Source organism: Rousettus aegyptiacus, unplaced genomic scaffold (genome assembly GCF_014176215.1).
Source record: "Rousettus aegyptiacus isolate mRouAeg1 unplaced genomic scaffold, mRouAeg1.p scaffold_m13_p_1, whole genome shotgun sequence".
NCBI classification, from domain to species: domain Eukaryota; kingdom Metazoa; phylum Chordata; class Mammalia; order Chiroptera; family Pteropodidae; genus Rousettus; species Rousettus aegyptiacus.
In genome coordinates this window covers 152254401-152326489 of record NW_023416284.1, presented here as the reverse complement: position 1 = coordinate 152326489, position 72089 = coordinate 152254401, and the positions used below count along the sequence as shown (strand labels likewise).

At 34.0% G+C, this 72089-nt stretch overlaps 1 pseudogene; it reads right to left on the bottom strand.

Moving 5' to 3' along the window:
- Positions 1-27755: 27755 nt before the first annotated feature.
- Positions 27756-27875, bottom strand: LOC118604979 (annotated as a pseudogene).
- Between the last annotated feature and the right edge of the window lie 44214 nt (positions 27876-72089).

Here is a 72089-nt window from a genome sequence, read left to right as displayed (position 1 = left end):
AAAAGAATAGGAGAAAATCAGAGATAAAATCTGAAGCAGCAGAGCAGAAGTTCCTGGTTTTAAAGTAGGAAGAAATTTTCTGTGAGTAGTGAGGTAGCATGATTGTAGAGAGAAATGGGGACAGAGCTGATTGTGGAAGATAGTAAGGCAGTTGGGTAGCACTGAAGATCCAGGTAAGGTTAGAGGTCATCAGTTTAAGGTGGCTCAAAATACAAGTGTGCTATCTTCTCGGGAATTGTCGAATATTCAAGATATTGAAATAAATAGGTAAATTTTATGAAATGTTGGTGATTTGTAGAAAGGGTTCAATGAGAGAAAAATGCAAAGTAAACATAAATTATGATCATTGTTCTTTCTCTCAGTACTGTGTTCAACCACTGAGGAACACCTCGAAAGGAGGTTTTTGCTTCCAACTGTATGTCATAGTCACCTCTTCTCCCTCTTCTCCCTTTGATCCTGCTGTTCTGAGGCATTGAGCTCTGTCAATGCATTTCACAGTTGAAACAGTTTAGCTTCTTTCACAGCTATCCGTCTAATTTGCTTTTGGTTAGCAAAACTATGTTTTCTGGCAGAAAATAAAAGTTTCAAAGTATTCATACCTTTTTTCGACAGTTTAAATACAGACTTAAATATAATATCATTTTTGAACAGTTATATGGCAGTTTCCTCACATAGTCAGAGTCTAAAAAATCATGTTCATCCACTGCAATCTCATTCACCAAATTCTGTAATAGCCAAACTAAAGTGCACCCTAGGTAGCCTAAAATCTGTAGTTATAAAACAACAAAAGTAAAGTACTAATTTACACGGCAGGCAGTAAGCCTATAAAACTTATTCCTCCAATTGATGGAACAAGCCAAAAATATAGCTTTCTATAAATTTTTAGATGATAAATAAGATATTAATTAAACTAGAATGTTGTAATCCTAACTTTCCTGAAGTTGAAATTATGAGAAACAAAATAGATTTCTGGCCTCCAAAAATTCTTATCCCTATCAAAAAAAAAAAATGTTGGGATAAATAAACTATGGGCCTGAAGAACTGGTTTATTTCCCTCTTTTCTAGTGATACTTTACATTACAGAGAAAGGCATAAAACACAAATATTAGTCATACTGTGCAAAACGCCATTACGTGACCTATTTGACACTGCCTTTTTGAGTTTAATTATATGCATAGCCTATCTATAAAGAAAAAAGTCACATTTAATTTTTGTAAAATACAATAAAAGTCATTAACTAAAGAATGTTGTTTAGTGAATTTGGCATAGAATAGGAATGATACATTATTATCTTTAAGGTTCTTTTTTTTTTTTACTCCTGAGAAAATCATGTTATCGAGACTCTTAAAAAGAGAAAGGAAGTAATGACATTTGTTGAAAATTACACTAAGACTGCTGGCAACATGGCAGACAGGAAGGTGCAATTACATACCCTGCTTCAAAAACAAAAAGGATGCTGGATACAGTGTAACAAATAAAAGTTAATACATAGCCACGACCAAGAAATAAAGGACAACACAAAAACACCGTAAATTAAGAGTGCATTTAAACCAGAGCTCTAAGAGTGTGAATAGACCTCACAGTGGTCTGTTTATTTCTAGAAAATTTATGCATGCACAACTCACTAGAGCTGTGTTCCAATGCTCATTCAGGGGCAGAATATAATTTAGATTCTGGAAAACAAGAAACAATAATAGACATCATTGTAAAATAAATAAAAGAGTAAATAAATTTCAAAATATAAGAACAAGGCTCTCTGTAAAGGCTGTTTTAATATATACAATGACTAGCATTTCTTCAAAAAGCATTAATACTTGGATTCAACAGCTACAAAATATACAGTGTAATACTACATTTAACTCATTTACATCTATATTTTCCATATGTATCAGCAAATGGAAAAAATTAAATTGTTTTAAAAAGGACACCATTTTATTGCATAAAAGAAGTTTCCAAGTAATATATTTTTAAAAGATATTTATAATCTCTACCCACAACAATATCAATAGAAATGAAAAGCCTAAATAAAGTTTATTTATTTGATAACTCAATGCCATGAACATGTCAAATTTCCTCAACTGGATCTATAGATTTAACATAATCTCAATTAAAATATCAAGAGATTTGTTATGAAAAATTAACAATCTGATCCTAAAATAAATATGGAAATGCAAAGGGCAAAACAATAGCCAAGACATTCTTAAGGAGGAACAAAATGAGTTTGCCCCACCAGTTATCAAGACAATTTAAAATCTTTAGCAATTCAGATCTTTGGTGTTGAAGCAAAAATAAATAATAAAAAAAAAAACTCTCCAGTGCAGATGTCAACTCTTCATTTATGGCAAAGATGCCTCCTAAGTGCACTGCGTTAACGTTGATCTCTTAGTAAATGCTGTTGAGTTGCTATATTTATATACCGCACATAAAAATTAATTCTCACCCAGTTATAAATGTAAATGTGACAAGTACTACAGTAATGTTTTAAAATACCTTTATGACTTTGCAATAGATAAATATTTCTTAAACAGGATGCACAATGTATTAATTATGAAGTGAAAGATTAATACCTCAGGGTAGGACAAGATATTTATAACACATGTAATTAATAACGACTTTATATTCAAATATAATAAACAACATGCAAATTAATAATGAAAAAATAAAGATAATACAAATTTAAAAATAAGCAAGCTATTTGAATAAGCGTATCATAAAAAGGGCATGCAAACTGTGAACAGACATGCTGAAAGGTTCATAACTCATGAGAGGTCAGCGAAACAGAAATTAAAGCTACAATGAATAATACGACATGTACCAAACTGGCCAAAATCATACAGACTGATACTACCAAATATTGTTTAATGGTTTGAAATAACGGGAATACAAATCATCGATAGGGAAAGTTTAAATTAGTAAAAATACTTTGAAAATTACTTATTTTTTAGAGCAGTTTTAGATTTACAAAAAAAAAAATGAGATGAAATACAGAAAGGTACTTCAGTAACTAAACTTTTTAGTTCATTTAGTCATATTATACCATTAAGTACACTCAATGTATGTTGAATGGTAGTTATAATAAATAAAATCTTTGTCTTGTTCTTACCTTTTAAAGGAGGTGTTTTCAATCATTCATTATCATCTTTTCTGTGTGTCTTATAGGTACACTTTACCTTAGGGCCATCCTTTATCAGACTAAAGGCATAAGAGGTTTAGTCCCACTTTGTTAGAAATTCCCATTAAGAATTGGTGTTTTCTTCCCTACTTTTTACACAGTGATCATATACTTTTCTTCTCAATGGCATTTAATGGAGAAAATCATTTTAAAATTTTCCTAAGTTAATTTCTTATTGCATTTAAGAGTGTGTGTCATTATGTATTATTAGAATTTTACATGTTTGTTAATGAAATTAGCCTATACTTTTTTATTTTAAGAAATTGTCGTTATTGTACCATAACATCAAGTGATGTTCCTTTGCAGAAAATCTGTTTTACTTTCCTAGACCTCTTTGGATTTTATTTCATCCATAATATTTTAACATTTCACCACATTTTGTCAGGATCTCTTTGTCTTTCATTTATTTTATTCCATGTTCAGCAAGATCTTTCACCAAAAATGCATATATTTTCTTAGTCCTTTGAAATAATCTTTCATTATTCATCACTTGTTTCTTCTTTTACTTCGCCTTTGTTCTTTATATCTATTAAGCAGATGTTTTAAAATCTTAATTTTGTATTTATGTCTTTTTACTTTTTTAAACTGTTTGTCCTTTTGTAGTACATATTATAAAAATATCTTTTTTTTTTATTTTCTTCCAGTCCATCTTTTACTTTATACATTCTCTCTTTTGAAAGTTTTAAAATTTCAGCTATCATTTTTAATTTCCAGGAATTTTATGGATGCAAAATCCTCCCAAATTTATCTCAGATTTTTCACTACGCTTAATTGAAATCATTCTCCTCTTTTCTACACTAATTCTCTTTCTCAGGAATTTGTTCTTCTTTTATTGATTTTGATAGCACCAATTCATGGTTTTAGTTTCACTCAAACCTTGATGATTGTTGGGTCATTGCTTATCTTTGCATTTAAGATGCTCATAAGTCTTATGCTGATATGGTTCTTTTCATTATAGGCTATCTATGATGATTTGGGGAAGGGAACATGATTTACTGCACTAGAGTTGTTTGTCTTTTTTCTTCAATTTCGGGGAAAGAAATTCTTTCCAATTGTTGTAGGTTAGTAACTGTCCATTGACTTGCTCTAACTCTCTGTGTCTAGTACAAATATTTATTAATTTAGTTTCGGTGCAAATATTTTTGATACCTGGGGCATAGCATGGTCAGAGGAAAAAGGAAGAATCAACACACTAACTGTTCCAAACACAGTTCCAAAGCTATTCATTTTAAGCATTCTTCTGGTATCCACATTTGTACCTCATACTCACTCTGGGAAGCCTGTCACCCTAAAAGCAATCTTGCCTTTGGAGCAGTTTCCTCCTACAAGTACCATTTTGTTCTTCTTTGTTCTAAGTCAGACTAATTTCTGCCTTTCAAGAATTTCTAAGAATATCTGATATAATGATGGAATTCATTTTTTTAAAAAATCTACCCATCAAAGTATTAGTACTTGTTTTAGATCTTTCTTTTCAGATCAAAGAATTTAGAGCAAGAGAAGAGGTAGATAAATGTACTTACTCATGATCTTGTTCAAAGTCTTAGAATATTTTTGGTTATTTCACTAGTATATACCCAATAGTTTTTCATGTCTCAGTGATGCTCAAAAACTATCTATACTCTCTGCAAACAACATTTGTTTATAACCGATATTCCTTTTGTTCCTCGATTTCATGTTCTATTATTGACAACTATCAGTTATTGTATGCTTCATCAATCATTTGAGTCATAAGACTTTCATCAACTCTAAATAAAACTAATTGCTTAAAAATAAAAAGCTTGTAAACATTGAAAGAGATATGACTCTCTTTTTGAGAAGGATCACTTTAAAGGAGCAACATAATAGCTTTTGGATAAGTCTCAGGCACTCTTGCTGGGATCTCGAGACGCTGAAAATTCTCAAATTGTATCTTTGTAGAGGGTATATATACAAGGTACGCTGTCATGCAAAATACTTACTTCTCAAATATGTATGAGAAAAGAACTATTTCTCTTTTTCAAAGAATAACTTTAATAAACAAATTATATTTCCAGGAAATCTACATTTTATTGAATTATTATGCCAAATATTAAACCGATTACTTTGATTCTTTTTACCACAGAATACTGGTACCTTGTTGAGTTATGTAAGATGACTCTCCCATTTTAAACACAAAGTCGACTGTCTGGATCTTTATTCTATCAAGCATATTAGGCAATGCGTAATAAATAGATATATATTCTAGATTATACATGTTTTCTTAAAACAAGAGGTTATTTGCTTTTGTAGAGATATGTAAATCTGGTCTCTATATTGCAAGTAGTAAGTAGTTCAATAAAATTATTCACGAAGTACATACAATATTAAGTTAATGTTTTTAAACTAAGAATTATTTTAAATTTAGATTAAAAATGAACATAATTTGGAGGTATCAAGACAAACATATTTTTAATTTAATGTAGATTTTATTTAAAAAATGAAGGGTTTTTTTTATTTGTAAACTATTGCGTGTATGCTTAGGCAGTGCTTCACTGCCCTTTGTATTCTACATCCGAGTTCTACTCACTAGCTATATAACCTCAGAAACTTTGCTTATCTTAAACAGTATGTGCTTCATATATCATAGAGTAGAATTAAATCAGATAAACCTGTTAGGCACTTAGAACCATACCTGACACATGGTAAGCCCTCAGTAAATGTTAGCTATAATTATTTATATTTATTATGATTATCTCCCATTATTCTACCAAAGAATCTCAGATTATAGAAAAGACATTTTCTGAGATAGACATTGTGAGCTCAGAATTATTTTCTGGTAAGGCATAAGAAAATAAAAACATGTAGTATCTTTGCTGGCATACATTTTATGGCAATGGCATTGAAACACACAAAATAGTCATTTCTTCTGGTCAAGAGTTATACTGAAGTAATTTGCAAGATCTCACTCGATCTGAGAATTTGGTTACCATCGGTAGCTTTACAATAAAGGTACTGCTTCAATCAGACATACAGCATCAAGTTCTACCAGCATTAAGTAGTTGTGAGATATTAAACTAGGACCAGTAGGAGATAAAATGACAACCTCGAGAAAACTAGAGCAAGGGAAAGGTAAACCACAATGCATAATTCAGACACGAAGTAAACTACTGAAGATGATGGTGTTGCAGGGTGAGAGTGGCCAAGGAAGAAGAGGTATCAGGAGATATGCTGAATTACAAACATCACTACATTTTCTGAGACCCTATTTTACTGCTTCATCTCTCTGAATTAGAACGTTCACTCTGATATCCCCACTTCTCTAGCTGAACAAAAATGTTTTTTGCACTCTTTTTCTAGGATGTCCAGTTGAACATCATCCAATACCCCAGACTCTGGTTTTCTTTCTAAGTGAAACCCCTGCTGGCTGAACCCTAAATATTTTTTATTTACTTAATGAATCTTCCTACCAATTTCCCACTTGTCACAAATAGTAAAAAAAAATTCTATTTTATACAAAATAGACCACAATTATATCTAACTCTCTACCAACTCTAAGATTGAAATTTAAAAATTCAACTGGACCGAAAAAGTACAGAGAGCATTTCCTTATTTCTTAAAAAAAAGAAAAAGTCTAGTTCATCCCTTTAAACATAGCTTGCCCAGTTACACATCATGCTACAAAGATCTGGAATAATAACAGGATTAAATTTTTAGCTGAACTCTGTTGCGGGCGGAGCGTGGACACATGCACACATGCATGTATGCTTGCATTCTATTCATATTCCCAGTTTCTATTGACAAAAGGCAGAAAAGCATCTGAAAACCACCTGCCCTAAACTTCATTGAGAGCAATGGTTCTTAATCCTGGCTAGGTTTTAGAATCACCTGGGAAGTTTCTGAAAATTCAATGCCCAGATCCCACCTAGACCTATTGTATCAAAGTTGCTGAATGTGGGGCCCAAGCCTCAATGTTTTTAAAGGACCAAAAATGACTGTAATATACACCCAGGGTTAAGAACCACTCTTTAGACATTTTCTGTTTTCTCTCCCCTCCCCTATTATGACTTCATATAACTTGTCCCAAAATCTGTCCGATTCTGCTCTCACAATATTTGACTTAACAGTTCTCCTGAGTGTGCATAATATCCAATAATTTGGGCAAGTAAAACTTCTAGAACTTCTAAGAACAAGACCAATTTGCCCCACTTTGACTTTCTCAAACAATAAAAAAAGAAAAAAGAAGAAAATAAATATTTCAAGTGAAGATGGATTGGAAATCACATTGCACCTGAATTTACCACTCTCTGTATCATTTTTACCTTCAATTCTCTTCATTTCCTCCATTTTCCAGCCAGATTATTGATGTCACCCCAACCCACTCATATTTGTACTTTAAAATCACTTCATTCTCTGGTCTTGACAGTGAATTATTTTACTCCTTAGTTTGAGCTAAGAAATCCTTCTTTCTTTTGAATTGTAACCTTATTAGGAAAATTGTAGCAATGGAAAAGAAAGCTAAAATATTAAGGTAGAAAAATATCAAAATGCAAAATATTAAAACATGAAAAGTGTATTTAAAGATGGGCTCATAATGACAAGTTTTAGAATACACAAGATCCAGTTTCTTTACTTCAGCTACAACAAAAATTATATCCACCATTTAGTGAGCACCTTCTGTGTACCTGGAATCCTATCAGAAACCTTACCTTATGACATTACCACATAGCCATCACTCAAATTTTATAATTGAGAAAAATAAGTCATAGCAACATAGCTGAGAAGTGGCTGATCCATGATACAAATTCAGTTCTCTAATGCCAAGGCACATTCTCTTTGAACTACAGCACTTAACCATGGACTGGGCAAGCTGGCCTTGAATGTGAAATGAATCTGGTCTGGATCTATTCTCAGGGTTATGAGACCCATCCAGGATATACAATCCAATCTTCTCTTATAGAAACTCCACTCTCACTCTACCCTCCCTATATCCACCTTTGTCTTCAGTTCTATAGCCATTCTACTCCCAGTTTTATAGCCATTCTACTCTCAAGTTTTTTCTGATTCTGAATTTGTAGTTATCTCCTTTTCTCCTTTCACAGGCCAACTGGAATTTATAATCATTATAGTTTTATAAACTCAGCATAGCTTAACTATAATCTCACTTATCACATGATTGTAAGGGTAGAGCTACTCTTATATTCATATTTAATATATGCGAGGTTCCTTTCTTTTCAAGATTCTTTTAAAATACAGTTCCATTAGTATTGTTAGTTTTGTTTTTAAGTTCTAATATTTTTCATTCAATTACAATATCCCTTTTAGGCAAGGATTTGAGTCATAGTCTTCTGTTCTTTAATACTAGATGTATATGGTTAGAGGCACAATAAGATATGCTGAGTGAATTTAGCCTACATTTCAATCAAGTATTAGTTTTCAGGAGATATTAGAGCAAAAGGTAATGGCAAAATAAATAGACTTGAATTTATTTGCAAAAGCATAGTTTTTGAGGTCTCTAGATAGCTAGGATGTGATGCAATTAGAAAACAACTCATCTGCCATTCAGAATACAGTTGCCAAGTAAAACCTAACTAAAATACATGCTGTGATCACTCTCAAAAGAAAATAAAGGAAAATAAGTGAGGCCACTTCCTCTTTATAAGGTTGAGAATTCAATCTCAGAAATAAAACAAAACTTAACAAAAGAAACAAAAGAAAATGAAACATAAGAAGAGACAGTACAGACAAGGACATTCAGAGGGAAATGCATTGAGACTCCTTAATGTAGCACAACAATAGACAGAAAATATGGGTGCTTTGAACAGAGCAAGGAAGGAAATTTACCAGAAGTTCTGGGATTCAAAACAGTGTTATGTTTGAATTCATCATTTTGTTTTCAAAGACAATGTCGGAACTAAAGAAAGCATGGGGCCTAACTATGGAAATTCAAGGGAGTCTTTCTCATTCTTTTTGTTTATTGGTGACCAATGAAAAACACTCCAAAGAGAGATCAGGAAATGTGGAGTTTGGTGGCATAATGTACAGAGCGATGAATTGTGATGACAAGAAAATTGTGCACTTAGATGACCAGGGAACGATGGCTTATATCTCCCAATTTCTTATTTCTACTTGGGACTTATCTCATCATATTCTCCAGGAACTCTTACAAAGGTCGAGACAATAGAACCCATGTCAGCTAGAGGAGCTCACAGACTCTCTGCTCTGATTACAAGGGCTTAAATCCAACTTTAACTTCCCTTCAGCTTGGGAAGGAGCTGGTAACACCTATTGGCAGGCAAAATTTTACTCTATTGAAAACAAGGACATATGAATACAAACACACATATACACAGTGACTGTCCTATAAAGAGCAAGAACCACCTTGTAGAAACACAGAAGGGAATATTGCAAAAATAGAAGACAAAAAGGGGAAAATACGATTAATAAAACATAAAGCTGTATCTCAAATTTATCCTAATGTTCACTTTTCAAAATGTGAGGTTACCAGAGAGACCAAAGATATCTCCCCCGTTACCCTGAGATGCTGTACTTGGAATCAGGGAATTGCAAGCACATTAGGCTCCTATTTGGTTGTTGTTTTCTGTTGATTGTGAAAACATCTTAATTAAAAAGCTAAGAGCCTCAAAACTGAATTCTGGGTAGGAAAATAATGGCAAGAGAAAATAAAGGAAGGATGGGGAAGCCTATCTCTAGATATAGCAGTTAACAGATACATTATTAAAAGTAGTAAAATATAGTGTTTTGGTCCCTATCAAGAACTGGTATTATTATAAAGAAATCTAAATTCTCATTTTTATAATGATCATATATGTTTATTGATTACCAGCATAGGAGACGCCATTAAAGGTCAAAAAAATTATTGTCCATATTTCCCTAATTTCAAATTTGCAGGTTTGAATTAAGTATAAGTGATATTTCACAAAAATATCCATCTATAGAATGGTTTTTATCTAAACGGAATAAGTGGACCATGAAGACATCATTTATTTTCCAGTAGTAAAAAATTAATTTAATCCCTGTCAAGTACTCAGGTAAAACTGGACCTGACCAAGATGTGATGTAAAGCCTATACATTTATTAAATACATTTTTGCCAACTTATCCAACTAATTTAATACAAATGTATAATACAAATGTATTATACCATAGTTGCAAAACTCTTAATGTAAAATAAAAAGTATGTTATCATTTATCAAAATAATAAGAACAAAATTAGAAAATAATTCTAGTAAAAGTTAGAAATAAATCAAAGGTTATGTTATTATGATACTAAACTGCAAATATATAAAATGATAGAAAAAAGGACATTAGGTAACATGCCAATTTCTATTTCAGTTTAAACTGTAAATAAACTAGACTTCAAAATATTTAATAACTACCTCTGCCACATTATTACAGATAAGACTACATTTTATTTATTATAGATACATTGATGGTGGAATAAGTTTATGATAAAATTCCCAATATCTAATATATGACTTTAAAAACTTTTCTTCAAAATCATGAAAAGAAATCAAAGCTTCTATTTGTATTACCTTAACAGCTTTTTGAAAGTAATTAAAGGAAGTTAGATTCATATAAAATCATAATAAAAAATGAAGGATGGAAGATATAAGAAAAACATAATAATTTTTAATTAATCATTGTATCATTTGTCTAGAGAAAAATTATGTTGTATTTTCAAAATCTTGAGGGTACTCTGGGATTTCTTTTTATAATTAGGGTTCTTATTTCTATGATAACTTAAAAGGATTAAAGTAAGCACATTTAAGTCATTTGTTTTCTACTGTCAAATAATCTCCGTGCCCTCATTAGTGCCTGTATTCACAATTCAAATGGCAGCAAGAAGCACTACTTGGGTTGAAGACCAAATGATTTCTGTGCCCTCATTAGTGCCTGTATTCACAATTCAAATGGCAGCAAGAAGCACTACTTGGGTTGAAGGCCAAATAATTTCTGTGCCCTCATTAGTGCCTGTATTCACAATTCAAATGGCAGTAAGAAACACTACTTGGGTTGAAGGCCAAGGGGAGGGGAGGGGAGGGGAGGCGGGGAGAGAATATTTGCACCATGTTATGTCCCAGCACCAAGTGGAACAACCTAGTTACACTGAATTTAACAAAACTTACACTATGCCAGTCACCTCTACAACCACAAAATGGTTTCAATAGTGCGATAATTTCAAGCCTCGGTCACATTAAATTAGTTAGTTTTTATTGGTTTGATATTGATATTGTTTGCATTTGATGTTTAAATTTGTTTTGTTTTATACTTACATTAAGGTTTAAGCATGTGAAGTTTATTAGACTTGTATGTAAGCAAAAACTTAAGTGATAAACTTAAGTGATATTACAAGTTAAGAAAAAAAATTGTTTGACATTAGCGATTCATGAGAAATCCTTTCTTTAAATGGAGTGGCTGTATGTTCAAATCCTATGTTTTAACCCAAATCAGAGAGCATTTTTAATCTCATAGGATCTTAATATAGTGCATTGTGGTGTCTATAGGTACACACATGTGTTTGTGTAGTTTCTATAGTACCAAAATAAACAATATGAGAATTAAAATATTTGTTCAACCTGTAACTGGTATCATAATGACTAAAAGCATCTAATATTTATATGCAGAGATAACATTTTTTGTTCTGGAGCTATTTTATTTATTTCTAGAGGCTTCATTTTTTTATACGTATAGCATTACTAGGAATGAGTCTTATCTCTGTTACTTGACAGAGCAGAAGATATTGAAAAAAAAGTACTATTGATGTAGGTTTTTTGCTGTTTTCTTTATTAAAACTTTACTTTTTAGAGCAGTTTTAGGTTCACAACAAAATTTAGAGAAAAGTACACAGATTTCCAATATAACTGCTTCCCCCAAATATACATAGCCTCTCTCATTACCAACATCTCCACCAAAGTGGTACATTTGTTACGACTGATGAACCTACAAGGACACATAATAATCACTTAAAGTTCATATTTTAGATTAGGGTTCACTCTTAGTGTTATACATCCTATACAGAGTTTGAATGAATATATAATGACTTATACCCATTATTTAAGCATAATACAGAGTATTTTCACTGTCTTAAAAATCCTGTGTTCTATTTATCATCCCTCCTAACCCAAACACCTGACAAACACAGACTTTTTTACTATCTCCATAATTTTGCCTTTTCTGGAATTTCATAGAGTTGGAATCATACAGTATGTTCTCCTTTTAGACTGACTTCTTTCACTTAGAAATATTCATTTAAGGTGACTTCATGTCCTTTCATGGCTTGATAGTTCATTTCCTATTAGTGATGAAAAATATTCCATTGTATGGACATATCACAGTTTATTTATGCATTCGCCTACTAAAAGACATATTGGTTGCATCAAAGTTTGGGTAAATATGAATAAAGCTGCCATATATATTCAAGTTCTGGGTTTGTCTTATTCTCTTGACATTGTCTTTCATTTAATGAAGTCCAGCTTATCAATTACTTCTATCATAAATCATTCCTTTGGTGTTTTATCACCACACCCAAGATTATCTAGGTTTTCTGCTTTTAGCTCTGTGATACATTTTGAGTTAAATTTTGTGAAGGATATAAGGTCTATGTGTTGATATATTTATTTTATTTTATTTTATTTTATTTTATTTTATTTTATTTATTTTATTTGCATGAAGATGTCTAGTTTTTCTAGCACCATTTGCTCAGAAGACTCTTTGTTCCATTGGATTGTCTTGCTCCTTTGTCAAAGTTTAGTTGACTATATTTATGTTGGTCTATTTATAGGCTCTTTATTCTGTCACATTTATTTAATTGTCTATTCTTTTGACAATACCACACTCATGATTACTATATCTTTGTAGTAAGTATTGAAGTTGGGTAGCGTCAGTCTTCTAATTTTGTTCTCCTTCGATATTGCATTGGCTATTTTGAGCCTTTTGCCTCTATAGAATCAGTGTATCTAGCTTTACAATTTGCATTTGTGTTACTTCTATATTTACAAAAGAAGATCTACTGAAAGATATGATTGGACATGGTGTCTTCTTATAAACATTAGAGAAAAATCAAAACTCATAATGAAAGAAGGAAAAGACACAGTGAGGGAGAATATACCATGATGTAAAAGTTCCAATTAACCAGCAAACAGCATTGGACCAAGATCCTTATCCTTACATAGCCATTAACCTGAACTACTCTAGTGTACTCACTTAACCTCTCTTTCAGTAGTTGCAAAGTTGGAAATTAGACTGGATAACCTGCAAGAGCCAAAACCTATGGGACCTGTTGGTTCTAAAATCAAAAGATTAATAAAAAGGATCAATTAATAAGGAAAATAATGTTTTCATTGTGGTTTTTATTTTTCACGAGCTTCATGTATTATTTTATTCCTTTTTTTAAGTGTTATTTTTAATTCAAAAAGTAATACCTATACAGAGTAAAAAAATTAAAACCACAACAGTAAACCTCTTTTGTAGGCCACAGATTCAGTTCTCCTCTACAGAGACAGACAAAAATTTTTGTGTGTTCTTCCATATATTTTTGATGTCTAATATAAACAAACTGGAATATATTGTATATAGTGTTGTTAAATGTATGTTTTTGACTTAACAGAATATAGTGGCTCCTTTTTCCATATTTGTATAAAAGATTTAACTTAATATTTTTTGAAAGCTGAGTATTATTTCATTGTATTAATTTAAAATATCACATTGATTTTGTAGTTTATTTTAAGCTTCAACATAAATCAGGAAAAATTAACCAAGCTTTTATAGTGAACAGCATAATAATATAAAGTAGCAACCACTAACAAATGATATTGAATACTTAACATTTGTCTAATACTTTATGCATGAAATTCCAGCCTAAAATTCTCTAAATTTAAGACTTGACTAATCATAAAAACAAAACAATACATAATACTTTTTGTCAGTCCTCAAAGAAGCAAAGTATTTCAGTAATTTCAGAAAATAAAATATTAGCTAAAAAATAATGAATTTGAAAAGTTAACTAAGGAAAAATATTCCCAAGGGTTATAAAAGTATCCAAAAGAAGAATTATATAATTGAAGTTTTACTAAATAAGACTCAAAACAGAAAGTTAAAAAAAATGAAATTCAAATTGCTGAAGGAGTTTGGCTCTTATAATTCTTTAGTCAGATTTGCATGTGCATTTCACAGTAGATGCTCATTTACTGCTGGTCATGATTTGGTGCAGGTCTTGAAGACACATGCGGCACTGGGTTGTTGCACTGAACCTAAGGTAAGTTATATTTCAAAGCATATGAATGTATAATTATCTGAAAAAATTAAAATATAAGGCAAGTATTCACTTAAATTTGAAATGGTTCTGAGTGAAATCCTTTTTTTTTTTTGAAAATTACAATGTATTCATAAAATAATTTGAAACTTATCAGACATTTATGGCACACTTGTGGTATGTACTATCCCACATCTCTAATATAATTTCATCAATAACTGTGTAAGGATCATTATTGCTATAAATGTTTTCATTATTATTATTATTATTATCTAATGATTGCCTTAATGCCTAGGACATAGAAAGTATTCTACAAATATCTATTTAAAAAATAGATGAGTGAATACAATTCTATTCTACGAGGGAAGAAGCAGATTCAGAGTAATTAAGCCAAGGATAATTGAACAACTATAAATTAACAAAATTAGCAACACTATCTCCTTCTTATATGAGTCTCAGAGAATACAATATTGCCCATAATATTCACCCATTTAAGACAAAATTCAGACTCATTTCTGGTGCTTTTAACATGGTCAACAATCTCAAAAACATTCAGCAAACACATTAAGTCAACCAATATTTGGAGAACTGAATGTGCTTTTGTTTTTAGAGATGCTATCAGTATTAATCATCAGGTAATATAAAGGTAGCATAGTATAATAATAGTTGGGAAGGAAACATTTACTAGATGCATATTTTGTGGTAAGTTACTTTACTTTGATTACTCACACTACACTACAATATAGTATCCCCAGAATACAAATGAGGAAACCAAGATGAACTAGAATCATAACAGCATTATCCTAGTGCAGCATCTTCCAGTTATGAACTCTGTGGCTCTGGGAGAAATCACAGCCTCCCTGAGCTTTAGTTTCTTCATCTGTATTGTAAACATGATACTTTCCCTGCTGACTTTCCACAGTTGTTCTGTGACAGCAATTACATAACATAGAGAGTCTCCACATTGTAGAAATCACCTCACAAATACAGGGGTTTATTACAGTTACAAAAGTCATGTTGATGCAATCAACACAAGCAACAGAAAAGTAGTTAAGAGCTCAGCCCCTGGCATCACATTAGGTGCGCATCTTGGCTATGTTATTTTCTACCTGTGTAACCTTAGAACTGTTTAATCTCTTCTTAGCTTAGTTTCAATATTGGTATAATGAGAACAATAAAAAATGTCTATCTTATAGAAACATTGTGAGTATTAAATGATACAACAACATTAAAAGTCAAACTAATTTCTGTGGGGAGAACCAGTCTCTGGACATCTTTGCCCATTTTCACCAATAACTAAATAATTTGTTTATTTAATTCTGTTCATATCAACAAACATTTACACAAAATCAACACTCTGAATATGATACTTCTGGGGATGCAAAGATGAATAGGATAGAATCTCTGCACTCTGAGAAATTAGCCTGCAGAGAGAAATAAACACATAAATAATCATAAGAAAAGACAGAGTGTGATATATGGGAGTATCAGAGAGAAATTTCTGCTGTACTTTGTACAGCAGAATATTTAATCACCTTCATTCATTTGAGTCGACCCAGCCTTTGGTCAGTGGTAACTGAAAGATAACATATAGGGAAATATTTTTAAAATTGATGAATGCAATAAAAATGTATACTCATAATCATAAAATGTATACTCATAACAGATTATGAGTATCTTTTTTATTGAGACTACTAGCCGTTAGGCTGTCTTCTGGAAATTAAAATAACATACCTGGTCCATGGACTTGAAATCATTTTTCCCAGAATGTAAATGTTAATTCGTTCATGTTCTCTTATTACTATTGCAGCCTACATTAAAGACAAGTATCAATGCTTGAGAATAAGTCATTAAGCATGAAACCAATCAAAGATAAAAGACATGTAAGAGATTGAAGCTGAAATCTCATTTCTTTGGTTGCTATTAGGTAATCAATCTGTTGAATTCAAATGTCCAGACACCACACTGAAAAAAAGTTGTTATTTTTGCTTTTCCTGTGCAAGGTCAGCAAGTATTTACTCTAGATCTATGAAGTTCGGATTGTATATACTTCAGCTCTTCATCAAAAATTCAATTAAACTATCAATAACACACCACTTCAATATCATCTCATTTATGCTGTAGAAATGACCTTTTTCTGTTGCTTTGTTGGAATTTTTTATTGGTAGCTATTACTCGAAACAAAATTTAAGCATCTCGCCTATACTTATGCAATAACTAACCTCTTAATTTGTCCTAGTCCTATGGTTTCTCTTATTTTTAAATTGATTCTAGATAAATTTTTATAGTGCTCATCAGTTTTTAAAGTACTTTCATTATGTTACATTACATATTCATTGAGTTACCAAGGGGCTGGGCAGCTCAAATGAGTGAAAGCCAAAAAACGTCTGATTCATATTTGAAATATAATAAGAATTTCTCTTTGATACTCCTATATATCACACTCTATCTTAAATTATAATTATTTTTTTGTGTGTTCATTTTATAAGACTCTGAGTCTTCAGAGTGCAGGGATTCTCTCAGTCAACTTTGCATCCTCTAATGTGCAAGTACATTACAATGTGCAAGTTTATTATAATCCAGTGGTTACTTAATAAGAGTTTATTAGGAAAAATATCAAACTCCACAATATATCTCCCATCTACCTAAATTCAAGTCTCATCTCTTGATATTCTCTTATACGTCAGCTATGCTTAGGTAGATTCCAAAGCTGAGGAATTAAAGGGACGAGAGAGATTATTTTGTCTTATCTCCAGATATTCTACATTAGTAAGCTGTAGGTAGAGTTCAGAAGTGTGTGTATGTATATGTATATGTGTGTGTATATATATATGTGTGTGTGTGTGTGTGTGTATACACATATATATGTGTGTGCGTGTGTATATATATACACACTAAGCTGATATTCTCAACTCTAAAACAAGTAAAACTATTTTCTATTCTCCAAGGCCACTCTGCAATTTTCTACACCAGGTTTTTTTATTATTATCACTGTAGAATAGACAGTTCCTTCCCAGATCATTGCTTCTCAATGCCCATCTTAAATAACACCTCCTGCATGAAGCTTTTCCTGATTTATTGCTTTTCTAAAATCTTTTATGACATTTTCTATACTCTTTTTTAATACTTATCATAGTCTGCCTTGTAATATAGGCATCTGCATAACTGTTATCCCCATTAACAAATATAATGTAATAAATATAATCCCTTTAAAGAAAGGAATTGTCTTAAACTTTTAAAAAACTCTAATAGACTGAGTATAATGCTTAATATAAAGATAGTTCTTTTTTTAAAAAATCAGGCGTTACATCATTTTGTACTATTTAGTTCCTAAAATTGTCCCTATAATTAATTATCCAAGCTGAAGTTAGTTAGCATCTGCCTCTAATCAGTTTAAACATTACATAAGACCCTTATAGGTCAAAAGATATGAGTAAGCACCCAAACTCACCTTAAATGTGCCTTTCTTCTAAACCAAATGTGATACACCACTAAATGCCAGAATGCCTACTTTGTTCCACTGGGCCACATAAAGTAGGAAGTTTCTAATTACCAGCAACAGCAGCACACAGCTTTAACATAATAACTTAGTTTTATGCAGCGTCATTGCTCTGAACAAGGGCAAGATGTTAATAGGCAGAATGAAATAAACTAAGTGCATGGACATGACAGGAAGCAACACCTTTTGGCACTGCTGGCATTTGAGGAAGGGGTACTCACAGTGCCAGGTACAAGGCTTAGAAATAAGGTTCCTGGACCACCCTATCTTGTAGAGCTTTAGTGCATGAGAAAAGGGGCAGCTTGCTTAATTAATCAAGGTTGATTCTGACACCCATTCCTCATTCAATGCAGCAGGAGAAATGAGCCCTGAGGCTAAAGGGAAGTCATCCATGAACCACTACGCCAGCTCCTTATTTTATAACCCAATCTTCCTGACACCCTGAACTTCCTATTATAGTGGCTTCATCCTTCCTCCTTACATCCTCCTGCTCCCTTATACCATTATAGCCTTACACCATTACTGAAACATGAGCCATTGATGTTCCTTTTTCTTCATTCTTTATTTTTAAACACATCTTTTTATCTCCCCAAATATCTGTTTTCTGTGACACGAATGATTTTTATACAGCCAGTAGGACCCTCCCTCCTGTTGCCTTACAAACTATCAGGCAATATCACTAACGCCTTGAGGTATTCTGATATCATGGGAACATGCAATCAAATTTCCCAATCCTAGTTCAAAGGAATATATTTTTTTAAGGTTGATTAAAGATCACCTTACCAACCTTCCCAACAAAAAATAAAAACAATCTATCTTACATTATTGTAACAATTTTCCTAGTTATCCTCTTCCTCTCTCTTTACTGTTAAAATTACAACTACTCCCCTGAAGTGCCAGGAGCCTCAGCCAAAGAATCAGCAGGAACAGGTCTCTGAATCATCATCCCCACATAGAGATATTGGTCTGCTTGGGAATTTTGGGGATTGGGTAACCTAAAGTAAATTTAAATCATATTAAAGAAAAGTGGTGTGTTTTATGTTTACAAAAGTGGCATTGGTTTCTAATAGTTGAAAAAGTGGACAGTGTAACAAAAGAGAGGACCCATACAACAAAGTACACTATAATTCAAATCTAATTCAAACTCACTAAGACCAAGAAAGTCTGAACTAGTGAAATATACTGGCCTTATGAGGCAACTTAGAGTATTCTAGAAGTTCATAAAAAGAAAAACTCTAATATTTTTCAAAGTTATATTATATATCCTACACACTTCTAATTCTTAATTCCCTAATTCCCATAAATTTAATTTTGTTTTCCTGGGTACAACTGAATATCAAATTGTTGTTAGATGTTTTAAAAATATATATATAGCAGATAGTGGATTGTTTTCAGGCTAAAATTTTAGGATATATCCAATGTTTGCAGGATGAAGGATTCCTCCTCTAAACTTATTTCCACACATTGAGGGGATGGCCATTCAAACCTAATTTCCAGGAGAAAGTAGAATAAATCTAAACGTGGAAAATCTCATAGGTAAAGGACTGGAGATGTGATTTAGGATTTACATGGTTTAATGAATAATATGACCTTTTCCTTTGCATCAATCTTTCCCATTAACTGTGACCTTGGTCAAATCACTAAATTTATCTAGTGTTTAGGGTTGTAACTTCTATAAAACAAAAATTATAAATTCTGCTACACAGATTGCTATTAGAAATATTTTTTTTTAAAAATGTGAAAAAAAAGTATTTGTTAATTTCAAGGAACTGTACAAATAAAAAAGAGAGAAAGTCCCTCCCCTACCTGGAGCGCATTTGACTTTGTGTTTCGGCTAGATAATAATAGTAATTGGTGAATAGGCCAATTTACTCCCATTTTTGATCCAGAAGACACTATTTTGGGTGCACCATTTCTGATAATAAAACATGTTAAATATGAGTTGCAAATAAGCATTGCTTTCTCTTTCCTCTATAATTTAGTTTGCTTTTGTTTTATATCTTGGGCTATAAAAATATTTATATTAGGTCTTTAATCTATACAGTGAAACCCATGTAACTCTCTTACTCCAATATATCATCTAGGTGTATCTCATTGGTATTTTTCCTTTCTAAATTCAACACACCACACACTATGTAAACACACACACGTACCCACAGAGCAAATAAGTCTTGGTAGAAGTAGCATAATCAGACAGTTCGTCTTTGCACACATGCATAACTACTTAAGAAATTATAAAGTAAAAACACCATCTATCTGTAAAACCTGTTTGGATTTCTAAGCTTGGCATTTATTATCTTATGTGATCTTAAGCAGGATACCTACCTCTCAAATTTTGTTTTTATAGTCTATAAGATAGGAAAATTAATATCTGTTTTTTTTTCATATAATAGTCTTTAGGATAAAATTTATGAAAGTGCTTTGTAAATCAAAAAGTAGTCCAGAAATAGAAAGTATTATTGCTATCACAACAATAATAATCTTCTTTATCATATGCACAAACAAAACCTTAATGATGCAGTTCTGTGCAATTCTTATCCTGGATTCTTGACACTGCCCTGGACACTCTACTAAGTCAATACCAGAACCAGAACCTCCAGCTGAGGCTGCAGGCACAGACTGTGAAGTAACTACCAGAATCATCATTAGGCATATAGTCAAAAGTTAGATATGGTCTAGTTCAAACATGACAAATGATGTACAACCAAGATTCAACATCAGTTACTTCTGAAACTAGGGAAGATGAAATTCTATTGAAGATGGTAGTGCTTAAAGTGAACAGAAAGAAACACGAGTGGAAAAATTTCTCAAGCTAGAGTCAGGGAGTTTATATTGGCTATTAATGAGACGCTATTAATGAGTCACTATTACTGGCATAGCATTCTAGGAATATCATGTAGAACATGGTGTATTGTGAATGGCAGGTCACAGAATCAGACTATTTAGGAATAGCCCAACCTGAGTTACACACACCTTACCTGGGAATAGAGATGGGAAAATGACTGGTCCAGAGACACAAAGCTATGATAATTAATACATTTAATTCAGAATTATTTTAAGCTTGAAGATTATAAAAATTTTATAAGTGGATTGGGCTTTAAATGAAATTGTGATATTGCTTATTTTCTTTCTAGATTTATTTGTAGATAGTATCTCAGAACCAGTTTCCAACTCTTAACATCTCTTCAAATTATTCTTTACAGTAAGTTTCCAAAGTGCCAGTAAGAATCAGTAGAAGTATTGCCACTTGCAAGGAGAAAATGTATGGTATTTACTTCACTATGGTATGTATCATTTAAAAAACTAAAAAAAAAAAAAATTCCTATAAACTTTACCTCTCATCTTACTGCCAGGGTATTTACTTATTTTATCATTAAGATGATGAATTATCAATTTATATTGAATTATTAAAAGTGTTATTAATAATATATATAACCATTCTCCATAAAATAAATATTTGGATGCCTTTTTAATGTGGATATTATTAATGCAAGTTGACTCAATAAATGGTTGCATTATTTTATTTTTATTACAAAATTTCTATGATTTCAAAACTTTTACATTGCCACATAGTTCCAACAGTTTAAAAAAATGTTACTTAAGCAGTAGGATGGGAAAGTAGAATTAGTCATGAACATTAAAAATTTTACACTAAATATGTATATACCTATAAAAATATTGATAACAGATTTTTTTTACCATTTATTAACTATTCTCTTTTTATGTGCAGCGTTTGCATTTATTGCCTTATTTATTCTTCATAAGAATGTGAAAGAATTACAGAATCGTGGAGTTCTGATGAAGCTATGCCTACAAACCATTCCATCTATTACTGGACTTTTCAGTTACTTAAATGAAAAGATTATTTCTTCTTTAAGGCCATTTGAGTTAGCTCTCCTGGTTACTGCAATTGAAAACCTGGAAAAAAGAAAAAAAAAGTTCAAGAAAATTATAAAGTCATGAAGATCTTCTTGATTCTCCTGATGCTTTTATCTCTGAGCTCCCATTGACTCCTTATGTAGCAATTTACACCTTAGAATATGGTTAATCACAAAATTCTTAATCCCTGAACAGAGGTTTTATATCTTATTCTTTACATGTCTTTCACTGGGTCTAGAACTTTATATTGGGTATATCAGGTGCTCAAGAAATAATTTGCCAATTACAAGTTAATACTTTCATGTAAATGATTCTTAACTGAAAGGATGAAAGAGTTTCTGTTTATTTTTGTCCCTGATGCATTAAATCTCCTCTGATGATTTATGTTTGTCGACCAGCTTAACAATACATAAAAGTTTCTGTATGGTCAGTTCCTTCTAAATCTGTCTCCCTAGACAGGGTGGCCAGGAAACATGACAGCACCTAAGCAACCCAGCCAGATCCCTGACAGGTGCCATCCCATTCCAAACAGCCAGAGAACCAAAAGGGAAATAAGTACATCAATGACATGCAGTGTCAGGAAAACTCCAGGGTGCCATGACAGAACCACAGGAGCCATGTCTAACTAATGCAAATGGGAGAGTAGTCCTTGGGGGTCAGCAAACTTCTCCTTCAAACCTCAGGAAAATGACAGCAGAAAACCTTTTATTAAGAGTAGAGAGACAAAAAGTAGTCGAACTCAGTGAAGTTAAATTAACTCAAGTGTTATCTTCAGATTAAAAAAAAATTTATCATCGACTTTTTGTTAACAGAATCAGTGAACATGTATTTTTCCATCCCTTCCTCACCAACATATAGAGAAAAAGAATTGCTTATGATTTATCAAGAGGACACGCAGAAAAGGCACAAAAGAAAGCCATACATAGTCATGGTGTGCTTGCTCACCCGAGCAAAGCTATTCGTTTTGCTGGCTGCTTTTTCCTCTTTGCTGTCACAAAAGATTTAAATGTCTAAAGAGCATTTCATAAACATTCTTTTTCTTCATGATGCCTACATTTCTAGAGTATAAACAAAACGTTTTTTTTTTTTTCTGGGAAATACAAAATAACTTTGAGTAAATCAAGAGCCTGACAAATTATAATATATATTGGAAAAAAATGATGAGTGCCTACTATCTGTAACCTCTCCCCAAGAAATACACACACACACACACACACACAAACACACACACACACACGCACGCATACTCACACACACACACAGTATGTTTTCAAAACACTCCTTTTGTCTTCAAAGATTTCACTATAGTTGAAGTGATTGCCCCTGAAATAAGGGCACTCATAACTTGATAACTTTCATTCCCACACTTTACTCTTGACACTCCCAATACACACAATATTTAAAATCACATATTAAAATAAAGCTCTAATTTTATCCTTATGTTTATAATAGATAGAGGGTCTTTAGAGTACAATTCTCCATTTTCTCAAAAACTGTAAAACAGGAAAATGTCTGCCTCAGAATAGTCTTTCTCTGCATTCATTTTTCTAGTAGCATCCTTATTGTATTATTTAAAGGAGATTTTAATTATTAAACATGTACCCTGAATTAAATATAATTGATGTCAATGAAAACTCTGCTCAATGTTTGCCCATGTAACATACAAACATTTCTACATAAATGAATGCAAGTCTATTTGTATCTTTAGAAATGAAAGCTAATTTATCCCATTAGAAAAATTTAAAACACATTAAGTTGTTACTGCAGGTAGCCTTGTGGTTTTTTTTTTTTTTTTTTTCCCAGCATTGAGGTAAATTAACTATCACCAACTGTCTAGATTGGTTAACAATTTACAGCTATTCCTTTCAAATGCTAATCATGCAATTTGTCTTTACAAATCCACAACATTCTCAAGCAGCTCAACTATGAACACAAACAACTGCCTATTGCTCCATAGAGAGAAGAGGCAAACATTTTACTTCAGGGGGTCAGAAATGTGGTTTTGATCAGTATATATATTGCCAAAAAAGTCACTACAATATGCAAAAAAGGTCAACTTAGAGAAGAGATTAGAAAAAATGAGGTCACGTCAATCTATAAAGGACTCAATGCTTAAAGATAGTGACTGAAATCTGGTACTGCATTTAATCGGATTCAATATTCAATAAATCCAAAATTCTGATCCAACGATGACACATAAAAATAAATAACTACTAACACTGTTCCACCTAATCGGGGAAGAAAACATTGAGAAACAGTCCAGTGGCATAGGCTCACTCAAAAACAGATATAATTAATCACAAGACAACAGAGCTTACACCATACCTTACCACAACACTACTAAATACGTATTTATAGCAGTTCCATTTACCTGGTCCATCAACTGAGGAAATAATCTCTGACATAAACAATATATCAATAAAAACCTGAAAAACTTAAAAGCAAATAGAATAACAAAGAGAATAGACCCACATAAATATAATCAATTGATCTTTAACAAAGGAACAAAGGCAATAAAGCAAAGATCGTCTTTTCAGAGTATGACGCTGGAAATATGGGACAACTTTTGGCAAAAGAATCAAGACACAGACCTTATATCTTTCACAAACATTAATTCAAAATGGATCATAGACATAAATGTAAAATGCAAAACTGTAAGACTCCAGGAAGATAACATAGTAAAAAACCTAGATAAATTTCCATGTGGCAATGACTTTTTAGATATAACACCAAAGCCATGATGCATGATAAAAGCAATTGATAAGCTGGACATCATTAAAATTTAAAATATATGCTCTGTGAAAGACAATGTTAAGAGAATGAGAAAATAAAACACAGAGTTGGAAACAATCTTTTCAAAAAATACATCGGCTAAAGAACTACTATCCAACATGCACAAAGAACCCTTAAAATTCAACAATAAGAAAACAACCTGATTTAAAAACGAGCTGAAGACCCTGACACATCACTAAAGAGGATTTTTTTAAAGACAAACATATGAAAAGATTAAATGTCATTACGAAAATGCAAATTAAAACGGCAAGGTGATACCATTACATTAGAATGGCAAAAAATCTGGAACACTGACGTCAAATGCTGCCAAGGATGAAGAGCAACAGGAATTCTCATTCATTGCTGGTGGGAATGCAAGATGGTACAGACACTTTGGAAGACAATCTGGTGGTTTCTTACAAAGTTAAGCATACTCCTACCACACAATTCAATAATCGTGCTCCTTGATATTTACCAAAGAAATTGAAAATTTATATCCACACAACAACCTACACACAGATGTTTATAATAGCTTTCTTTATAATTGATTTGATCAAACATGAAAGCAACCAATATGCCCTTCAGTAGATGAACAGATAAATAAACTGTGACACACGCATATAATAGAATATTATTTAACACTAAAAGAAATGAGTTATCAAACCATAAAAAGACCTGGAGGAAACTTAAATGCATATTACTAAGTAGAAAGGGCCAAAATTAAAAGTCTATATTCTAGCTATGTCATTCTGGAAAAGGCAAAATTAAAAATCCAGTAGTAAAAAGATCAGGGGTGTCCAGGGGTTGAAGCCAACTACAAGACCCTTGAGTAAAAGATGAAATTGCAAGAAAGATGGAATGGAGACTTCTAAATTTAAGAATAACACTGTAATTGGAAACATGCGTTGGTATAACAATTCAATGTAGTGTTGGAAAAAGGAAGGTCATCTTAGCAGCATAAAAATAAAGAGAATTGAATTAGATATATCAATGCAAACATTATGTAGCCTTAGAAATTATGTACTGTCATTTCTATTGCATATCATCAAATCATAAATACATTCAGATTCCAGGAGAGGGAAATTAGATTCAGCTCTACTGAAAACGTTCTATAGGGTGAGAGATATTCTTGCAGCCATCTTTGAAAATACAACCTGATATAGTATCTAACTTCTGGAGAGCTTCATTTGCTGGACCAATGAGTTTAACAGCTTTTCCATATAGTTCTTAAATTTTAGTGTTAAGATTAGTAGAGAGCTATATTACCACTAATTTACTCAAATGATAGTTGAAACTATAAAAACTGAGATAAAACTACTTAAAAATAAAATAAAACTCATGTAAGAGTATTGCTGTTATAATATCACACTTATTTACTTAGGTACTTAGATAGGGGTGAAATTACAGCTACTTAATATGCAGTTTTATATATTCTAAAGTCAGTTTTGTCTATGCCAAAGCCCGATATGATTATTTTTGGGATGTAAATATTGCTCCTTACAGTTTTCAGGGTGAAAACTGCTGTTTTAGCCAATGGGAAGTCACTGAAAACTTTAATATCAATATCAAGCCATTTTCTGACCTTAGCTGTGACATCACAACTAAACGTTTTATTCATTCTTTTCACTACCATTGCTACAATTCTTTTTTTACCTAGACAGGCTTTTCCAAATTTTTTTTTCTTTAATCCTTTAATTCATCCTTACCCACTTTATTTTTCAAAAGATAGTTTCAACTCATTCTTCCCCCACCTCAAGTTAACAGTCACTCAAGTTAGATATTTCAAGTTTTCTTCAACTTCTCCAACTCCTCAACCCCTATCTTACACATTCTATATCTAAAATACCTCTTTGATCCTTATAAGCTGAGTTCAGTCCTTTATTATTCTTTACTTGAATTATTTTAATGAACATTTAACTTGTATTCTTAACTCAAGTCTCTGTTCTACAATCAATTAATCTTGCTTTCTTGTAAGCAATTAATATAGTTTCCTTGAATTTTTTCTAATCATGGAGTGGATAAAGAAGACTTCCCTTTGCATGACACCAATAAAATATAAAAGCCACTCATTTCATCTCAGACTTCTCAACCTATTCAATTCAGCAGTCCAACTGTTAAACACAAATGAGGACAGATTCTATTCCAAGGGTTGAAGACCGTGTGTTTATTGTGGAGGAGGAGAATGATGGTAGAAATCAACACATCACATCTAGATCAAAAATATTCATCTTGAGCATGGTGGAAAGCACCGAGGAAATAAATACAAGATAGTTTATGAGGCTGTGATATTTCTAAGGTTTTCCCCACTAGCAATCAACTCTACCAGTCTTCTTTAAATACATATTTTAATAAGTGTTATGTTCAAATGTATAGTAACTCATATTCTCATTTCTAATATTCTATCATAATCCGTGCTAATATTTACATATATCAAAAAATATATCTTTGTTGGGCGACATTGTTATAAATAAAACTTAAAATATCATAATAAGATTGAGCCCTCAAAATCAAAACTATCAAATCTCTCCCTAGCTAATTTATGTTTTTCCTTGACACAGAAAGAATCCTATGCTCTACTGCAATACACTTGTCACCATTTTCTACACAGAACACTCCATAGAAATTTTTCATCTCTGTATATTTGCCTATGTTATTCTCTCTTCTTAGAAACTACTTGTACCCCAGCTTTGACTGACATAATTTTATGTACCAGCAAGAGCTAGCTATAACATGAAGACTTTGCTACAGGGGCAGACATAATTCATTTTACATTTCTGGGGCTACCAGGATATTTTAGTTATTCCACCAGCATGACATTTAGACCTAGAACACAGAGAATATTAAACACTATGTTCAGAGACTGTCCTTGTGATATTTTGAATATAAACTGAAAACCTCTTTAGTCCAGGGAACCTGCTAGTATTGGATATTAGTGCACACTTCATGAATGTGCTCTCTAAGACCAACTGGTAAGTCAAGGGCAGTGACTATTAAAAAAAAAAAAAGAGTATTGAGGTCCCTTGCCAACTCTTTGATAGACATAAAGAAAATGATTTCTGAGGCTAAAAATGACAAAGGAGTGAATATGCTAACTCATCTGGGATAAAGCATGTTAATTTTTTTTTTTAGGCAAGGGAACCCTTGTTTGACTTCACAGATTGCAAGGACCTTGTCATCTTACGATTTTTTTTCTTTTATTTTTTACATCTACAGCGCCTGGTTCTTCCTCGGTGGTTTCCCATCCAAGTACTAACCAGGCTCAACCTTGCTTAGCTTCAGAGATCAGACGGGATCGGGCTTATTCAGGGTGGCATGGCTGTAGAAGCACATTAATTTTGAAATGAAACTAAAAGGAGAAATAAACAAATACATATATATGTAACCAAATATATATCACACATTATATGTAATGTGTAGTATGTAATACCTAATTCATAAAACATAATTAAAATTGTATTTATGTATAATTATATATAGCTGTATAATATGTAGTATAATTTATATAAAATAATATATGATGTAAACATTTTTTAAATTATTGTTTTAAAAAACCCATTTTATCACTAAAACTACTGAAGCTCAGAGAGGCTCAGTAACATTACCAAATGTCTACAAATTTGTAGAGACAGCACTGAAGTTAGAAGATAGACTTTCTGACACCAAATTTTTAATGTTACCTTCATCACTTTACACTCACCAATGTGTAGTTATTGCCCATGAGCTAGGCAATAAAAATGGACACACGCAGATATATTTTCAAGAGTTATCCAAGTAAGACAGAGAGTTACAGCAATTCAGCACAATGAAAGAAATTTTGACATTAAATGATACCACAATTAAAGCACATGACTGATCCCTGATCAAGAAAAGCTACAGGGCTGGGATAATTGCCTTCTCCAGCTCTTCATCCAAAACCAAGTAAAATTTACCAGTGAACACTAAATTGTAAAGAGATAGATGCTTGTCAGAAGGAGAAGTCACTGAAGTAAATAGTTTATATTGCATGGAGGTTACCTCTGATATTCAGAAAAACAGAGTTTTGAAGTAAAAAAAAAATGATTTAGCTTCATATCTATGCTACAAATTTGATCAAAAATGAGGTTCAGAAGGCATCTATTGTTGAAGAGAAAAAAGATGTGTTTTTTTTCCTGCTTCCTAAAGAAAACATCAGCTGTTATTACAGCATAAAAATAATAAATAAAATTTAAAACAGCACAAAAGCTGAAATTGTTCTGCAAGCAAGACATGACTGATTTTGATCCTATTCTAGTTAGCATGGTTCTGCAGATATGCACAATTCAACAAAGCAAACAAGAAAACAAGAAGCTCAGAATGATTTTTAGAAAATGATTTTTAGACCTTTTGAGTTTAATATAACCGTTAAGGTACAATAATCATAATTAAACTGTCAACACTTAATACAACTAATCTGTGAATCATAATCATAAAAATAAGAATGAGGACAAAATAAAACATATCTACAATTTAGGGAGCATTAACAGTGCAGAGTTAAATACAACAAAGTACATAAATTAGTGAAAAATTAAAAAAAAGAATTTTTGCAAATGTAAAATCTGCTAAAATATTCATAGACTATAAAAACAGAAATGTCATATAAGTTTTGGAAGACTTATTAAAGTATTCTAATATAAAGAGCCAGATCACCACTTGATAATAACTAGAACAAAAGTAAAAATTAAGAATTCTGATATTTACTTTCCCAAACTTTTCTGTGAGGAAAATGATACTATTCTATTCATTTGCATAGCAGCTCTAAATATTTTATTTTAACCTACAAAAAATAATTTTAACCTATAAGACTAATGTAATATATACACCTTTAATCTGACAAACATGCCCCTTAACTTCTGGAAGTCACATAATAGTTCTGCTGAAAAAAGACTGTGAGAGAGAACAGCAAGGAAGGTAAGTTACACATATGAAGAATCTACCCCTGTTCCAGGCAGACAACAGGGTGAGCCTCTGCTGTATCTCGATGTGAGCACCATGATAAATCATAGGCCTAGAATAGAATCTTCCTGCTCTCTAATAAGCTAATAAGAACTAGTCACACTCAGTTTTATAAAAAGGAGACAAAGATTGTGAAAGAGAGTGAGTCTAATCATATAAATTTGTACATATTAATTCTTTACACGTCACTAGGTTATAGCTAAACAAAATCATCTGTCCTTTCAAACAAACAACTTCTCACTTCTCGGCATCACCATTCATTTCTGTGGTCAGAAAATGGCTTCTGAAAAATGCATAAAACATTGAAACAGTATCATCTTAACTACTATACAGTTATTTTGACAGCTGCAAGAAACAGACACAATTTTCAGAGTCATTACGATGGTAGAGGGAGTTAACAACTACATCAAGACCCCAGAGAAAGTTGGCTAATTAAACTGGTATCTAACAACCCACCTACCATAAAATCGAGACATCTTGTTGCCATAGCAAAACGTTCTACAAATGTGTACTTTTCTCAACAGTCATTTCTCTTAATGTCAGTTTCTCCCTTAAATTACCTCTTTGATGACTATTACCACTTTGGAACATTATGTGGCAAGGCAGAACAGTGTAGTGGTTGGTTAAGAAAGTGCTCTCTGGAGTAAGAACTGCCTGGTTCAAAACAGAGCTCAAGCATACCACCTTAGATCTGCAATACTGCTCAATACTTCTAACTCTGTTTCTTTGTTGTTGTTTTGTTGCCTTTTGTTTTGTTTTATTCTCTAAAAGAGGGATAACAATATTAATCTTTTATGATTGGTCAGAAAATGAATTTTTAAAGATCTATGAGGAATATTTAGCATCTTACCTGAAATAAGTTCTTAATAAAGGCTCATTATTTTTATTACTCTTGTTCACAAAGAAAAACAAACAAACGAACAAAAAAAACTCCAGCTCTCAAAATATCTTTGGCCTAAAGACCATCATTATTACCAAATATTAACTGAATGTTTGTCTATCATATGCTAAACACTCTAACAGGCTCAGAGCCTTCTCAAGCATTTCTACATGGAACACTGATCCAGTGGTATACTAGATGCCCTTAGAGATGTTTGGCATCTAGTATACCACTGGATCAGTGTTCCCTCAGTGAACTTAGGAACAAAGCAAAACAAAAAAAAACAAAATTGCAAAAAATGTCAGTTGACGCATTGCTGAGCATGAATACCAACATTAACATATTCACCCAATTTAAAAAAAAAAAACTTTGTACTTAAAGTAAGACATCAGCTTATTCAAACTATAAGTCTTCTTTTCCCTTCTTGCTGATTTTCCTGTGACTGATAGCTATGATATAAAATATATAAATAGTCCTCCCAGGATGTGAGATATATCCTAAGTCGTAGAATTTTAATGTTTGCTGCTTTTCCTGATTTGGACATTGAATTGTCTGTTAGTCTAAGGATTTCATGGGTTATTGAACTACAAGTCTTTCATGGTCATTCTCCTTTTACTATACATATCAAGTACATGTCAATATGTGACATCAAAAAATAAATAAATTATTAATCAGTCACTTGGTACTCTGTGTATCCAACCACAATATAATGTTTCATCATACAATTTTATCTTGGTGGAAATCGGTTGAAATAATCTGGTGTCTCTCAGACTTTATTGCCCAGTGATTATATTAGTTTTCTGACCAGAGCAAAGTAGATCCAGCCATTCAACCCCTAGAGTCATTACTTAGTTTGTACTGTCTGATAATTATATGAAGAAAGAACACACATACATGAAAAAAGACCATTAGTATAAATGAGAACATAATGAAAATTCCAAGTGTGAAATAAGGCAGTAAATCCTAAAAGATTTCCAAGATGACAAGATCTCAAAAAATGTCTGAAAGAGAAAAAAAATTATATGTCAGAAGATAATCTATCTCTTCTAAGCTTGTTTGGTCAGCCAGTTTATCAAGGATCATAGACATTCTCTGAATTAGTATAATTCAAGAAAATCCATAGAAATGTTTTCTGGCACCTAATGCTATAACAGATGGCACGCTTATCTATATGTACATGAATGTGAGTTGATATATGCTTGTAGGAAATCAGGGTTATAAGGTGGTATACAACAGAGGCCTTCCAATGTTGTAATACTCACTTAAACTCATTTCTTTTATAAATAAAGCATTTTTTCTATACTTTCTATGAAACAGCAATCTCCTTTCCTTAAAATTTAGGACCTAGCAAACTTTTAAGACCAAAAATATATAAATCGATTCATCAAAAATTTAAATTTTATATCTTGTTTACTTTCCTTTTTAAATATCCCTTAAGCTTAGCTCTGCATTATGCCATTCTTCAACTGATCATTCACTAAAGAAAAATCTTCTTTCCCAAAAAGCAGTTTGACATTTATGTTCATATCATTTTATATCCCTTAAGAAGTCCGATCTATTTATAAGCATCTCATTTAAGGAATATTCTGATGTGATGTGGAAGGAATTAAGAATGAAGGAAATTGATCTGATTTAATTTGATGTAACATAAGCCAAGTGGTTTATTATAGACAAATTCCCTCAACTGTGAGTTGTTGCCCACTAAAGGAAGTTTCATATAAATGATTACATAAATGGGAAATGTAAAATTCTAGCAGACACAGCCACCACCATACTAATTTTTCCCCCATAAACAGGAATTCATACCCCTCCAAACAGGTACATCCAGAATTTACTCAAATGCAAATTACGAAAATATTCTTATATGTAGGTACTAGAGTTTACCTATCTCTGGAGATTTATAGGAGGATAAGAAGTAAAGATTTAAAAGATATCAACCACAGGAACCCATCAATCTTTAATCTTCTATGGATCGAAATCTCCTCTGTTACAAATATTGAGCCATAATCTCTAAAATGTCTGTTAAATTATACAAGAAATGAAAAAATTGAAGACAGTTTTAGCCAAAGGCATGGGTCCTCTAGTTATCACCTGTTTAGATGATAGAGTTGTCTCTTTAAATTCTCGACAAGTCACATGTACATATTTATTTATTTTTAAGTAAATGGGAAAAGCTCCAGACATTGAGACTGGACCAGAGCCTCTTAAAGTGGGGTTTGTGGACCCGTATGGCCCAGGTAAAGTAAGTTTAGAAAGTGAGAATAAATGTTAAAACCTTTCATAGAAATTAGATATTTCCAGGATATTTTTATTATATTTTACCTAGAGGTTCATCCTCAACATATTACAAATTTAAAATAATATTAATGATGATGATAAAGAAAATCTAGTTATACTACACAGGGCCTACTAATGGCCTGGCTAGGATAAAAGACAAAATGCAGTCCCAGTAAAAAAACTTTCTCTAAAGTTTGACCTAACACCACCTTGAAAATGATATCTCTCTGGATTAAGACCATGGACACAGGAGGCAAAAAGACTCTGACTAGAACTCCCACCTACTACTTGTGTTGTTTTGGACAATGTCGTCCTTAAACCCAGCAAGCAGAACCCCTGCCCTGGGCCCAGGCCTACGAGGTCTTACACTCTGGAGTTTACACAGGATATTTAATTACATATTATTACTATATTTTACTATCACAGTTGTCTTCGATCTCATTTAGTTTGTACAATCAAAGCTTTTTAGGTGCTCACATGATATAAGAAAATTTTTAAGTGCCTCTGTAAGATCCATCATTTTCTATACTCTTACACTGTTCAACTGTTCTTTGGATAACTTAAAATAAACAAACATTGTTTGCAGGCATGAAAAAAAAAAAAAAAAACTGTCAAAGACTCTTGTAGAGTGTCTGGAACTAGAGCCTTCCAGGGAGGGCATTCCACACACTGACCAGTCCCCATGGATCCTATTCACCAAAAGCTTCTACCTTAAAGTACCCTATCCTGTCACCTCAACTCCTTTAGTTTTTATCCATATTTACTAGTAAGAAATAGAAATACAAACAGATTAACCCTTTGCCTACTGACAAAGGTCCCTTTGCTTAGACAGACACTTGCCAACCAAAAATCTGTCTCTTAGTAAGTGGTTCTCTGCTGCCCCCTAAGGGCCTCTACTCACTTTCCCCACTTGCCTTGATTATAGGCTATTCAAAACCATTAAGAATCCTTTCGTAGGTCTTCTTGGATGAAGTGCCTGTTCAAGTCTTCTGCCCATTTTTCAACTGGATTGTTTGCTGTTGCTGTTGTTGTTTTTGAGTTGTATATGTTCTTCATATATTTTGGATATTAGCCTGGTATCAAAGGTGTTGTTTCCAAATATCTTCTCCCATTCAGTTGGTCACCTGTGTGTTTTATTGATGGTTTCTTTTGTTGTGCAGAAGCTTTTTAATTTAATATAGTCCCATTCATTTATTTTCACTTTTAACTTTCCTTGACTTTGAGGTCAAAATTATAAAATCTTCTCCAAGATCAAAGTACATAAGCTTAATACTTATGTTTTCTTCCAAGCATTTTATTGTGCCAGTTCTTATATCTAGGTCTTTGATCTGTTTTGAATTAATTTTTGTGAATGGTGACAAATAACAGTCTAGTTGTATTCTTTTGCATGTGGCTTTCCCAACCCATTTATTGAAGGGCCTTTCTTTTTTCCATTGTATGTTTTTGGCATCTTTTTTGTCCATACATATGTGGGTTTATTTCTGTGTTCTCAATTGTGTTCTATTGATCTCTGTGTCTATTTTTTTCTGCCAATACCATGCTGTTTTGATTACTGTTGCTTTGTGGTATAATTGAAGCCAAGAAGTGAGATACCTCTGGCCTTGTTGTCTCTCAGGATTGCTTTGGGTCTCTGGGGTCTTTTGTGGTTCCATGAAAATCTGATGATTTTTCATTCTATTTCTTTTAAAAATGCCATTGGAATTTTGATGGGGATTGCATTAAATCTGTATATTGCTTTGGGTATATGGCCATTTTAGCTATTTCCATTCATACAATTGACCAACAGATATATTTAAAAATGTTCAATTTCACTCGCTATTGGGAAAATGCAAGTCAAAATCGCAATGAGGTACCACCTCAAACCTGTAAGTATGACTATTATCAATAAGACAAGTAATAGCAAGTGTTGGAGAGGTTGTGGGAGGAAAGGAACCCTCAGACACTGTTGACAGGAATGTAAATTGGTACAGCCATTATCGAAGCAGTATGAACGTGCTTCAAAAAATAAAGAATAGAATTACCATATGACCCAGCAACCCCTTCTCTGGGTATCCACCCCAAAATTTTGAAAACACTTATTTGTAAAGATATACGTACCCCTATGTTCACTGAAGCATTATTCATGGTGGCCAAGACATGGGAACAACCAAAGCGTCTTTCAGTAGATGATTGGATAAAAAAGATGTGGTGCATATATACAATGGAATAACTCAGCCACAAAAAAAAAAAAGAAAGAAAGAAATACTGTCATTTGCTACAATATGAATGGATCTTGAGAATATCATGCTAAGCAAAATAAGGCAGACAGAAAAAGTCAAGAACCATATGATTTCACTCATATGTGGAATATAAAACTCAAAGCAACAAACGAACGAGACAAACAAACAAAAACTCATAGAAACAGACAACAGTTTAGTGGTCACCAGAGGAAAAAGAGGGAGGGGAGGTGTAGAAAAGGATAGAGAGGGTCGAATATATGATAACAGAAGGGGATTTGACTTTGGATGATAAACACATGATGTCATATACGGATGATGCGTTATAGAATTAAACACTTGAAGCATATAATTTTATTAACCAATGTCACCTCAATATTATAAATTATTAATTATAAATTAATTAAAAATAAATTTTTGTTTTGATTTTAGTGTGTAGAGTACATTTTATGTTTATACAGGTATGATTACAGAGTTTTACATTGTAAAGGATAATAAATATATACTCTCCATAAAAGTGCTCCTTTTATGAGGTCCTTTCCATAGCACTAATTCCACATTCTTGAAAATACATTATTGCTTGTCTATTTATAGTTTCCACTAAATGGACAGCATAGTCAGAGCCACATAATCTGGCCTGGGCATGAGGGAAGGTCTCTGGCAGTAATGGTACAGTAAGATAATACTACACATCTGTGACAATGGCAAATAAAAAAAAAATACTGGCAATGCAAAGTGGTAAGTGTATATAGAACAACTGGAAATATCAGATATTACTAAAGGAAATGTAAAATGGTACAATCTCTTTGGGAAACAGTTTGGCAGTTTCTAATAAAATTAAATATACGCTTACCAACAATTCTACTTCTAAGTATTTAACCAAGAGAAATGAAAACATATGCCCACACAAAGACCTATAAACAACATTCAGAATGGCCAAACCAACTCAAATGTCCTCCCATAGGTAAATTGCAGCATATGTATACCATACAACTATAGTCATAAATAAAACAAATGAACTACTGAAACACACGATAACTTAAGCGAATGTAAAAATTACTTAATTAAGCACAAGGAACTACAAACGAAAGTGTATATACTTTATTAATGCATTAAATATGAAACTCTGAGAATGACAAGTCTAATATATAGGAAATAAGATCAGTGAGGGACATGTTCTATATCTTGATTGTGATGGCATTTACATAAAAATTTAAATTTGCTAAAGCCCATTAATAACACAATTAAGAGGTGCATTTAAGTCAATAACATTGTCTTAATACAAACGAATGAATAGATATAAACACTTGGTGATTTAAAAGGCCATAACCAACAACTCATGAACTCCATATAATGAAGTTTCTTTGCCTTACTTACCTCTCTGAAGGCGAGAGGTAAAATTCTCTGAATTTTAATTGAATTCTAATATCAAAACACAATAACATGTCTCAATAGTATTATGGACAACAAAAATTGATTTAAAAAGTTTTTAAACTAATGCATGATGAAGAGCATTTTTGCTTTCCTATCTAAAAAATGCATATTTAATTCTGTCTGACTTGTTCAGAACATTTTTATTCAGTAAACCTTTATGCAGATATCATTCTTTCTAATAAAGAGCATACTAGAATCATCACAAAAGTGAAAACAATAAGAAATTAATTTGCTAGAATGAAAAAGAGGCTGTACTAATGATAATTGTTAACACAACCACTGAACAGATGCCCAGCTCTTTCCAGAATCAGCCTTACCCTTGACTACATCTTCTTGAGCCTTTTTATTCTGGCTTTGGACCATCTGTCATTTGGCAGATATGCCATTTTCTGAGACATCTATATTCAACCACCATTCAAACTCTGCAAATATGCACTAATTCAAGGCAAAACCATGATGGGCTGTTTTAACATTTTGTTTTCCTTAATTTCATTTAAAACCCTATCACACAAGGGGGAAAAAATAGAAAATTTCAGTGGCAAAATGCAGCATAATTGCCTCTGGGAAGGTTCCCTTACCTTCTGGAAGCGTTTAGTAGCAATTCAATATAGTTTCAAATCTTGCAAAGAAGGAGAATACCATATAATTTCCTCTAGTCAATAATGAAAATTTGCTGGGGAGTCAGCTAAATCAGAAAGAAACCTTACAGATTTAGAGTACTGATAGGACTTTTCTCCTTAGCTACATTTCAATCTCAATCCTTAATATATTATATTAATTAATTATGGCCATAGTTATCATTCTCCTGCTTTCCAAATTTTATATATCATTATGAGAAATGGAAACAAAATTCTCTTTCTTGATCCTTGAAATAGCCCAGAGTGCCTAGTTAATTTCCAAATCTATTTTCTCAGTTGAGTAGAGGAAGAAAATGAAATGTAACCAGCTTGCTGAGCTAAATAGAAAAAGTTCAGAACCAAGATGAAGAGCTAAATTATCATTTCCAATACACCGAATCAACAAATTTATGGATAGCTTAGAAAATTATACACTCTAAACTTTTCTACTAAAGTCCTACAAAATATATCATCTAAGGTAAGTTGAGAAACATGGAGGCAATGTTATTTTCATGTATGACTATTCCTAGGAAGCTGTTTTGTTTAAAGTAAGCATATCAAGTTTGTACTGAGTCAAAATACTTGATTTAAAAATAAAATGAAAAGAGCTCTTACATGTGATAAAAACAACTTAATTTTAATTTAGAAATAGAAATAGACCCTAGTGCATGCAACCCACTGTTTACTTTTCTACATGATCATGTTTTTACATTCCAGGAGAGAAAGACTACTTTACTCTCTGTATAATGCAAACATGTGAAATGGCCACAGGGCAATACGCAAGTTTCTCAAAACAGGAAAATCATCTTTTTTCTTCTACTGATTCTATTCCTTCCCTTTGTAAATTTAGAGCATTGACTGATTACTTATCCTTCTGCCTAGAAATCAGTGGATATAACTATCCTAAGGGTAAGAGTTGTGCTGCAAAAATGATCACATAAGAGGCAGGATGCTGGTGCTCCCATCACTAGAGGCCGGTCACAGCTTTGATTTATTTGCAGCTTCTAGCACACTAAACACTCACACAGTTAGTAAACAGAACAGCGAGCCAAAGATCAAGACAGTTCACATGTTAGAATGCTTTGCTTACCAAGAAAACATCTACTGTATTTGAAAGAACCTTTACACTAAAAACAAACACTGCAAAACCAAAGGCAGTGCATATGTTAACTACACTTCCTCTGGAAAAAAAAAACAAAAAACAAAAAACAAAACACTATTTCCATTAAACATCCAAAGAGGTTCATATTACTGTGAGCACTTGGCAAAACTGTAGTCGTAGGCACTGGAGGCCTCACCATCAGAAAGGTATTAAGGCTAACGTAGCCTAATCCTGTTACCTCCTGCTACTCCTTCTTTCACTCCTTTTTCTAAAGACCAAGTCAGGAAAAGTCAAAATAAGAACGATATTTTTCTTTACTGATGAAAGTAGAATATTATGACTCTGCAGTTTCACTCCATCCCCCAAAAATCTGTTTGGGCAATCCTTTTATTAAATAAAACAAATCTTAATTTCTGTTTTCAACATCGACACCATTAAATACATCATATACACAAACACGCACATACATCCCAAAATGTATACAAAATTTTTAGAGAATCTCGGATATTTAGAGCACACATTCAGCTCAATTCACATCCAAGTGCAAAGATGTATTTGGCCTCTCAAGTTGTATTCACTTTCTAACAGTTATTTATGATATGCATAAATTATATTTGCCTTTGAGCTTTTGACACTGTTTCATCACAAACCTCACAAATGAGGGCGTAGAGGACTCCTACCTTTCTTACTGCCCATGGTAAGTGCTAAATATTTAGAATGAAACTGGAGAATCCTTGTGCCTAATGTTAGCAAACACACAACTAATTAAAATAAAATAAAAAAAAACTCTTCTTATTATAATCATACAGTTCAGAGTTGGCTTCCGTTGCCATTTTCAACACATAGGATCAGTGACCTAAAAGAAATATGACACTTAAATTATTGCTATTAATTCTATTGCTATTAATGCTATTAATTCTCTTTAGTAAAGATAGTTTCTTGTTTCCTGTGAGAATCAGTTTTAGGGAATAAAATTTGATAAAGAGTCCAAAATTAGAATCAAATGATAAGTTTCACAGACAAAGCTACAGGGTACATTTTTCCGTAGTTGTGTGCTTGTGTGTATGCATACACATGCATGCAGTTTTGCTTTTCTAGACTGTGATTAAAAGAACAATAACTAAATATATTTTTTAAGGAATAATTACAACTACTAACACTCTTTCCTTTGCCAAGGAGAAGAAGCAGGGGACAAAATTCCAAACCCATTGCTTGTACTATAATTGTTGGATTTTGCTCCCCATTTCAGATTTCTATTGTTGTATAATGTTATTAAGCACTAAGAGATTAAAAAGTGACAGAAAATAAAAATCTCAACCCATAACATGTTTTAAAAGTGTGTTTTAGTGAAAGAAAAGTGCCACTCTCTTCATTTTTCTGTCGCTGCATATGACTGAGTCCCCGAGTCCCCAGCCTGCCTGCTCCTCCCCAGAATGAGCACCGTCCCCTGATCCCTTTCCCACCATCCTTAGTATTTCCTAAAAGACCACTTCATTATTCAACCTTACTTTTTCCATTCTATTGACTCTTGATTTGTGGCTCCTCTGCTTGCAAAACTTTTCAACTGTTCGGAGATTTGAATCCACATTTGAAGAGAAGCAGCCTCTTTGAGTCCCTTAGTTCATGCACAGTCACAGTTTTCAACAGTGACATGCCTATGTGCTTGGCTGTACCTAAATTTATGTGGATTCGAAAGGGCCCTGGCAGCAGCATCTTTTCACAGACAGGACAATCATCCATCAATTCCCTCTAATGTGCTCAGAGAGAAGAGACCACCTGCCCAAAACCAGTGCCACCAGCTCGCTCTCCCTCTGGTTCTTTTCAGCCTCCACACAACTGTGAACGGTGCTAAGAGGGAAAGCACAGCTGCCTCGGTTTGACTCACACCTACAAGGCTTTTCTTCATTGCCACTCTCATTCCCATGAGCCCCAACTGCTTGCATCTCTCCTCCCCTTCTATTTGTATTAGAGGAAATACAAGTCTGTGGGCAGAGTCCTCTTTGTCTTCCTGTTTAGATAAGACATGCAAATAAACACCTGTTTGTCAAGAGCACAAGCAAAGTCCTAAATAACTGCATTGCCTAAAAGACGTTAACAAGTTCTACTAAAAAATTATTACAATTAAAATTCCTCATGACAAAGCAGCTTTCATATACCTAATAAAACAACAAGTCACCATTTTACAAACCCACTTGCCTCCTTTTTGCATATATGAAAAATGCTGTTATTTAGAGAGGCAAGCAATTGCACTTAACAGCCAAGTAAACCCGTGTTCACAAAACAGGGTACCATGGAGAAAAATCACAGTCCTTTGAAAAAACAACTCTCTCTAAAGTAGCTAAAATCCTTCAAAAAAAAATCTGCCTTAGAGAATTCAAATTGCTTTCATGAATCTCTCTCCTCCCAATTTACTTTGTATTTGTTCATGCAAATAGATGCAATACTAGATATACATTTTGTTACAGTGAAAAAATATCTTTTAATACCTTGATTGTTTACTTTACCAGTCCAGAATAGATTATTAACCATTTGCTTAGCTTTATTTCTTAAAGGGAAAATCAATAGTTTCTGTTTATTTCTCATGTTAAAAAAAAAAAAAAAACCCAACCTGAAACCCTAATCTACACTTATATAACACCAACACAATTTACATTTATATAACACAATTTGGTCATTTGGATACTTCATAATCATTTTGAAAAGTTTTTAGATCTACTTCTCAGTTTTCACATTCAAGGCCAAGTGCAGTGCTGCCTGGAACAATGAAGTCCATTTCTCTGTCCTATAATTGTGTCCATTTTTCAGCCAGCATGGCATACAGGCCACTCTCTCCGCACTTTGTCATGCTATGGGTTAGCCACAGGCAGCATTTGGGCCAGGTCAACTCATAATACCATGCCTTGCACTCTTCCTAAGTGTTAATCACCTTTTTAAATGTCACAGTGCCTAACATGTAAACAGATAGGCAGGATTTCATCAGCCAAACCCCCTAGACCAGTTTACACCACCGCTTCAATTTGCATAAGGATGGGTCATATCACTCGTTCGTTCACTTTCCCATACAGTGTTACAGCCTTCAGATACGGCACATGCTGAATCCTACCCTCTTACCCATCTGGCAAATTCACACTCCTGAGGTCCAAGCATCTCCTCCAGAGCAAGGCTTTGCTGATGCCAAACAATACTGTTTATCTTTCCTTTTTCAATGCAGCCAGCAGATTCTGTACTCACTTCCTTATTTCTGCTGAAACCTTGATTAAACTGGACTTCCGTGATTTTTTTTTTCATGCCCATCCTTATCTTCTGTCCCTGACTTTGCCTTTAGATTTTTTTGGGGGGTCTAATCTCAGTGCTCATCAGGCAGCCCTTCCCTGAAGGCTCAAAGTTGTTTCCTCTATTATAAACTCTCATTCTGTCTTATTCTCTTCCTTTATAATCACATTTGTCAGCCATTTCTGTTTCCCAGAACTTTTTCTGTGACTGAAGGGGCATTGACAGCCTTGCTTACAATTGCATTCCCAATGCCTGGGATAGTGCCTGGAATGTTATTTCTCAACTGTTTGAAAATGTCAGGTGAATAAATGAATGCACAGTAATTTCTTGAGAGCTGAACCTATAATTAGTCACATTTTTTCCCAGTTTATTCAAGTCGGTGAGTAACAATGTTTTGAATCAATGATTAAATTAGTATATTATGTGTCATTCATTTATACTTTACACATATAGTTGAGTTATAACAAACTTGATTCTCGAGGAAAGGGTTTAACCCAATTTCCCAAAATTTATAAGGACCACGGACATGGAAGAGTAAAGCATCAGGAATTAAAAATTTTAAGTAAAATCTATTTTTACTAGTAGTATATTGAAAATATTGTACCATGCCATTAAAACTGCTCTGATGTATGTCCAACAGCTAAACGAAAACCAGTATATAGTTGTACATATGTATTAGCAAGTATGGAAAAATTAAATCACAGGTAATTTAGAGTAATTTGAGCTGTCACTTTAGTTTTATTTCCAATATCACTTTCTACTTATAATTGCATATTTTAAAAAATAATTAGTCATAGTTAACATGTGTGTGCAGAGACCATATTAGGTAGTATGGAGAAATGCAAAGAAACAGAAGAGAGACAGATGGCTATGTAATAGACATAATAAAATGTCCTGCTTTGCTCTGTCTTACTTGGGCATTATGTATTCAATCTGTAATGCTTTACAGTCTTTTGCATAGATGTAGGTTTTTTCTTCTGATTAGACCTGAAATTCCTTGGCAATGAATATCTTTACTTTTAGTTAACTCCTTTTTAGCACAATTTGTCCCTTACCATATCAATTTGTATATTCATTCTTCAAATATTTACTAAGTGTCTGCTATGTGTCAGTTACTCTGTTAGACCCAGGATATATAGTAAAGAATAAAATAAAGTCTTTACTCCCATGAAGCAATTTTGAATGTGTATGTGGGTGTTGGGGTGGAGTGAAGATAAAATAAGTAAACAAATATGAAAATTTTAGCTAGAAAAAATGCTATATAAACATATGCAGCAGATTAAGGAGTTAAAAATTGATAAGGATGAGGGTTAAGATAAAATGGTCAAGGAACACTAAAGCCCAAACCTGAATGTATTGAAAGAAATATTGAAAGATCTGAGTAGAAGAATGTTTTAGGCAGAGAGAACAGGAAGGGCAAATGCTCTGTGGTGGAAATGAGCCCAGTGAGTTCAAGGAATATCAGAAAGGTAGTGTAACTAGAGCTAAGTGAGTGAGGGGCAGAGGAGTAGAAGATGGGGTTAGAAAGGGCCAGATCAGGTAAAGTCCACATAGTCTCTGGTAAGCAGTTTAGATTTCGTATTCATGTACTGAGAAGCTTATGGAAGGTTTTAAGCAAGGAAGTGACATAACCTGATTTGTCAGTAGATAATTCTGGCTGTTCTGTGGCAAATGGGCTAGAGCGTTGCAAAAATGGAAGCTGGGAGACCATTTGCTGAACCAGTGGATAGGTAGTAGTGACTCAGATTAAATTATTAACCTGGAAGTGGTAAGAAGTGGTCAGATTTGAACATATTTTGAAAGTAGAACCAGAAGATAGGACTTGCTAATAGTTTGCATGTGAGTTGTAAGAAAATAAGAAGAATCAAGGATGACTTGTAGGTCATTGATCTGAAAAGGCACGAATAGCAATATAGTTATAAGATGTAGAAGACTATGGGAGAAGCCTAGAATAGGGCTCCCAAGAGCAGATGCTCTATAAATGCTAATTTGGTAACTGAAAAACAAAAAAGTACAAATTAATACCATTGCAAGCTGTTTATATAAGTGCTAAGTATATAGCCTCAAATTCTGAATCTGTAGCATTTTAGAAAGTAGCAATAGTAATCAGAACAAAAACTAGGAGAAATAAAATCCTGAGAAAAATTATCTTGAGAATGTATAATTGAAAATTATTCAGACAATGGTACGACTTTAGCTTTAGATTTCACAAAGTCTATGAGCTCTTATATTAATTTAAATCAGTTTGAAGTTATTTGTTAAATGAATAGCAATGTTTTAATTTATTTATCTCTCACTTATTCAGCAGAAGACATTACTGTTTAATGTTAGAATCTCCTGCCTCTAGATACTCATGTTTTCAGAGAAGTTACAACAGACAAGCTAAATCATCTTTATTAATTGTCAAGATGGTAATCAGCTGAGAACTTTCAAGTTGACCTCTATGTAGCACTCAGAACAGATAAAGATTGGTTGCTATGATATCTTAATAATGTAAATATCCATTCCATCAAGCCATGCTTTTGAAATTCATCTCAGAGTTTAATAGTGAAGTACCAGTTCTTAATTGGTAAGATTTGATTAATAAGTCCCTTCTTATATCCACATGGCCCATTTTCTGTAGGTTAAATTTGTTTCATTTTTCAAGTTACAATAGTTTGGAGATTTCTGCTTGCTTCTCATCTCTGACATAAAGTATCACACCTAGGCAAACTACACTAATCTATTTTTAGTGATATTCTAGCCGCTTAAATTCAGGACTCTAGACATTTAATACAGCTCTCTTTCTTGATGGTTTTATAAAGATCCAACAATTAAACAGACACTAGAGCAAGAAGCATCATTCCATTTGTACAAATTTTTTGTGGAAGGAGTTTTCTTTTGCTATCACCTAAGATTTGAAATTTTTGCCATCGCATGCTCAGTAAACCCTAAGGATAGCTTTCAATTGGTCTAAGGTATAATAATCTTGTGAAGATTTACTGCTGACTTTCATGTTATTGTAAATGAGGGAAATTCTACTCACAGTCCAAATACCAAATGAAACTTCACATGGGGTCAGGCAGCATCAATGTGCCACAGGCTTTTTATCATAAATCAGATACTCTGGAACAAATTCAGAGAGTCGTCTTCCAAATTTTTCATGTAATGTACTGTGCCATTTTTTTTCTTTGAACACAGAGAGGGCAGTTGTAAATCACAGACTAATCTAAAAACTAAGAGACCATTTTTAACTCCCTGGAATAAAAACTAAGCTAATAGTTGATTCAAGAAAATACTACCATTGGAAGGGAGTGGGGAATCCTTAGAAGATAGGCAGAGGCACATTCAATCCCTGGCCATTTAACAGCTCTCCCAATTCTATGCCATTTATGGTCCCATAAGACCCCTGTCCCATATTTTGCCATGTATTTACTTCTATTTTATTGCAAGTTGAGGGTTAGTTTCTTTTTCTATAACTAATGGTTGTCCATTTCATATGTAACTTACATAATGATGTGCATAAGCTACTAAGAGCATTTGTATCAGTAAGACTTCCTTTTTTTTTTTTTTTTCATTTTTTCCCTATCAAACCAACATTTCTCTTCTGCTGAGATTGTCACTCCCTTTGCAGACAGTCTATTTAATATTGTCTTTTCAAAATATCTCTAACTCAGCTCTCTTCTAAAGTGTCTCCTTAGCCCTGGTAAAAATTTGGTATGTTTGCCAAAAGCTTCCACAAAACACTGTGCACTGCGTTCACCACACGCTCCTGTACAAGTGAGGAGCCCTTGTTCTTGAAATCAAACCGTGCACCCTGGAATGGGTCTCTGTATGCCTGGAGCAAGATATTTTTTTCCTAATTCATACAGTGGGCCAGAAACAGCTCTGTTTTTACTCCACAAACTCTAGGCGTATTGACTTTCTGTTCACTCTGCCACATAGGCAATGCCAATCAGCTTCTATTCTGTAGACTTTTCCAGGCTAAAGTCTGATTCCTAAAAAAAATTAGCTAACCAAGTCCATCTGCATAATTAAAATTGTTCTTCTTTGTATTTTTTCCAGAAATATATATCTTACAATGGAAATTTATTAATAAATCTCATAAACAGGTCAAATAAGAAATAAACAATTCAAATATTTGTAATACATTGAAAAAAAAAGAATTTGATAAAATTTAACATCCACCCTGAAAGGAAAATCTCTTAAAAATCTAAATAGAAAGATGCAATATGTTAAAAATCTATCAAAACTCTTCCAGTCAACATCACACTTAAACATTGCATGCATGTCCACTAGTGCCAGATAATAGTAGTGTTGGTATGCCAAAAACAACAATCATTCTTTCCAAAAATAGTGTACACTTGATTATTCTGTGTCAGATAGCCAATGCAATTAAATAAGAAAGTTAAATGTAAGTAATAAGTACTGAAATACAGGAAAACATTCAAATATTTATCTACCAGAAAAAAATATAAATAAACCAACTAAAAAACTATTAGAAATAGAAAGTGAATTCAGAAAATTAGACAATTAAACCAAAAAATTAATGTCTCCAAAGTTAGAAAATGTAAAGCAAAAATATTTCACATAGAATAGTAACATGAAATGTAAAAAGAACAGAGGGAATTAACTTAGCAAAAAATCAAATCACTTATCTGAAGAAAATTATAAAATTGTACTCCAAAGTATAGGAGCAAAATAAATATGTAGAAAACAAACAGATTATGAGAAAAAAAGAATATCTTTATAAAAATACAAATTCACCTACAAATTAAGCTATAGATTTACTTCGATTTCACTCAGAAAACCAACATTTTTTTTCAGTAAATTAATAACAATTATCTTACAGTTCTCTAGATATTCAGGAAAGTTATGAAAAAGAATAGTGAGAGACTTGTCCTTCCGGATTTTAAAATGTAGTCTAAATTTACCACAATTAAGAAAATATGGTACTTTCAAAATAATAAAAAAAAAAGAGTAATGTAAAATATACAGAAACTGGTAGATAGAGATGCTTTTTCAAGTTGACGTTGGAAAAATAAATGATTTAACATGGAATTGGGACGACAGGTGAGCAAGAAATCAGGTAGATTCCCGCTTCATCCTTAACCAAAGTAAGTTGGTAATAAATTAAAGATCACATTTAAAAGTAAAACCTTAAGAGTGCTATATGCATATAGAGCTGATATTCATATATTTGGTATAACACATTATATATTTGTATTATATATGTTATATATTATATCACATTATACTATATATGCAAAATAAAACCATGATTGAAAAAGCAATAACCATAAAAGAAAAATATCTTTGACCTCACCTAAATTTAAACATGAATTAGATGCCTATTAAAAATGACAGTGTTGATGCATATACAAATAAAGATTATGTGCCTCTATAGTATCATCTCTTTTTGGAAAAAAATCAATAAATATATGTTTGAATAACATGACTATATTACACAATTACAAAGTTGAATATTTTAAAACATAACAATTTTCTTCTTGAATCAATTTTATTTTCTAATTCTGAATTTCTAATCAGTCGGCCTTATAACAGGAAATTTAGTTTTTGCATTATAATTCTGCCACATCCAATGATGTATAGTCAACTTAATTTGCGTAAATCAGTTATAACTTGGTTCAATAGTATATCATAGACATTTTTCTTACCTCATCTCCTGGCTCTCAGTGTTTCAGAGTATCAAGCACCCACCTTCCACAGGCAACAGTGGTCCACCTATCTGTAGTGGGGGTGGGGGCAGTTCTCAAGAGGAGTGGCAGTCTATTTTCTACCCTGTATTCCACTATTGTGTCATGATAAGCTGTAGTCTCTCAGCCACATCAGGAGGAGCTCAGGCAGGAGCCACATCTGGCTGCAGACAGCAACCTGGAAGGGTGATATCTCAATGATGCGGCCATTCTGTTTCTCTCCTCCTTTTGCCCTTCCAGTATGCACATCAGCTGCTTCTTCTCCCAGGTAAGTCATGAAGTCCATATTTAGCCCACTGTTATAAGCAACTCCCTGACATATCACTCTTGGACCAGGTGATCCCCTGGAGACTTGGGGATATGGAAAGCCCCCTCTCATGTGTAAATGAACTATGTGTCCATCTCACTTGCTTTACCAATGCAGGATGGTGTGGGGCACATCTGCCCAACTGCCATTTTTACACCATAGCCACAAGACAGTGCATCTATCTCCTTTTCTCAGGTATTCACATACTCCCTGGGGGCTTCTACTTCTGTCCTATTTTTCCATTTGGCATTAAACAGAAGGGATCTGGGAAATAAAACACCAGGCTGTTTTTCCCTCTCTTATTCATCTAAAACTCAATTTCTCTCTTTCTACACTCAACATGGTTCAAAGCCCTTTATTATGGGAAAGGGGAGAGAAAAGGATCCTTATCACTTTACTTGAACAGACTTGCTCAATCTCAAAAGCCCCTTCCTATTTCACAAGAAAACAACCTACATTGGGGATACCCATGAAGAACAGAAGAAATTAGTAAATGTTGATTGATATTTCAAGTTAATATGACATCGTTATTTCAAATTTCATTCTTCTATATATGTATCTCTCTATATACATATTTATAAATATTATTGCTACAGACCTTCAGGTAAAGATGGAGGAGTAAGTAAACACTGTGCTTGCCTCCCCTCACTACTACATTAAAATTACAGCTAAACTACAGAATAACCATCATTCAAAATCACCTAAAGCTTAGTTAAACAGTCCTATAATGAAGGACCTACAGAAAAAGCCACCTCAAATCTGGTAGGAGGGGCAGAGACACAGAATAAATTATTCCCGTACCCATGTGTGTCAGTTAAAAATCAGGAGGGATATCTTGGCAGCAAAGGTCCCCCCAGAGGAAAAAGGGGTCTCGACCCCACACCAGGGTCCCCAGTCCAGGGTTCCAGTGCCAGGAAGATAAGTCCCCATAAAATATGGCTGTGAAAAACTAGCAGAGCTTGTGGCTGAGTGAGGCAGAAGGCTGCTGGAATACCAGGCACTTTTCCTAAAGGGCCTGCACTCCGACTTACCCACTGATGGACTCCCTCTCCCTGAGCTCCACTTGATGCCACATCAGAGAACTCCACTTGATGCCACATCAGAGAACGACACACCCCGAGGGCAGACTGGCAGGCACCAGAGCCCTGCTAAAGCAAATTCTGCTTCGTACATTCAGTCGCTGCACAACAGCTCCTCCACTGTAGTCACAGCCAGTCCTCACAACCAATTAGCCTCTCTTATGATATGGAAAACACACAAAAGGAAGATAGAAAACATTTAAAAGAACCAGTCGGAAATGAAGAATACAATAACTGAATTGATCAATACCTTAAGAGGAATGAACAGTAGCGGTGTAGCAATACTCATATCAGACAAACCCAGTAATCTCATTTCTGGGCATTTATCTGAAAAATCCAAAATACTACTTCAAAGGGACCTGTGAATCCATGTGTTCATTGCAGCACTATTTACAATAGTCAAAATATGGAAGGAACCTGGGTATCCATCAATGGGTTAATGGATAAAGAAGAGGTGGTGCATATACACGATGAAATATTATTCAGTCATAAAAAAAAAAAAAAAGAATGAAATCCGGTCATCTACGACAACATGGATGGCCCTAGAGGGTATTATCCTGAGCGGAGTAAGCCTGACAGAGAAAGACAGATGCCATATGATTTCACTTATATGTGGAATCTAAAGAACAAAATAACAAACAAAACAGAATCAAATTCATAGATACAGAGTACATTTTGAGGACTGCCAGAGGGGAGGGGATAGAGGGGGTGGGTGAGAAGGGGGAAGGGATTAAGAAATACAAATTCGTAGTGATGAAATAATCATGAGGTTGTAAAATACTGCATAAGTAATACAGTCGATAATACTGTAATAACTATGTATGGTGTCAGATGGGTACTATGAGGCTGAACACTTTGTAAGCTATATAAATGTGTGATTATTATGTTGTACACCTGAAACTAATATAATATTGTGTGCCAACTATAATTAAAAATTTTTAACTATATAAAAAATAAACAAGTATTCTTGCTAAATATACATATGTAGATGCAGTTATAGATATGGAGACATTAAATAAATGATAGATGATAGAAAAATAGAAATTAGCTTGCAGATGACACCTATCTAAATATTAACAGAGGCTGAGGAGTGTTACACACTTGTCAAACATTATTACAGTCATAAAAACATTTTTAAAATATTATTTCCTAAATTCATAGTTGTCCAGGTACTCTAATTCACCTGGGTAATAATTTATATATCAAAAGCATTGGGAAAACTACTGAATCATAGACACGCATCATTCATAAGTGTGGCTTAAGTCTGGATTTGAAAAACTCCTTCTAGGAGAAACGTGTTTAATTAGGCAAACTAGAAAGAATTTGTAAAGTAAAATGCGCTTTACTCCTCCAGATATTAAAGCCACTGGGCAGTTAGTTAATCAGGGTTACAAGGTATCTTTCTAATTGCATTATGTGTTGCAATCAGAAAACTCTTCAGCCAGAGGAAAGAAAGAGCAATTAGGGGGATCATTTTATAAACTATATTAATGTCTAACCAATGTACTGTATACTTGAAACTAATAAAATAAAATTTTAAAAGAAAGAAGAAACCTTAAAAAGGGGGAAGGGGGAAGAACCTCTTCAGCATCATTTTGTTACGTGGATAAAATAGCATAAAATATGCATACTTATTCAATGTAAACTAACATTTGTTTCTTAGCAAATGCTTATCAATTCACAATAGTACTTGGAACATCTTTCCTTTAAAATTAATTATTTAATCAGAGTAGTCCACTGATTATAAATCTTATTTTTCCCAACAATGAGAAAAAAATTATGATTGACTCATCATACTGATCACAAATCCAAAGCCACAAATATTAAAGGCAGCTATATTAAGTGAGATAAGCTAATCATAAATCAAAAACCTTGACACCCAGAGTGCTGATTTAGCATGGATAACTTTCCTGTTATGTTTCAAGAATCATCATATTTTCTAACTGAATACTTTGATTTCTTTCAGGAAATATAGCAGGATTGCACTTTGGAGTAACCAATGATACTGAGAATTGGCTTAATCCTTTACCATTTCAAACCTCTAACCCTAACTTTCCCAAGGGATATCACTTATAAGAAGAAGAAAACAAGAAACAGTCCAGTACTTTTGATTTTCAGACACTTCAAATTCACAAGTGTAGCAGAAAATTCTAGTTACAGAGAGCTGAGATCAGGAATAGAGTATGGAACCAAGGAAATCCCTCTGGACCAGTGCTACTGCACAGCCAGACCCCAAATTATTCAAGAAGCTTAAGCAAAACTCCTGCACCCCACCACAACCCACTCTGCCCTGACCCCACTGCCAGTGGGTAAGCAGAAAACTTAATGTAATTGGTTACACAGTTATTTTTTTCCCCTCTGTGGAGAGTTACCCACTTTGAACTAATTTCTTACAGTTTCAGGGGGCATATTGTAGAGTGTGTTTTAGTAAAATTCCACCAGTCAAATAATAGGGCAAATTGTGCAAGTGTGTGTGTGTGTGTGTGTGTGTGTGTGTATGTGTGTGTGTGTGTTTGTTTGCGTGCGCGTGCACGTGCTCAAGTATCTGTTAATTGTAATAATTCCTATGTCCATATAGTATTTTAACAAAGCAACTTAAAATATATGATTAATTCCATGTAATCCTCAGAATACTTTAAGTCAACTATTAGAGTTTAATATAATAAATAGAAATAATTTAGTTGTGTTAGGAGAAATGAGTTTAATACAAGACATTAGATGCTTACAAAATAACTACAAATTTGGAAGAAGCAGGCTCAAGGCTGGGCCTCCAGGAATGACCCTGAACACCTAACAACTGAAACACTGGGAAGGCTGCTGATTCTGCTACTGTCTGAAAGGAAGAATCAAGAGGCCACCACCGGCACTAAGTAAGGAACACTTGACTATTGCTGTGACCTGAAAATAAGAAAGCTCCTAACTAGAGCTGGAAACTGGAACGTTGCTGTTTGATAAAAATCAAAGCTGCAGGAAGATGGCTTCCATATTTCTCTTTATAAATTTTGAATAAATACTTTTAAATGATAGGATCTACTTTGCTTCTAAACCTTAGCAGCAAGGGAACCTGGAAAATATGTAATTTTAGCTTTCCAGCCTCTGCAGGACAAGTAAGCAGGAGAGGTTAGAAGTGAATGCTGACAATAAACCAACCACAGCCACCACAGGCAGGAGTATGCACTTCCATTTCACAGATGAGAAAACTGAGAATCAGAAAATTTAAGTGACTTCAATGTTAAATAAATTGAATCACCAGGAATAGAAATTAGGAGTTTCTATATGCCACATTCAGCATACTTTTTGATTTGCCAGTCTATACTGATGATAAGGATTATTAAACTGTAAAAGAAACAAGTAACCATATTTCATAAAGGGAACGAACATTTCCTGACGTTTATTTGCTATCTATCAGGCTATTATTATGTTTCAAAGAAGTCAACTTAAAAAGAATATCTATATATATAGCACTCCTCAATAATATCAAGCAGTTGGTAGAGTTTAGGGTATAGATGAAGCAAGCCTGCTAACTGCAAGCTCTTGTATTCCTTCAAAAATCAAAAACCACTTAAAACCTTGAGACAGAAAAAGTCATCTAAAAAGGTAAAATTCATGTTTACTATTTTTATCTCCAGCACACCCCAAAATTAAAAGAATATTTTCAAAGATTTCCAAAAAAGAGTAAAATAAAAACTTATTTATGGTTTCTGAATTAAATTAAAAGTGCTATTTGAGCCAAATGTAATATAAATGAAAGTTAACTAAATGCTGATTAAAGCTAGTATCTTAGAGAGATATTAGCCTTAAAGATGAACTATAAAACTACATAATATAATCTGACTTTCTTATCAGCTTTCTAATACATATCTCTTTTTTAGTAATTTTTTTAATGAATTATACTCATATCTTCACATGTGAATTTTAATTTAATCAAATGTGTTTTAGGTTTTTTAGCATACTCAAATGCATCTCAAATTCACTAACAGACATACAAAAAATGGTTTTGCTGTCACTTTACAAATCTCCAAGGCAGCATTCAGTGCCCATTTTTGTGACTACCTCTATAAGGGGAAGCATTTTGGAAGAGGCCTCCTGAGAGTATTTATAATAAATCTTTCCTGCCTTTCTTTTAAGCAGAAAAGAAAAATCTATTTAAGACAATGCTTTAAGGCAAAATGTTACCTGACTTCAGATTCAAACTTTTCATTTATTAGGGAAGAAGTTAAAGTCCTCAGGGGGTACTGAATCAGTCTATTCTGAGAAGTAGAAATGAAGAAGCTGCTTTAGGTAAATGGTATCTAACCCTGGCAAATGACACAAGTCCCTGCTCTGCCAACATACTCTCTCCTGGAAGCACCAGCACTCTACTCCCCAGGGGCAGTATATTAATTCCTCTGAGAAAGAAGAAGACAATGAAGAATTGCAGCAACTTTTATTTATTGAATCCCCACTATGTGCCAGCAATGTTAGGTGCTTTAAATATATTATCTCTCTTAACCTTCAGAACATTGCAATAAGCATTAATATTCCCACATTACAGAAATAAAAACCAAGGCTCAGAGGAGTTAAAAATGTGCCCAATGTCACACAGCTAGTAAGCAGAGGGATCAAACCCAGATCAACTGGCTTTAAAGTTTGCATGTTTTCCCCTGTGGCATAGTGATCAGAAATCCAGTAACTCAAGAAAGGCCACTTTCTATTTAAAATAGTTACTCAAATAGAGATAGTCAGAGGCAAGCAATGTAGATTGACACAATGACCAAAAACCTACACCATGTAAAACTGCAACACCTCAGAAAAAAACTTTGCAATTGTACCTGAATGTCTATACCAATCAATGTAAAGGTTATTCAAGTTCAGCCAACTTGCCTCTAGCAAAACACAGCTAAATTTGCTCTACTTATAGGAATGGAAGGACAGTAAACGTTCCTGTTTCCTCATTTGCAGCTCTATCCCAAGTTTGAATCTTCACCTTCACAGAGTTAAGGGATACATCATAGCAAGGGATGTACAGCTATAAATAAACAAATTATTCTTGACATGACAATCAACACCCCCTTCACTGTCTATGTATCATTGACATTTTTCCTCAAGAAAAAAATTATGTTATTGATACAGGAATGTCTATTTCTAGTCATTTTTCTTATATCCAAGATATAGTTTCCCTATAGTCATTTAATACGCGTCTTAAACACATTATACTTTTATGATTATTAGGGTAAAAATTCATTTCCAGTTACAAAGTAAAAAGCCCATTAATCTTTTTCACTTTTTTGGGGGGGGGAGGGGAGGGATTGGGTGAATATTTTTGACTAGTAAGGCTTTTTTTCTTTTATTCAATGACATATTTTTCCTTTCTACCACCATTTCTTCTAGCAAATGTCTGCAATTTATTGTAACTCAGACATTGAAAATCAGATGTGATATCTGAAGTATTGTAACTGAATTGTGTGGGAAGAAATACTCAGAACTGTGATTATACTTCATATGGTTCTTCAAAAACATTCAGTTTCTCTGACACCAAATCACATAAATTAATTTCGCTTCTAAGTAATTCTCACCTTAAGTTTTTTTTGACTTCACTCTTCTAACAGGTTATCTTGGCTCAGACTCGGATACACTAGGCAACAATCTCTCTGGAAGCTTTCAGATTCTATGACCATACACTTTAACTTTCTGAGAATTCTTAAGGACATTTAAACAGTTTCTGCCATATTTCGTGATTCATCTGGGGAACATGAAGTCCCACAGTAAAGAATTTCTGACACACTGGGGTGGGATGTAGTATGGAAACAAATTGCTAGGGCAAGATAAGCAGTCTAAAAAAACATATTCTTCGACAGGAGCAATATTAAAAGTGAGTGGTATTTCTGAATACAATAGGAGATGGTCCTTGAATTCACTACTACTGCATTGACAGCTCCTACCATGCCCACTGCTGCCAACACTGCCCCCACCCACACACACACACCACCACCACCATACTAATTATTCTCCATTTGCCACTCTTCATCCTCCCCTGACCTGGATCCACTCTCTGTTGTAGTTTGTATATGCTGGAAAGGCTGATTCCTACAAACTATACTGCATGGGTTAATGGGAAACACATTAGGAAATCAGAAAGAGGAAAAAGAAAGAGGTCAGGGTTATTCTTGACTTGGTCAGGCCTGATTCAGTCTAGGATTCTAACAGTGGATGCATTTCTCTCTGACCACAGCTTTGGCCAGGCAGCCCCTCCTCTAGGTTTACGGATGGCAACACTTTCCAGTGTTGTTACTCTGAGGTGTCTCAGCTTCTCTTGTTTGTTATCTTACCCAATGCCACACATCTCTTCTGAGTACTCTCATTAAATTATCCTCAGAATTCCATCAGTGTGCCTTCTGTCTCTTGCTGGGCCCCTAGCTGACACAGTTCCAGGAGTAGCCTCAAGAAACAGGCCCTCAGGTCAAAATTCTAGTGCTGATTCCACATATATGATTTTATAACTTACAGATGACTTCTACACATGTAGGAGAATGTAGAAGAATACTAATAGAGGGCAAGTTTTCAGGAGATTAAGTACGTATGTCATTTGATTATTATGGCGATAGGTTATAAGCTGCTTCTCACTCTACTAGAGAGTTTATAAAAATAAAAATATAAACTTGGTGCCTTAAACTCTCAACTCAAGGCATGATGGAAGACCAAAAATGTTCTAATCAGCTTTAAATGTATCTCTTATCTTGTGCAGATGTAGAACAGACATAGTTGAAAATCAGAACTATGACTTGATAGTACGGGTTGCAGAGTTGCAATACTTATTAAATATATACATTCAATGGGCTTTAAGAATTCAAATTAAAATTAAGATTAGTATCCCAAATCTCGTGGGTCCACATTTTTGTAAGCAAGATTTTACCCGTAATTTGAGGGACTCGTAATAATAATAATGCAGTGGTTAAAAAAGCAGAAACCTGAAACTTGAAGTGAGGTTCTTAACTCAAACCCTGAAAGCCCCCAGAATCTTCTTTGCTTGCTGAAGCAGTCCCTCCAACTTGTCGGAGAAAACTGCTTTTAAAGACTCATTTGGAGCACTTTCCTGGGTAGGACATTCCCATTACCCTCAAAGTTAACCCCACCAACTTTCACTGCTTCTATAGCCAGAAAGGGAATTGCAAAATATTCTCGAAGATAAGATAGATTCTACTCCCAAGGGGTAACTGGGCCTTGCCAATTTTCATAGTCAGGAAATGGGAGAGAGGGGAAAACATGTTTAGAAATAGATTCTGTAGGAGCTAAATCAAGGATTTAAAAATATGAGAGTAGTGCAAGAAGGATTTATTAATATGAAAAAGTTTACCTAGCTTTCTAGGTATGCTGTCAGTTGAAACACCTGGGATAGGCTCTATCAGTTTGCTTGAAGCCTAGACTCAATGATGACCTACAGGAAGTAGATTAAAATCCTGAGACTTCTCTGTGATTAAGAAAAATGAAATCAAAGACATAGGGAAGTGGGGATGATAGAGTGGACCTACCCTTATACTTTCTTCTCCACAGTAATAAGAACACTTTGGTAGTAAGAACTAGTATCCCCAAAATGTTCTATCATAGTTACCCTATGTAGGCCAGAGATGTTACTGAAAAATTGGACTTCCTATCCCATTGAAAATAATGGTGTCTTGGAGTGGTAGAGACCGGGTGGCAGTGCTCAGCTTCAGGGATAAGATTGACACAGTTACTGCAATAAATCACAATGGCAGATATGGCAATACAAGTGTTTTGATCCACATGGATATACTGTGGCTAATAGATTTTTGTGAGAATCTTAAGAATGAAATAAATTGTCAGCCTTTTTAAATATTATCAGACCAATTCTCCCTCTGGTAGGTAACACCTAAATCAAACTGCTACAGAGGGAATCATGGTTTCTTATCCAGTTCAAAAAACCCCGATCCTTTTGCTATGAAAGCTAGTTTCTTTTAAGGAATTACCATAAAATGTAGACACAAAGACACACTGTAAATCTTCTTCCCAACCTTCCCCCAAAAGATCCATGGTCATTTAGTTGGTGACAGTGAACTGGAAAAGAGAAGTAACTGTACCAACTAGGAGTTATTAGTTATGGGCCACAACTTAGTACTAATCAGTGTGAGCATAAAGTCAGAAAATAAGTGGAGTCCTGGCCCAGCTCCACCTTCAGTGGACTATGGGCTACTTAGTGGCTATTTCCCATGCTCCTGATTGGTTACTTGGAATAGCCTTACTTAACAACTGGAACATCCTTACATCAGTTCCCTGACCTATGCAGTAAATGTTGTTATGATGGGCAGAGGCAAGTAGAGCCCCTGGAATTTCCTTTGTCAAACAGTAATCAGAAAGCAATACCCTGGAAAAAATGGAGAAATTTGTGCTACTATCAATGATGGGGTGGTAATTCCTATCCCATTCTCATTTAACTCTTCAGGTTGGCTGGTACAAAAGCCAAATGAACGCTTTCGAATGACCCTGAATTGTAGGTACCACCAGCTATAGCTGCTGATCTAAATGTAGTCCCCTTGCTGGAGCAAATCAACACAGCTCCTGGCCCCTGGAGTGTAGTTATTAATCTAGAAAGTGGTTTGTTTTGTCCTGCCTTTTTTTTCTTCCTTCCAAATTTGTAAAGACCATCAGAAGCAGTTCATCTTTATCTAAGTAGTAGGAACAGAATTATGCCTTCAGTGTCTTACATCATGACTATGGCGACTCTCCTGATTCTGTTATAATATAGTCCAGAAGAATCTTGATCTTGTTGAAATCCCAGAAAACATCACTCTGATTCATTAGATTGAAGACATTGTGCTAATTGGACCTAATGAGCAAGAGGTCACAAGCACCTAGATGTCTAAGAAAAATTATGTGTGTTGCTGAGTACAAGATAAACCCCACAAATGCCAAATGCAAAAATTCTAGTAATTCTTTCATGTACACCATGTGTGGATATTCCCTCTAAAGTGAGAAACAATTAACAGCACCTTGAACTTCCTATTGTGAAGAAAGAGGCACCACATTTTGTGTAAGTCTTCGTATTTTAAAGGAAGCATATATCACATTTGGCAACACTGCTGTAACTCATTTCAGGAGTAATCCACAAGAATACTCATTTTAATCATTGCCCAGAGCAAGAAAGAATTAGCAATAGGTCCAGGTTGCAGTGCAAGCTCCCCTACCTCTAGAACTTCATAAGCTAGAATATCTAAATTGTACTTGAACTCTCTATTACAAATAGAAACACCCCTTGGAGGCTCTCAAATGTCTCAATAGGTAAAACAGTATAGACTCTGACATTCTGGACAAATCCAAACCCTCTTCTACAAGCAACTATTTATAAAGCTCTCTGTAGCTTTCTACCGAAACTTGGAACAACCAAACAACACCTGAGCACACAACCAGGGGATTATGTGACTTGAGCTGCTCATCACAAATTGGTTATTACTTGGTTAACCAAATCCTAAAGATAGATGTGTGCAGCAGCACTGAATAATTAAATGGAAATGAACTATACCTAATAGAGTCTGCCGAGGTCCAGAAAATTCAAATAATACCTTCGAACAGAATCAGACTTCAAAGTTCTTACTCCTATTATTGTGTCAGCAGTCCCTCAGCCCACACCTGTGGCCTCATGGGAAGTTATTTATGACTATTAGCCAAGGAGGAAAAATTACCAATGTGCTTGCTGGATGTTGACCACAACCAGAAGTGGATAGTTGCTATACTTCGGTCTCATTCGTGGCAGTCTGGAAGACAGTCTTAAAGGGAAATACTTGGAATAGGCGTAATGTTACTGTAGTACATTTGGTTTTGTACTTTGTGTGGGAGGGAGAAATGGTCTACTATGTGGATTGATAATGACTCCTGGGAGAAGCTAATGCTATGCTTGTTCTATCAAAGATTGAAAAATGAGATTAGAGGATTGGTGACAGGAGTTCTAGGGAAGAGTTATATGCATAGAGTTCTTGGAATAGTAGTGGAATATTAAGATATCCATTTCCTATGTAAAAGCCCATCAGAGGGCATCTACTGCAGAGGAGTCTCTTAATAATCAGAAAGACTGTGTGATCCTTATTGCAAAAACTATTTGGGCTCCTTACCCAGTCAGTTCGGCGCTTGCTCAAAATGGCCATGGTAACAAGTTTGTAGCTTATACACATAGGGCTCAGCAACATGAACTTTGTCTCCTCAAATCTGATGTGGCTATTATGATTGCTACGTGTCCAGCCTGTCAAACGTAGAGGCCAATGATGAACTGGGACATGGCGCCATCCTCTAAGGAGACCAGTCAGCTCCCTAAAGAAAGGTTGAATACATCAAATCATTTACATTTGGGAGTAGAGGAGATATTTTGTCTTTGGAAACCTAAATACCTATCCCAGATACGGCATGACCTTCTGGTTGACAACGTTTTCTCTAGCACACTATTATAGGTTAAATTGTGTCCCATCCCACCCCTGAAAAAAAAAATATGTTAAAGTCCTAACTCCCAGTACCCCAGAATGTAACCTTATTTAGAAATAGTCATTGAAGTTATAATTAGTTAAGATGAAGTTATACTGGAGTAAGGTGGGCCCTTAATCTAATTTGACTTATGTCCTTATAAGAAAATGGTATGAAGACACAAAGAGAGAGTGTCATATGACAATAGAGACAGAGATTATACTTCTACAGCAATAAATCAGGGAATGATGGGGAATGTCAGCAATACCAAAAACTAATAGCATGGAACTAATTCTCCCCTAGACCACTGAGAGATCATAGCCCTTCTGATACCTGGATTTCAGACTGTTAGCCTCCAGAACTCTGCAAGAATGAATTTCTATTGTTTCAAGGCACTAATTGGTAGTAATTTATTATGGTGGCCTTAGGAATCTAATATACTTTCTTATTTGTTCCTTATTCACTGATATGTATACCACAAAACATAAGCCTCAACTAAGCAATTCAACAAATGTAGCAAATGGGCCCATGTTTATGGAAGCAACTGGCCTTACCACATGTTTCACTATCTAGAAGTAGATGTCTGAATGAAGGTTCAGCTACGGCACCAGCTGAGGATGTTGAGATTAGGGCACTTTAAACCAGTGACCAATCAATGATAGTGTTTCTCCACTCTACACCACTCTACCCCCTAGCCAGGTCCGAGAACTAAACGGTGGAAGTGGGAGTAGCTGTGTGATACTAACTCTGAAACCTCTGTGATTGAAAAATCTGCCTCCTGTTCCTGCACCCTTGGGTTCCACAAAATTAGAATTATGAGTTCCTAAGAGAATAATGGTTCTAATGGTGAACGAAGTGACAATTCCATTATATTGGAAGCTAAGTATACAGCTTATCAATTTAGGGTTTTTATGTCAATGAATTGATATGCATAGAGGGGATTTATAATATTGTTGGAGTGATCTAGTCCATTTGGCAAGGAGTGATTGTATTGTAGCTACAGAATGAGAATAGTGGGGATTTGTGGGGAGTCCAATATATTCGTTAAGGTACGTATCAGTCTCATAATAATTTTTTATAAGAATCTGCAGAAACTCAATAAAGCAAAGGCCACAAGTTTTCAAGTCCTATGGGGATAAAGAGGTTAGGGTCACCTCACCAGGTAGAAAATCTAACCAGCCAAAGAACTGGCAGAAGTCAGAGAAGACAGAATGGGCAGTGGGGAAAGGAGCTTCTCCAGGTCAAAGATTCAGCAGTTCTGGAAGGGCAGACTGAGCAGAGGGTGAGGGATTTCATTAAAGTTCCAGACATTCGAAGACAGCTGCGGCATGGAAACTAAGAGCCACCAAGAGATGAGAACAGTCAGGTACAGCAGTTCAAAGAAGTGTGAATCAAATTTTCTCCTCTTAGGCATTCCAAAGGCATTTTAAAAGAGGAGAGCTGGGATTCTACCAGTCAGCATGTGTAAGATACTGATTAGATTTAGGGACTATGATGGTTATTTCTGTGTGTGTGGCAACTGCGCTAGGCTTTAGTATTCAGATATCTGAAAAAAAAATTTTTTTGGAATTTCTGTGGAGGTGTATTTTAGATCTGGTTAACATCTACAATCAGCAACTTCAAGTAGAGGAGATTATATTTGATTATTTGAATGGACCTTATTCAATCAGTTCATGGAAAGGCCTTGTCAACAAAACTGAGATTTCCCTGCAGAAGAAATTCTGCTTCAAGAATCTAGCATCAGTTCTTACCAAGAATTCCCAGACTGCTAACTTGCCCTACAGATTCCAGACTTGCAGTCCACAATTACGTAGATATAGTTAGATTATAGATGATAGATAAAGAAAGAGAGAGAGAGAGAGAGAGAGAGAGAGAGAGAGAGAGAGAGAGAGAGAAGGAGAGAGAATAGATAGATGATGATAGATAGATGATAGATAGATAGATAGATAGATAGATAGATAGATAGATAGATAGATAATAGATAGATAGATACATGATAAATAGACAGAAGAGAGAGAGAGAAATAAGAGACTGAGCATCAGTTTTTTTCTGTTTCTCTGGAGAATCCAGACTGACATAGCAACAAACTGGTAAAGAGAAATTATCTAGAACCCATAGGGAAGTGGACCTATTTTTAGGTTTTCTCAAATATTTGTTTAAGAGAGAGGCGTTATTGTTCATTTTAAGTTAAAATGAATATGGGGACTTGGGAAAGACTTAAAGGAAAAGTATTATTTGTTTCTGTTTCTAAATTCTGTATGATGATCTTTCATTTTACTTGCACTATTTGCATGACTTTTCTCTAAGTCACAAAGGTATGCTAAACTGCAAATATAAAAATGATGTTTTTGGTCTAATAATATGAGTTGTTTTATCCGTAGCTAAAATGGATTATTTGCACCTAGTGCCCTTATGAACCATAGAGCAACATCTCTAGGAGAGCTGGCCAGCTGCCATGGCAGAGAGCGGTGAGAAACCACAAATACAAAGTGGTTAATTTTCTATCCTCACACCGCAAGACTGGCCTCATTGACACAGCATTCATACCTGGAGAACTGACCAACTATGTCTTGGTCTTCAGGAAAAAAAGAAAAAAAAAGAAAAGAAAAGATTTAAATCTACCAGAGAGAGAGAGAGAGAGAGAATATAGCCTTAACTGTTCAAAACAAAACAAAATTATTTGACCCATAAGAAAACCTGCATAATAAAGCACTCCCCATTACAAAAATTGGCAGTAAAGTTTCCATATCATTCAGCAAAAAAAATCCCCATTATTGATTTAATATGACATTGACTGCTAATGTGCTTTGGCAACTTACTAAGACAGAGACAGAACCAATGAACCCTTAAGTCATGGCAGAGACATAGATCTGTTATGAAGCAAGTTATTCTGAGTTAGATATGCATATATTCTATTTTATGCTAGAAATTTTTGGATACAAAAGTAGAACAAAATCAACTTGGCTTTAGTACAAAGGGCTCTGCCTCTATCCTCATTGTGTTTGTCAAGGGTGGTGGGGTGGGAAGGAATAGGTGACTGGAACTCGAGAGTCATTAGGGTCTGGGACCCCGGGGTCTCTCTCTCTCTCTCTCTCTCTCTCTGTCTCTCTGTCTCTCTCTCTCTCTCCCTCCCTCCCTTCTGTTATCTCCCTCTATTTCTGTATTTCTGTGTATGTGCGTCTGTCTCTCTTCCTGTTTGTCGCTCTGCCTGCTTTGGTCTCTGTCCCTCATACCACAAGGTCTTATCTCCATTTTTGTCTTCATGTGTCTATTATTTTCCCTCTGTGTTGTGCAGATTTATCTTCCTATTTACGTATGAGTCAAAGACTGCTATTCTCAATTCTAGCTTAACATCCTTTATAAATTTAAATACCAACTATGGAAAGTCCCTGTGTCTCAACTCTAAATTTATAGGAGAGAACCTAACGGTGGTATGCTGGTTGGCCAAACAGACTGCTAATGTCAAGCTGTGGCTGTTTCGGAGTAGGTCACATGGGTGACTGCCCACTCAGATGTAGCTGTTAGAACACACTTTCTGAGACGGACATGGTTATTATAGGAAATGTGTCTATTTACATGTCTAATTAAGGGCCCAAAACATCAGTTTCTCCTAGCAACTATTCATTATGGTACTTGAAATATCTAGTTGATTTTGACTTTAAAGATAGTATCCAAGAACCAGTCAAGAAAATTACACCATAGGCCAAAAACAAAAGGTACCTAAAAACATAAAAAGCATCTCCATCCACAAGGACTATTGTACTGTTACGGTGACAGACAGCTCTGAAAGACATTCTCTTAAAGCACTTAAAAGGAGGACTGGACATCAAGACTTTCGATAGAGAGCCCAGTCATTAAAGAATGTGTTTTTTTCCTGGCACTTTTTTCTACGAAAGGAGCAAATATAAGAATATTTATTCCTTAAAATTTAAACATAATATTATAAAATTCCTCAAAGATCACTGCCTTCTTTATTTATAGTACTTTATTATACATATCAGTAGAAGCACTGATTGTTTTAATGATAAAAATTTTTTAAATTAAAATTATATTCTTGTGAACAGTTAATGTTTTTTAGACATAGGAAGGATGGGTGTAAAGTTTAGGCACAGAGCTTATAATAATAGAGAGAAGGGAAGATGGGATAAAAATTAATATATAGGAAAAACGTAAAGTTAAAGCTAAGCTTTAACAGGGTGCTGAAATTTGGGAGATTATGGATGGGGCTGTTTAAATCCTCCTGGAAAAGCTGGGCATGAAAAGGATACTGGAAGAAGAGGTCAAATCAATGTATACTAAGAATATAAGTGAGAGAAGGAAGAAAAGTTGGAATGCGAAGTACAGAGGGAGTCAAGGTTTTCATTTGGTCGTGAACAAGGTTCTTAAGAGTAAGGTTTGCACAAAGGACTAACCGGAGTTTCTGAAGGGTTTCAAGAGAAGAAAGTTAAAGGTAGCAAATTTAGTAAATTAATTTAACAATAATACCTGGCATACATTGAATGATGAAGTGGACAGGGATTATAACTGTGCCTTATTATAGAGGGCATGGTGCTCTTCAGCAATGAAACACACCTAATGAGCCCAGGTCCTACATATCTGCACCTGTCCATTCCCTGTCACCTCACCTACAACAGTAGGCCTCACATGTCACCCCTGCCCCTGCAATTGAAATTCACCTCTGCTGAACACTGACTGATTTCTGATTCTGGAAAGAAATCAGGTCACAGCTAAGGAGGACACAAGTGATACAGTACTTCATGTCCCCTGCCCTGAAAAAACTCCCCTCTGCTGCCAATAAATATAAATGAATCCCAATGCACACAGGGATGAAAGTGTAGAAGTGACTCCTTAGGGGTCGTAAGGAGAGAAGATGGAATAAAAAAGAAACAATCATGAGGAAAAGAAAGGGAAAACTACTAGACACTGCTGGGAGGAGACAGTTAAGAAAATGGTGCTTTGAGGGTGATGTAAGGGAAAAAAAAAATGAGAATCACGATGGAAAAAAGAAATGGGGAGAAAAAAATAGACATCGGAGAAACACTTAAGAGAATTAATAAAAGGTAGTGCGAGGTCAGAAAAAAAATTAACAATCAGTTAAAAAAAAGGAGATACGAGGAAAACAACGGAAAAGCAAAGCAAGTGAGCTAAGGAAGAGAGAAGTAAGAGGAGAATCTGTGTAGACTGTGCATCCTTTGGGCCATCTCTGACTGGGGTTACTGTTGCAAATTCACATTTCATCTGGCTAATCAGCAAAAAACAAATAAAAGAGAATGAGAAGAATAGAAACCTCTGCATAGAACCCTAAGGCAAAGTTTTCAGTAGCACTGGATTTTTAATTCCTCTTTGATAATCAATAAAAAGGCATCAAAATACCTGTTTTTATTTTAATTATGCAGTCATATAATTTGCTTGCATTCAGAAACTAACCACCTTTTGAGATGCATAGCTTTAAGGGAACAGTCTGTCTTTCCACATGTGACCAATAATTAGCCTACTGGCCCTAAAGCTTTATACTAGTGTAGTATAAATAATTCATTAATTTTCTAAGAGCAACAAATCACAAGAACCTTAAAGGAATTAATAATCTCATGGTGACATAAACTCAAGAATCTTCCCAACTTCTTCATCATTAATATAAACACAATTACCAATAGTGGAGTGCTCTGTAGGAGCTTGGAGAAAATAACTTAGCCTGAGATCTTATTCCTTCTGACAAAAGAAAGCCTGAATAAAGGAGAATGACAAAAGTTTCTTATGCACCATGTGCATTATTGATTATGTCATTTATCTCTTACCTAGAGTTAAGAGCAGTCCCAACTGGGTTATATTCATGGGTTATGCTCTAATTATGGTGTTTCACGTATGATATTTGATGAGTCCTTGGTACCTTTCAAGATTTATCTGTAAGAGATTATATACTGATAACTTTTTATATCCCTACTATGTCACCAATAGTAGGGGATCAATACTAGGTAATCATTAAAAAGTGTAGAGTCATGTTTGCTTGCAAAGCCAAGTTGAAAGAACATCTACAAAGTTGTTCACAGTTGTTACAAGGTGGGATGTCAAGATTAAAGGGCTTTAGATTTTTGTTGGTGTATATGGCTTCATCTTTAGAAAATTTATTCAGATAAGAACTTTATTGATTAGAGGCATAATAGTCTATCATCTCCTCAGAGACTGGACATTCACAAGATTGGTAGGCAGAGGACAAGAGAGGAATCCTGGCAGCCAAATGACACACATTTCATTCTCCTGAGTGGCTTTCATATGATGACTACCATTTGTTCTACTTAGTTGTTTTGGTCAATGATATAAACTAAATGTATGAGTCTCACCCAAATTCACATATTGAAATCCTAATGTTCAATACGGTGTTATTAGGAGGCATGGCCTTTAAGAATTGTTTAGGTCATGAGGATGGAGCCCTCGTAAGTGAGATTAGTGTTCTTATAAAAGACCCCACAGAGATCCCTGTCCCCTTCCTCCATGTGTGGACATAGGGAGAAGACACCATCTATAAACCAGAGAGTGGGTTTTCACAGACATCGAATCTGTCAATGCATGACCTTAGACTTCTCAGCCTCCAAAACAACAAGAAATGTATTTCTGTTGTTTATAAGCTATCTAGTCCATGGTATTTTATTACAGAAGTACAAATAAACCAAGATGGTCAGAAACAGCATAGTGAAGATTTTTGGTTATGTTGTTGTGAAATATTCCATATTGAATTCTTCATGGATTGTAGAAAAATTGGAACGCAAAGATAAGCAAATATAATAAAATTAAAACTAACCATAAATTCACTCTCCAAACAAAATCAACACTAATTTTTTGGACAATATTTTTCTAACAGATTTTTTTCTTTTTGTACATATTTTTTTAAATATATGTTTTTATATATTTGGTAGTCTGCTCTTTTCACTGAATAGTTTGTCACAAATAGGATGTCACAATATAGAATTATATTTATTTATAGTTATACATGCTATATATTGTATTATATATGTAATCCATATAAACAATCAGACATTAAGTTCTTTAACAATAATATTTTTAAAAGAGTACACCATTAACAAACAATTTTTTGGAGAGAAAATTGTTTCAAATAAATAAATTATCAGTCAACTCATACTGAAAATTTTATTCAGCAGAAAATTAGAGGTCTCAGTACATAGTGACTTCATTGCAAAAGGCAGATGTTCAAAGAGAGATAACAAAAGAGATCTTGATCAAAAGAAACCACATTTGTAGTATTTTTCCTAAAACATAATACTCTATTTTTAAATAAAGGACTCCTATCATCACTTAACCATTTCTCAATGAACTATAATCATGAACTATTACACCTTGAATCAATAGAATCGGTTAGCTTTTCAATTTTGAAATCACTACTCTTATTGTCACTGCTCCATAAATGCCTCAATACCTTTCTAGTTATTTTTCCTAATTCTGATTAACCATAGGATGAGAAAGTGGAGACCTAAGATCATTAAGATATGCATATTAAATAAAGCCCAATAAATCTAAGAAGAAAATATTTGAATCAGTAAATATCCATTGATTTTATATATAATTTTCACATATGTTAATTTAACATTTATAAAAACCTGTAGACAAATATAAGGTATTTTATACTATTATAGAAAAAGAAACTGAGACTTGGAAAAATGAAATAACTTATCTAATGTTACCTAGCTGTAAAATTGAGCTTAAAGTCTCAAACTCAATTCTTCTCATTACAAACCAACTCTAAGGACTTTGTTAAAAGCAATTTCAGGATTTTTCTTGCTTCTGGCCAAGGAATTGTAATCCAGAACAAAGTTTCCTAAAAACATTTTCATCAAACACAAATGATACAAGGCATAACTATTATGCACTAAAAGAGGAAAACACTGGATCAAATGACTTGCTTTCCTGCAGGACTCCTCAGAGATTTCAATATGCTACCATGCTTTAATAATTTCCAAAAGCAGCATTTCCATAACTCCTTGGATCTCAGATATGACCCTCTGTAACAGTATACCCCTTCAGATTTCCAAGGAGCAAATGGCAGAAAATAAGGTCCTGGTAGGTGGGAGGCGGGAGAGGGCATTCACCAGGCAGAGTGGGTGAGGTCTGATAGTCTCAGTCTCTGCATTCCCTTCTCACTTAAATCTGTTAATTAAAGTAAAAACTCTAGAAAAGCTTGATGTTTATGTGACCTACTGTCTTTTGATATCATTGAAAATTGCTTCTGATAAAATGGATAGATAAGTCTTTCTTCTATATATAAGTAGTTATAGAATACACTGATGAACTGTTGTTAATAGCTTTCAATCAGAAAACATGGATATAAAACGGAAATTCTTAGGCCGGATTTGAAATTAAACCACTTACCATGACAGACCACAGCATCCTTGTACTGTAAACTTCCCCTAAGATATGATGTATTTCTCTTAGCTCTTCATGGCCTCTGAAATAACCAAATTCAATAATTTTCACCTGCACAAATTGCACATAATAAAAATAATTGAGCAATCCTTCAAAACTCAACAAATAAATTTTAAAGTAGCTAAATCTATTCATATTTTATTAAAATATTTTCATGAAATAACACGATCTTAAAATAATAACAGAAGGTCATTATGTAGTCCATAGAATAAAAGATTTTCTGGAGGGAAATAGTTCCCCAAATTGCCTCTCAAAAAGGTTGTGTATAATCACAGTCCTCTTGGCAATATATTACCATCGACATCTGTGAGTGGAAATTTTACTAAGCATTTTATATTTATTATCTTATTTAACATATAAAACAGCCCAACAAAGTAAGTACATTAAAAACAATCTCTGATTTTACAAATAATAATATTGAGGTTCAGAGATATTAAGTTTCCTGAGTAGGAAGAGCTAGGATTGGAAGCCAGGCTGCCTGATTACAAGGCCCTTTACTTAACTCATCTTTCTTTTTGATCCTCATTTTTAGTTACCTATTTTATACATTAAGTATATTTCATAAAATGATTTTCCTATTAAAATCATATAGTAGCCGTGGAAGCTTTAAAAGGAAGAGTATAATCTCAGTAAGATTCCCCTATTCTACCTTAGCAAGCTTCTTGCAACTACAAACCACCCTTTCATTAGCTTTGACTTATAACTAACCTCTACTTTCAATAGGAAGTCAAAAGACCATAGCATCTCATGATTTCTTCTCCTCTTTTGACATTTCTGCTGTCTCATCAAAGTCTCTATAAATGGAGCTTAAATATGATTAACTGCAGTAGAATCTATACCCCAAATAAAAACCAATGGGGCATATATGAATGGCAAAGCAAGCCAGGTCTAAAACTCATACCAGAAAACTAATAGATACTCAATCTGCAGTTCTACATTTTATGAAAATTAATTTTAATTCAAAAGTCAATAAAAGCGGGAAGGAATCATGACTAATTTTGCATTCAGTACAGGAGAAGTTGGAAGGGGTATGATTGAAAGCATTTAGAAGGCCATCCTATCAATCAATTGGCCCACAATTATTTATTACATACTCATCACCACTACTATTAAGCTACAATGTTTAGAAGCTCAGTCCTTGAGTTATCAACTGAGGTTAAGCATGACAAGAGGATAAGTACATGTTAATGTGAATATATATTACTTGTATAGAGGATGGCAGTAACTCCTTGGAGACTATTGTTATTGTAGGAAGATATAATGTAAGAACCCAAGGGGATAGAATGAAAGACAGATAAATTATGACTTAATATGCAGAAGTCACATCAATAGAGTGAAGCCCTATAGGACCAAAGATATAACAGAGCCATGGGACTTCATTCCAGAAGGTAGCATCTTCATACTCGATATTGGGTAGTAGGAAAATGAAATAAAGGATAATGTTGAGATAATTGGTATCTTTGTTTTTAACATAATGGTTAATTATAAGTTTACATGATTTAATTTTCAATAATGGCTATTTAACAAACAGCAAAATTGCTGTAAATTTAACGATTGGCTCTTGAGAGCCAGTAGGAGCTGTCTTCAGAGTGCCGACGCCTCTGTTCATCCAGGCTGACAGGAGAACAGTGTGCTTCCCTTCTTATTAGCCCTTCTAGGTTTATTTCCTTATTTTCAGCATTATTTTGGACATTCCCTACCACAATCTCTTGGGTTTTTAAAAATTCTCATTGTTATTTCCTGAATGGAATTTGAGACATAACTAATAGAGGCAAAGAGAGTGGATCACTTAGCCATTACAGAGCAAACTGTGAGATAATAGAAAGAGCACTGGGACTCAGAGAGGGAAAACCCAGACCTGCCATCTCAGATGTAACTTTTAAATTTTGAGCCTCATGATTCTTATCTATAAAATGAAGCCATTCACTTCACAGGTTTCAGGTTTTTGTGTTTTGTTTTTTGTTTTGTTTTGTTTTGTTTTTGTAAAGACTACAAAAGAAAACGTGAAAGTGTTTTATAATTAACATTTATGATATCAAATAAATCATTTTATAACATGCTATTCTTTCAAATGAGTTTAACATTCTAGAACTTTTTTTTGATAGAGGAAATTGGTCATATTTTAGGTTTTGTTTGCTACTTCATTACAACTGACTATTTATGATTAAAGACATTTTTCTGATTTGGGAAAAATATCATATGTATTATAAAACAGGTAGACCTGGTTATGAATAAGTACATTACAGGAGATACCAAGCATGTTCAAGAGAGCTTGAATGCAGAAATGACATTCAAGAGACCAGGATTTCACAGCTAGTTTGTTCAACAAATCCTATAAAACAATTTTCACCTTCTTTGAGCCTTATTTTTCTTATCTTTCCATGGCAATGATCGAATGAAATAATTCATTCAAATCTAAATTTTCCTATTATTTTCTTATAATTTTCCTAAAGTGTCTCTTTAAATATTGACTATTCAAGTGGTTATTTATAAAATATTAGCTATCAGTTGTGGCTTTTAGATTTCGAAACTCATAACCAGCCCTTACATAAAAACGTACTTCGAAATAGGCCCTTTCCTCATAAAAAAGCAATCCACAGTTTGTTGGTATTATAGCTACATAGTGATGCCTATTTAGCTTTTTAGGCACTGGGACATCTAGAAGAAGAATGAAAGTAGACAGAAAATTTTTAAACCAAAATATAGAAAGCATATAAGGCAAATGAAATACAACATCTAATTTATTTTTCTCTACCTTGATGTTTTACCCTTAAAAACAGCAATTCCACGAAGAACTGTAGAATATTGGGAAACATTTCCTTTTTAAAATTTTAATACCCTACTCCAAGTCTTCCTGCTTCTAAGGGCTGATTTCTTACCCTTATCTGCTCCTCTGACCTGCCTCTTCCTCCTTGCAGGTCTGCCCCTAGCCTCAGAGCTCCCAAACTCCCACTCCTAGCCCATCTCAGAATATGTGCTTCTAATTAAGCAAAAAGAACATAAAAGCAAATAAAATAAAATAAAATAAAATAAAATAAAATAAAATAAAATAAAATAAAATAAAATAAAATAAAATAAAATATAACCTCCAATACAAAAAAGAATCATTTTATATGTTACATCACTGATATTTTACATATAAGTGAATGTGATAACTGCCTGACTCCCACAGGGTTAGGTGCAGAAGTTAAAATGCCACCTGGGTATTTCCTTAGATGATATGAGTCCTTCCTGGAATTTATTTATTACACGGTAAGAAAGGGTAGGATGTTCTTTATGATATTTTTTTCCTTGGGAACTCACAATGTAAGCCTCTACCACTGACAAGGTGGCATTTTTAGATTAAGCCATGGGAAATCTAGCATGATTTACAAATACAACAGTCCAAGAATAACAGCCTTCCTGCCATCCATGATTGGCATCGTTATTACAGACTCTATTATATTCTTATCTCACTGTCCAACAAAGCTATTCATTCAACAACCTAAGCTCACGTCAAAGACAAGGCAGAGTCTTATTTGCAGAAAAATGCCTTTGAAAAATAGTCTCGTTGTTCAGACACAGCCAAGAATGTACATGACATCGCACAAGGTGCTTATGATAGAGGGTGGCAAGAAATGAAATTGAAACAAAAATACCAGCTGAGAAGGTGTTTAATCTTCAAGGTGTGAGGTATTACTTTCTAGCACTCTATCTTACTGATATGAGCCATAAAGGGAAAACTAGCTAAAAAGTATGGAGGGGAGTACATGTAAGGTCCCTTTAATGTTTAATGTCAAAGCACTTCAGCTTTCACATCCAGTATTTAATAAAACAGCTGAAGTTCCTGGTTTATAAACAAAGTAAACTAAGAGATTGTTGAGTAAAGTCTGCTGCACATACAAAAATGCAACTTCACTTCAAGGTATACCTGGAATCTTTCATCTCAACACACACACACACACACACACACACACACACACACACAACTTTAGAGTATTTTATAAGCAACTCCATATGTGCTTTTAACGAAGTCTGTAATTTTCAAATAATTTTTACCATAGAAAAATAATGAAATCTTACAAGCACGTATATTAAAAATGTTGAGAGAAGTTCAATAGTCCTTCTTTTCCCACAAAGCAGAAACTGAAAGCCATAAGCTCCCTACCATAAGCATGTGGTGATGAGGCCAATACAGCTCCCTCTGTCTGAGGAGCAATCAATAAAACACATAAATGACTTTTCAGGAGTGAGGAGCAAACACAATAGTAGCAAACAAAACAACAACAACAAAATAAGATTTTGTCAATGATTCAGGAACTTTCTGAACTCTCTTGGACCTCCAAATTTATAAGAACAGCAAGGGCTTGTCAGAGACTATATGTGAGGCAGATAAATCTTAATACTAGAGAATCCAAGGCCCACATTCTCACTTGTTTTCCTGTGGATCATGCTGATGATCCACACAGCACAGGTTTGTAGAGAACAATTCCTCTCCATCCTTACCCTCACCAATGATGCATACATTCCTCCCATGCTCCTCTGGACCTGCAATCTCACAGCATTGCCTAGTAAGTGCTAACGGGGGTGAGGGGGGGGGCTTGGAAAGCATTTAAAGAGATTTGTACTTTTCAAGTAGGTCTATTTCATTCACCCAAGACAGATGCACAGAATTCCAGAAATTAAAAACTGGAACCAAAATTTGAGATCACCTAAATCCAATCACATCCAAAAAGAATAGCCTCAATTGACCTTCAGACTACGACAATGACCCTGCTTCAGTGTCTGTGTGCATCCAGAACATGCAGTTATAATGATGGTTTGAGCTTGG